This window comes from Bufo bufo, chromosome 2 (assembly GCF_905171765.1).
Source record: "Bufo bufo chromosome 2, aBufBuf1.1, whole genome shotgun sequence".
Taxonomy (NCBI): Eukaryota; Metazoa; Chordata; class Amphibia; order Anura; family Bufonidae; genus Bufo; species Bufo bufo.
The window spans coordinates 75,288,621-75,360,709 of NC_053390.1; the positions used below are offsets into that span (position 1 = coordinate 75,288,621).

At 44.9% G+C, this 72,089-nt stretch overlaps 1 long non-coding RNA gene across 1 annotated transcript; it reads left to right on the forward strand.

The window, feature by feature from the left end:
* The first annotated feature begins 2,096 nt into the window (after nucleotides 1–2,096).
* Nucleotides 2,097–60,235, forward strand: LOC120991337. The gene is made up of 4 exons (XR_005776632.1): nucleotides 2,097–2,206; nucleotides 46,673–46,793; nucleotides 47,460–47,619; nucleotides 59,894–60,235. It is a non-coding gene; the product is annotated as an uncharacterized LOC120991337 (long non-coding RNA).
* Nucleotides 60,236–72,089: the final 11,854 nt, after the last annotated feature.

The following is a 72,089-nucleotide window of genomic DNA, read 5'->3' on the forward strand; positions in this document are numbered from 1 at the left end:
TATTGTAATTCGATAATGATAATTGAATATAATCTATGAATACTGTTACAAGCATCATTGAATTCTCAGCAAATTATTGGTGAATTTTTAAGGACGAGATCATACGGCACTGACAGCTATTAGCAGTGAATTTCTTTGAAAAGCTGTTTCCAAAGGTGTGCAATCAATTTTCTCCCCCCCCACCCCTATATTTAAGATAGAAAAGAAGTAAATTTGCAAATAGTCTTCTGCATTACTAATGTGTCTCCATGGTTACAGACTACAAAACCTGTGTAGTCTGACCCTGCAGTGGTATGTTCTATGTTGCTTTCTTTCCTTTGCTTCCTAACCTTTGTAACTTACAGGCAGGAGAACAAAAGGCATAGGGAAATGAGTAAGGCCCCTTTCACACGGGCGAGTATTCCTCGCGGATGCGATGCGTGAGGTGAACGTATTGCACCCGCACTGAATACCGACCCATTCATTTCTATGGGGCTGTTCACTTCTGCGTTGCGTGAAAATCGCAGCATGCTCTATATTCTGCGTTTTTCACGCAACGCAGGCCCCATAGAAGTGAATGGGTCGGTATTCAGTGCGGATGCGGTGCGATTTTCACGCATGGTTGCTAGGTGACAGTCTATTCAGTGTATTATTTTCCCTTATAACATGGTTATAAGGGAAAATAATAGCATTCTGAATACTGAATGCTTAGTATGTGATCAATTGAGGGTTAAAAAAAAATAAAAAAAATTAACTCACCTTCTACTCTTGTTCGCGTAGTTCCCGGTCTCTTCTTTACTTCTTTAATGATGAACTACCGGCTAGGACCTGTGGTGACGTCAGATCACATGCTCCAATCACATGGTCCATCACCACGGTGATGGACCGTGTGATCTGACGTCACCAAAGGTCCTTTAGCCCACAGCTCATCATTAAAGAAGTAAAGAAGAGACCGGGAACTACGCGAACAAGAGGAGAAGGTGAGTTAATTTTTATTTATTTTTTTAACCCTCAATTGATCACCTACTAAGCATTCTGTATTCAGAATGCTATTATTTTCCTTTATAACCAGGTTAAAAGGGAAAATAATAACATCTACACAACACCGAACCCAAACCTGAACTTCTGTGAAGAAGTTCGGGTTTGGGTACCAAACATGCGTGATTTTTCTCACGCGAGTGCAAAACGCATTACAATGTTTTGCACTCGCGCGGAAAAATCGCAGGTGTTCCCGCAACGCACCCGCACATTTTCCCGCAACGCCCGTGTGAAAGAGGCCTTACACATGAGAGGCATAGCTCTGCCTAGGAGCTGTATACAGAAAACGGTAGGATATTTATAATCAAGACCATTTATATGCATTGGAACAATAAAACAATGGTTGCCAAACTCTACATACTCTTTACAAAAAGAGGAGAATACATCCTATAAAGGAGAAAGAAAACGTCTTCTTAGGCTACTTTCACACTCGTGTTTTGTGCGGATCCGTCATGGACGGATCCATTCAGATAATACAACCGTCTGCATCCGTTCAGAACGGATCCGTTTGTATTATCAGTAACATAGCCAAGACGGATCCGTCTTGAACACCATTGAAAGTCAATGGAGGACGGATCCGTTTTCTATTGTGCCAGATTGTGTCAGAGAAAACGGATCTGTCCCTATTGACTTACATTGTGTGCCAGGACGGAACTCTTTGGCTCAGTTTCGTCAGACGGACAACAAAACGCTGCAAGCAGCCTGCAGCGCGGAATGGAGACTGATCGGAGGCAAACTGATGCATTCTGAGCGGATCCTTTTCCATTCAGAATGCATTAGGGCAAAACTGATCCGTTTTGGACCGCTTGTGAGAGCCCTGAACGGATCTCACAAACGGAAAGCCAAAACGCCAGTGTGAAAGTAGCCTTATTCGTCCCACTCTATAATCCATTCCTGCTTCTATTAATTCAATGCAAGTGACAAATGGCACCTATTTGCAATGTATGAACCTGGTCTAGACTCCAGCCCAGATAAAGGTGTGTACGTACAGCGAAATGATAGCGAAAAATCAGCCCCTGGGATCCCTGCCAAGATAAATAGCTTCCAGCAGTCTATTAATACAGAGGAGAGGAGAGGTCATGTAACACGCTCCAGTCTCCTGCAGGCAACCAGCACTCACTCAGCATGAAAACCGTGCGGGCTCTGCTCATCCTCGGGATCCTTCTGTGTCACATTGTCTGTGTGCAAGGTAAGTGCTCATCTAAGTACCAGCAGCTGCTCCTGCACCAAGAAATGTTCCTTACATTGATTAGATATTCCGTTTTTTGGTTGTATTTTTTAAATCCCACTTTTGTTCTGTTTAATGTATTACTAATTTTCACATATTTAAAATTTCATTGACTGTACTTGTCTCTGGGTTTGGTCATATGGTCAGTTTGGTTAAATAAAAGAGATATGGCTAGAAATGGAAGTTAATATCAGATAGATAGATAGATAGATAGATAGATAGATAGATAGATAGATAGATAGATAGATAGATAGATAGATAGATAGATAGATAGATAGATAGATAGATCAATAGACGAATAGATGGACAGATGAATACAAACCAATTCCGTTTTATTTTTTATGGGAATAGTGCTGGTGAAAACTTCATTTAATTGCATTATATTGTTTTTTGCTTAATTTCGGTATGAATGTGTGCATCTCTTTTTAGGTTTTGCAACGTGTGTGGGTGCACTTGGGTACCAGTGAGTAATTGTGTACTATGAAATATATGTTTTCATAGATTTGAACCATTTTCAGCATCACGCGTCCATATATTTATTAATGTGCATCCGCGTTCCTTTAGCATTAAAATGGAATTCTTAATTTTAGATCTAAGTATAACTATCTACATGTAAGGCTACATGCACACGACCGTGCAATTTGCGGAACGGAACAGGCGGCCCATTGTAGAAATGCCTATTCTTGTCCGCAAAAAGGACAAGAATAGGACAGGCTTTATTTTTTTTGCGGGGCCACGTAACGGTGCAAAGGATGCGGACAGCACACGGAGTGCTGTCCACATCTTTTGCGGGCCCTATTGAAGTGAAGGGGTCCGCATCCGAGCCGACAAAACCGCGGCTCGGATGCAGACACGAACTACGGTCGTGTGCATAAAAGCTAACAGAGCGTACGTCTGGGTCTACACTGCAGCATTTCTCGTGCAACAGCAAGCCCCAGAAAACTGACTGACTTGTCTACAACTTGCTGTCCTGTGACTATTTTAGAATTGTGATTTGGTTGTAAAAATACAGCCAGGGCAATAAAGTAAATGGAGGAAAGTTTGTGTGTGATTTGCAACCTGCGACACAAAAGCCACCATGTATGTCGCATCGAAGTCGCAGCATGCCGAGTGTCGCATTACGATAGAATTGACAATCATGTGCAATATCATGCGTCGCACGACACGTCGCCGTGTAGCCCCAACCATTCAGGCTACAAACTGCAAACTTTCTTCTTTGCGTACAGTGGTTATATATATATACGTATAAAATCGGACAGCACTGCAAGACTTGAAAAAACGCGATATCTTTATTCACCCACGTGGAACAATTGCAACGTTTCAGCTCACAACTGAGCCTTTCTCAAGCTTGTGAGCTGAAACGTTGCAATTGTTCCACATGGGTGAATAAAGATATCACGTTTTTTCAAGTCTTGGAGTGCTGTCCGATTTCATACGTATATTAAGGGTGAGAAGCTAATTCCCTTGGACTTTGCACCTGAGCCCTCACTGGTGCCGCCGAATTCCTTCATCATATATATATATATAGAGAGAGAAAATTGAGAAAGGCTCAGATATGGAGCCGAAACGTCGCCATTGCCACTGAGGTGAATAAAGTATTTATTTTCATTTTTATTTTTGGAGTGCTGCCCTTTTTTCTTATTTATTTTTGCGGGATTGACTAGTCCCAGTGGGCCGTGCACCCACCATTACCTTAAGGCTGTGCTGCCCTGTTTTTTCATTTTATTTATATATATATATATATATATATATATATATTTATGGTCAGGGCTAGGAAACGTCAGCGTACGCAGAGACCCCCGCCCTGAGCAAGGTGGCTGAATTATGCCGGGAGCCACGACGAGGGTACACCAAGAAAAGGGGGCATACCCAGGGAAACCTTGGAAAAAGGGGCGGGGGGGAGGGGCGTGAAGCTCGGGCGCCTGGCTGGACGGGAGTGAGCGGAATATAAGGCCAGACGCCCCTCCCACAAATGCAGGCTGGAACCAGCCTTACCTATTTATGGTCAGGGCTAGGAAACGTCAGCGTACGCAGAGACCCCCGCCCTGAGCAAGGTGGCTGAATTATGCCGGGAGCCACGACGAGGGTACACCAAGAAAAGGGGGCAAAAACAACCATTAGTAACAAACATTTTATTACATGATTTACAAAGCCAAAGAACAAAAGGCACGTGCGATCTCAAGTTGAGGATCAGGAATATATCTAGTGTAGCAAGAGGACCGCCAACGCCCCATGCTTCGAATGACGTGAGCTGGCACCTGATGTCGTGATGCGGCAGAAGCTGCCCCTATGCGGAAAGAATGCCCTGATATAATTTTGGGGTCGTATCCTAAACCTTGGGCAAGAGCACGGATGCAGGTAATGAACCGTGTGGCGGTAAGGGGTTTGCCAGCGTGCGGCAGGAGAGGACTATCTGAAGGACCGACCTGAATAAGTGATAATAATTGGTGCAGCACCTGAACTGGGCACCATAAGTTGGAGGACGGATAAAATTTGATTGCAGTAGGGGGACCCGTCTGACTGGTCTTGGTAGAGGGAAGGAGAAGAGTGTAGCAACCTCGGCCCCAAGACAGATGCTGTTTCAACGGGTGACCCTGACGGTTCGGACCGGCTAAAACTTCCCCCGGCCTAAGAAACCCATAAAAAATGAGGTACATGGCTGCTTTCAAGACCAAGCTAGTGGAGGGCCCAAAAGGATGACCGTCCAAAGACGAGGAGAGAGCCCTAAACAACTCGCTAGACACGGGTTGCCTACGGCTCTGGGGCCCCTGACCCTCTTTCTGAATACCCCGAAGGGTGGCCTTAATGGCCTGAACAGAGAAAAAGGACCCGCGGTGTGGATCATCCAGCATGAAGTGGTGTTGCAGCCCGGCTAAATAGAGTTTGATGGTATTGTGTGACAGCCCCAGTTGGTAGTGACAATGGGCTAAAAAGGCCATGATGTGAGCCGTTTCGGAATGAAGACCCCTTGGGTGAGTTCTGGAGAATTTATCGAACGCCCTCAAGCCGGCCTGGTAATTCCTCGCTGTATTATGCGAAAGAGACTTTCTGACCAGACCCTTGGCTTCGTCTATGAGGACATCTAGCCCAGGATGAGGGTGCTGAAATGAGGCACGGGCGCACCTGACCGATCCGCGTCGGGCACTTCCTGGAAAAAAACGGGAAAATTAAAGCGGGAAAGAGCGTCCGCGGCCCTATTCTGCTCGCCTGATATATGTATGCATCGGAAATGAAAATTGTGGCGGAGGGACAGCCAGACTAGCTTGCGCAAAAAAGCCATGATCTTGAACGACTGGGCCCTGCCTTTGTTAACGATGTCCACCAAGGTCTGACTATCCGTGACAAAGGACACGGACGAATTAGACCAAAGGTGACCCCAAACCTGGGCTGCCGCCACTACGGGATATAGTTCCAGGAGGGGAGAGGATTTAAGAGCAGCAGGATCAGAGGCCAATTCTGGCGGCCATCCGGCGGCCAACCAATGGGACCTGAAAATGGCAGCGAACCCGACTGACCCCGCGGCATCGGAAAAGACGAGAGGAGAAGCTGAACCCCACTGTGGCACGAATAGCGAAATGCCATTCCAAGTGGACAGAAAACTGTCCCACATGCACAGGTCCGCGATGGCATGACCGTCGAGATGGACAACAGAATCCTGCTCTGGAGCGGAGGGCAACAGAGATAATAAACTGGCGAGAAAGGTCCTGCCTTGAGGCATGATTCTGGTGGCGAAATTAAGCATCCCCAGCAAGGATTGCAACTCGACCTTGGTCAAAGAGAGGGACCGGACCGCCCGAGAGATGGCAGATCGGATCCGATGCAATTTCTCGCTGGGAAGGCTGGCCTCCATCTTAACTGTATCCAGAATTATGCCCAAGAAGGTGACCCTGGTGGCCGGACCCTCCGTCTTGGCGGCAGCGACAGGGACCTGAAGACGGGCAAAAATATCCAAAAGAGTGTGAGGAATGGATGGGACCTGACTAGGACTTTCTACCATAAGGAAGTCATCCAGGTAGTGAACTACCATGGATAACCCGCCATGATGGATAAGGATCCAGTGCAGTGCTTTGGCTAGTTGGTCGAAAAGCCACGGGCTACTTTTAGACCCGAAAGTGAGACGGTTGGCGAAGTAGTAATTGCCCGCCCACTTGAAGCCATAATACTTCCAAAGCTGAGGGTGGATAGGCAGCTGCTTGAAAGCATCGGCTATATCTACTTTAGCCAACCAAGCCCCGGCCCCTGCCAGCAAAATGTACTGAATTGCCTCGTCGACCGAGGAATATTGCATTGAATACTCCTCGGATGGGATGAGAGAATTGAGACTCGGGATGGCCGACATATGAGGCGCAGAGAGGTCGTAAATGAGACGCTTTTTATTAGATGACAGTTTAGTAACAAGACCAATGGGACTGATGCGCCAGGACTGGAAAGGAATGTCTGAGAATGGACCGATGACAAACCCCTTGTCGACCTCCCGTTGGATGAGAGAGGTGACAGCCTCAGGATCGTTGGCCGCGGATAGCAGGTTAGGACCCGTCCAACAGCCCTGCGGGAGAGTAATGAGGCCCGTATGGAAACCCTCTCGGAACCCATCCAACAAGAAGGAGACAAAAAGCCGATCAGGGTGGTCCCGCAGGAGAGCAGCCAGTAACCCCAAATTAATGTCGGCTAGTCAGGAATCCTTGGCTGCCCTCCTGGGACAGGAGGAGCGGGGATGGGCCCGAAAACAAAGGGAACAAATATGGAGCGCCCGGCAGGAATTGAAGGCACATCCCTTGGCGTTAAAATTATTGCAAACCTGGTTGCCCCCGAGAAACACGATGGGTCTGCCCAGCTTATCTAACGACGGGGAAGACCTGGATGACCCAGAAGGACCTGCCGAGGGGGCTGACTGTGGGGCTTGCACCGGATTGGGACACCAGTCGGTAGAATGAAAAATGGACTGGCAGGTAGCACAGAGGGGGGCCTTGAGGCCCGCAAAATGCCGGCAAAACAATTCCATATCCAGCTCCGCCCAGCTAGACACGAACTGGAACTGACTCAAAGCGGCCGCGGCTTTAGCCGAAAAAGAACGATGATAATCGTAAAAAGCCGTGCCGCCGTATTTGTGCCCCAAGTCCGCAATCCGGTACAAGTAAGTGTCCAGCTCTGCCCTGCGATCTGGTTGAGCAGAACACACCACGTCCCTGTAAAGGCTGAAGGCCAGGACAAACTCGGACATAGATAGTTTCCTATTGAGCCGAGCATCCTTAGCTCTCAATACCACAGATACCTCTCCGCAGTTGACGACCCGATTCTCTGAAATATCCTGGGAGGCAATAAGGATGGATGCGAGGTTCACGTCCTTGCCCGCCAGGATATCCTTTTTAATATGCTCGGGGACGAAGTGGGAAGGGGCGATCTGAGGGGTGACAGAAGGCCTACCTGCAACGTCCAGCGGAATGGCAGGGGTGACTGCCGACCCTGGAAATTGCGGTAGAACCGTGGGCCTGGATTCCAGGACCGCTAACCTAGCCTGAATGTCCGAAACTGAGCCAGCCAGCCCAGCGATGGACGACTGAATCTGAGCTAAGGCCAGCTGTATAGCATCCGGGTTGGAAGGGCCCGCCATCGGGGCCGGGGCCGTCATCAGCAGGCGATACAATTCGGCCTTGCGAGCGGACGCCGGATGCCGTATCCCCCTGCGGTTGAGTTCGGCGACCAATCTAGGCACCGTCCAGCTTCTTAATGATGTACCGCTGTCGCGCCCAGAGACGGGAGTTCCAGGTATGGAGACGTTATCGACCATATCGGAGGAGACGTGGGACATATCTGACCTGAGAAAAAAGACGAATAAAGAACACCCAGAAAAAGCAACGAAAACAGACGTATGCGAAGAGGCCGGACGGAAGAATGTGAGAAACAATAAAGTAAAAAATGCCCATCGGACGAACACCTACCTGGTAGGACACGACTGAGTTTGGAAGCACGGCCCCAAAAACCCCAAATGCCAAAGATGGAGCTAATGAAAGGAAAATGACCCTGAGTAGAACCGAAATTGTAACCCTGCCTTGCGAACCCTCTATGAACTGACTTACCAGAGAGCGCTCCGGAATTGCCTGGTCGAAAACGTGGAACGCGTACAACTAAAGTCCGAACTAAAGGGAGGAACAATACAAGGATAGGATTTAAAGAACATAAACAGACCCTAAGAATAAACCGGAGACCCAGACAACCTGGGTGATCCAGGGACACTGACAACCTGGGCGATCCAGGGACACTGACAACCTGGGCGATCCAGGAACACTGACAACCTGGGCGATCCGGGGACATAGACAACCTGGGCGATCCAGGGACATTGACAACCTGGGCGATCCAGGGACACTGACAACCTGGGCGATCCAGGGACACTGACAACCTGGGGGATCCAGGGACATTGACAACCTGGGCGATCCAGGGACACAGACAACCTGGGCGATCCAGGGACACTGACAACCTGGGCGATCCAGGGACATTGACAACCTGGGCGATCCAGGGACACCGACAACCTGGGCGATCCAGGGACACCGACAACCTGGGCGATCCAGGGACACTGACAACCTGGGCGATCCAGGGACACTGACAACCTGGGCGATCCAGGGACACTGACAACCTGGGCGATCCAGGGACACTGACAACCTGGGCGATCCAGGGACACTGACAACCTGGGCGATCCAGGGACACAGACAACCTGGGCGATCCAGGGACACTGACAACCTGGGCGATCCAGGGACATTGACAACCTGGGCGATCCAGGGACACCGACAACCTGGGCGATCCAGGGACACCGACAACCTGGGCGATCCAGGGACACTGACAACCTGGGCGATCCAGGGACACTGACAACCTGGGCGATCCAGGGACACTGACAACCTGGGCGATCCAGGGACACTGACAACCTGGGCGATCCAGGGACACTGACAACCTGGGCGATCCAGGGACACTGACAACCTGGGCGATCCAGGGACACTGACAACCTGGGTGATCCAGAGACATAGACAACCTGGGCGATCCAGGGACATTGACAACCTGAGTGATCCCAGGACCCCGCAAAAGGGGGAACCGGGAAGTAACGTGAAAAAATCCCCTCGCAAATTCTGGCACCATGATGCTGGAGGATTTCGAGCCCGGAAATAAGCGTGAATTGATATATTGTTTCTCTTTTTTTTTTTTTTTTTAAATAACGCCCCCCCTTTTTTTTTTTTTTTTTTTTTTAACAACCAGCATTGCAGCTCCTAAACCCGCTGGTGACCTGCCGGAGGGGTTCAGGAGGCATGAATGTAGCGAAGCCCCCCTGGACACAGGAGTACCCCTTCACCAAACCTGAGAACCGTGCATGCCTCCAGAGCTGACAGCGCAGCTCCCGAGGCATAACACGCCGACTCGCCCTGACACCGGAGCACCCCTGCACCATAACATCAGAATTCGCGAGTACCTAAAGTGCAGACAGCGCTGTTATAAAGGCATGAACAAAACCCCGCCGTGACACAGGAGAACCCCTGCACCAAAACCACAGACTTAATGAGAACTTTTAGGGCATGCAAACAAAGCCACGCCGCGGCGCTGCCGCTGGCCCCTGAACTCTTAATGAGCTTCATGCAGAGCGGCATAAATGGAAGTGTGCTGAGTTAGGACACCGCTCCCCCGACCCGGCCGCCTGTGCCTGCGTGGGCGGAACATGCTGGGGGAGAGCGGCATCCCACCGGGCAACCCCCCGAAGCCAGATAACCCGGGCGAACGAGAAAGTAGAGTGGGGACGCGACACCCCGATTACCTGGCAGGCTGGCGGCGGAACTGGCGGCGGAGGCACGTGACCGCGATACCCGGAAGTGACGATACTGAAGGAGGGAGCGTAAGCCGCAGTAATGCGTGAAGCTCGGGCGCCTGGCTGGACGGGAGTGAGCGGAATATAAGGCCAGACGCCCCTCCCACAAATGCAGGCTGGAACCAGCCTTACCTATATATATGTATATGTGTATGTGTTTTCTCTTATTTTAATTTTTTTTTATTGCAATGACAGGGTAGACTTTTTAGCCCAAAAAAGACCAGGTTATCCCTGTCAGTAGAGGCCATAATGAAAAGCACATGGTACCTGAATACACTGCAACCTCTCAACTATTTAGACATGAGAAGTGCCCGCTGCGAGATCATTATACATGTATTTACCTTATATTTACTTTCTGCTTTTAGACTGTATTTTATATATTTAATATTATTGTTACATAGTCACCTAGTTGATAAGGTTCAATTGATCGAATTTTGTATTGTATACATTTTTCTAATAAAATTTTATGTTTTCGTCTATTAGTTTATAATATTTCATATCATTTATTTTGAGGGACATGTTGGAAAAGCCTTGTATTTAGTTGTGATTCTGCGGAGAACCCCCCCACGGCTGTCTTTGGGACAATGGGATGAGATGCATGTCCTGTCCTGACCCATTCATTTCAGGTTCTGTGTACGTTTTTCATGCATCATCTCTGAGTTCAGGAAAAATCGCAGCATGTTCTATATTGTGCGCTTTTCATGCAGCCCTGGCCCCATAGAAGTGAAATGGTTTTCTGAAAAACGGAAGGTGTCCGGATGCAATGTCATTTTTCACTGATCGTTGCTAAGAGAAGTAGATTGTTATTCTTCAGTTTTTCTTCAAGCGCGTGAAAAATACATGAAAACTGATCCTGTGAAAAAAAAAAACAGAAAAACTGAATGCAATCATAGACAAAACCGATTTAATGTGCGTGCAAAACCATAAATTTTTCCCTGAACAGATCCTGACACAATCCCTATAGCTTGTGTAGCCTATAGAACATGCTGCGATTTTTCCTGAATGCAGAGATGATCATTGGTAATGCTCATGTACACAGATAGTGTTGAGCGAATTAAAGTCCACAAAGTAATTTCAGGATAAATTTGATTCGCCGCAAAGCCAAATTTCCTTGTTATTCGTGGTAGCGAATTGATTTAATCTGAAATAGTGTAAAAAAATAAAAATCATACCTCATCCATTTGCACACGACGGTGATGACGTCACCACGGGACGCGTGAGATTTCGCAAGCAAATCGATTAGATAAGTGTGATTTTTCATTTTTACGAAACTTGACACGTTTCTATATATCAGATGCAGCGATCATGTATGAATGCGGCATCTGAGGGGTACAGTGACAGGGACCGGCACAATCGCTGTAACCAGTCATTGCACCCACTACTTCTTGATGAAGTAATTCGTCACAAAGCAATTTTTTCTAATAAAATTCAGCAAAAACAGCCGAATTGAACTTTTAAATAATCGCTATACACAGATAGGGTCAGGATTCCTTCTGAGTTCTGTGCGTTCACAAGATGCATGGCATCCATGTGGAAAACTCGCTCGTGTGAAAAAGGCATTACTCTGTTTTGCCTAGTAAAGGGACTCCCTCCCTGGTGTTCATTGAATCTCTGTGTCCTTCCTAAGGCCCGACACTAGATATAATACAATGTATTCGTTTTGCCCAACGTTTTCCTCTAAAGAGATAGTCCCACAATTAAATGTAACATATCACATAAAAGGACACATTTTCAATTGGAATCCTTTTCAAATAATACTCACGAATAGTGTTGAGCGAACTTCTGTTTTAAGTTCGGCGTCTAAAGTTCGGCTTCTGGGTTAGCAAAGAATCCCGATATGGATTCCGAATTCCGTTGTGGTCCGTGGTAGCGGAATCAATAATTGGCCATTATTGATTCCGCTACCACGGACCACAACGGAATTCGGAATCCATATCGGGATTCTTTGCTAACCGGAAGCCGAACTTTAGACGCCGAACTTAAAACAGAAGTTCGCTCAACACTACTCATGAGTCTAGATCCGGGTTCAGCAACCTCCGGCACTCCAGCTGTTCTGAAACGACAACCCCCAGAAGAACAGCCGAGCAAGTGTGCATGCTGGGAGGTGTAGTTTCACAGCAGCTGGGGTGCCGAAGGTTGTTGATCCCAGGGTCTACATATTGCTGTTACATACTTGTTATGGCCCCTGCTGGAGTTAACCCTTTTTCCTCCAGTAGCATGGACTGACTCTAAACTATAGACAATATTTCACATCTCATTTACACAATCCCAACTCACTCAGCCTAGAATTTGAGGTATGGCCTCTCAGGTTCGAAACGCATAAGAGTTAAATGCCTTTCAAAGATACCTCAATAAAAAAAAAAATCTTTTAAATCTCAATTGGACACATGCTGTATACCCCAGACGTATACAACATAACACATACCCCACACAGTCCATCAGTCCAGGAACAACGATGTTGGCAACCACTGCACTCTTAGCAGTCAACAGGAGACATGCACAAGCCACAGCTCATATCTACAGAGCTACTTTGGGGGTTCTTTAGGTAAAACTATTAATGTCTACACTTTTCTATACAGAGGTACACTGTTTAAGGGGGTTTTCCAGTTATAGTAATTTTTAAGCAAATGCCTGCAGCATACCCCCTGAAACAAGATTCATACTTTCCTGCTCCATGCCGCTCCGGTCGTCCGCGCTGTCTTCGCAGTCTCCATCTTCCGGTCCTTGCTCTGTTTGCATCCGGCTATGCTTGGACATGGTCACTGCTCCAGTCAATGACCAACATCAGTGGTGACGTGCTGAATGTGGCCATGTCACCCCTGAAACCTGTCATTGGCTGGCGCAGTGCATGTGACCATGTCCAAGCATCGCTGGATGTAAACAGAGCAGGGACCGGAATAAAGAGACAGCGCGGACAACCGGAGCGGCATGGAGCAGGTGAGTATGAATCTTCTGTTTCATGGGGCACTTGCTTAAAAATCTTAATCACCGAAAAACCCCTTTAAAAGGGAACCTTATTGAAGATTTTAGACTGCTTGGTCAATGCAGGGTCAATGAAGTCGGTAATCACTGAAACACATGGGCCTGAATAGGAGCTGTCTACAAAAAATGGCCGCATTTTTATCAATACTTTTTTTTTCACATTTTCTTATTTTATTTTAAGATGCAATAGATCAAAAAATACTGATTGCAGCTGTACACCTTAATCATGGTATATTGCACAATGGAGCAGGTTTTGGCAGAGACCCAAACCTCTGTTCTTAAGATGAATTCTCAGCGTTTAGAATAATGTTTAGATAAAGACATTACAATGACAAACGTTAGCTGCAATCTCCAGTGTATCGCAAAGTTATTACACGTGCCAACATTCATTCAGATTTTTCTATCCCTGCCAAGGCTACGGAAACCAGGCCTTAAAGTTCAGATAAATGTATCTTGCACAAGCAAAGCCAGAACCTGTGGAAACACAAGAAGAAGATTGTGAGACGATAAATGCGTTGGTGGAAAACTCATTATTTACATCAGTAGGGAAGGGATTCTGTAATCGCTCAAAGTATCTCAGCCCAAAGACTGACTTGACACAGAAAAACGTATGTAATGCTGAGTCACATCAATGCTTCACCTTTAAACTTGTCTTCCTAAAAGACGGTTGTTATGTGTGAACCATCAGCACGCTGCGTTTGTATCATTACTAGGGGTGAGCAAATTGGGTTCAGATTGAAGCATCCGAATTTGATTCTTTTAAAAACAACGTTCATAATATGGGCTCCATCCTACTTTAAAATGTATGTCCTCCGAGGAGGTCTTTCCAAAGATTCTGCAAATATCGGGAGACTTACTAGGTCTCACCTCTGTCACTTGTCACTTTGTTTATTCGCATTAATTACTGTATAAAAATACGAAGCTGAACTCCATTTTGTTAATGAGGCACGAAGCCCAGTTCAACTTCCTATTTTGAAAAAAACTGATGGTTTTACACGCAAGTTCAGTCAGTTTTGTCTGCGATAGCGCTCAGTGTTTTTAGTTTTTTTCCGCGCAGGTGCAATAAGTTTTTGATGCATTTTTCACGTGCGTGAAAAAAACCCTCAAGAATAACAATCTACATCTCCTAGCAACCATCAGTGAAAAACGCATTGCATCCAGATTGCTTCCGTATTGCACTTCCGTGGACCCAGAGCTGCGTGAAAAACGCACAATATTGTCACGGATGTTCCTGTGGCAGGTACCAGGAGATTGTACTCTGTGGTGTTTCTGGAGTTGCCAGTTTTCTACTTTAAGCTAAGTCTTGTCTTTTCCTATTGTATTGTGTTTTTTATATTCCCTGTTGTTTGCATCTGGGCCTGAGACAGAGACTTCCATTCATCCATCTGGGGAGGAATGGGTTGTCTCTGGTCCTAACCTTATTCCAGGGCCTTATAGGGAAATCAGGGCCTAAGTATCCTGCATATGAATATTCCTACCTTCAAGGTCAATGGAGTATATTCAGACCATGGTCTTGTTACCAGTGGGGTACCTCAGGGATCTGTTCTGGGACCCATATTGTTTAATATCTTTATCAGCGAAATTGCAGAAGGCCTCGATGGTAAGGTGTGTCTTTTTGCCGATGACACAAAGATTAGTAACAGGGTTGATGTTCCTGGAGGGATACACCAAATGGAAAAGGACTTAGGAAAACTAGAGGAATGGTCAAAAATCTGGCAACTAAAATTGAATGTTGATAAATGCAAGATAATGCACCTGGGGCATAAAAAACCAAGAGCAGAATATAAAATCAGTGATACAGTCCTAACCTCAGTATCTGAGGAAAGGGATTTAGGGGTCATTATTTCAGAAGACTTAAAGGTAGGCAGACAATGTCATAGAGCAGCAGAAAATGCTAGCAGAATGCTCGGGTGTATAGGGAGAGGCATTACCAGTAGAAAGAGGGAGGTGCTCATGCCGCTCTACAGAGCACTAGTGAGACCTCATTTGGAGTATTGTGCTCAGTACTGGAGACCATATCTCCAGAAGGATATTGATACTTTGGAGAGAGTTCAGAGAAGAGCTACTAAACTGGTACATGGATTGCAGGATAAAACTTACCAGGAAATATTAAAGGACCTTAACATGTATAGCTTGGAAGAAAGTCGAGACAGAGGGGATATGATAGAAACTTTTAAATACATAAAGGGAAACAACAAGGTAAAAGAGGAGAGAATATTTAAAAGAAGAAAAACTGCTACAAGAGGACATAGTTTTAAATTAGAGGGGCAAAGGTTTAAAAGTAATATCAGGAAGTATTACTTTACTGAGAGAGTAGTGGATGCATGGAATAGCCTTCCTGCAGAAGTGGCAGCTGCAAATACAGTGGAGGAGTTTAAGCATGCATGGGATAGGCATAAGGCCATCCTTCATATAAGATAGGGCCAGGGGCTATCCATAGTATTCAGTATATTGGGCAGACTAGATGGGCCAAATGGTTCTTATCTGCCGACACATTCTATGTTTCTACGTTTCTATTCATATTGATAGATAGTTAGGGCCCGGATTAGGGTTGTTTAGGAGGTGACCTGTTCCTTCCCTAGTTTCCAGGCCCAGTTACTGTTGCCCTTCTCTCCTGTGTTCAGTGTGGAGTTTCCCCCCACACTGATTGTGACAAATATAGAGCATTCTGCAATTTCTCCTGAACGCAGAAATGATGCATGAAAAACGTCACACGAGGGAGTTTTCCGTCCGGGTGAGATGCATGAAGCAAACGTATAGCATCCAGACTGAATACTGACCCATTCATGTCAATGGGTCTGTGCACACGAACGTTATTTTACACGCATCATTTCTGCATTTGGGAAAAATTGCAGCGTTTTTTTCACACGCGTGAAAATCGCATCCAAAACTGATTACACCTGCGCGGAAAAAACTGAAACACTGAATGCAATCACATAAAAAACATGGACTGAAGTTGGGTGCAAAACCATCAGTTTTTTCCTGAACAGACCCTGACACAATCTGTATCATTCGTGTGAAAGGGGCTCAGTATTTGGTCAGTATTTTGCATCAGTATTTGGTCAGTATTTGTAAGCCAAAACCAGAAGTGGAACCTACAGAGCCTCTTCTGTGTTTTGGACCCACTCCTGGTTTTGGCTTATTGCGGACTTGAATGGGTCTGCAATCTGCAAGATACGGCGTGGGGCGGGGGCACGTATCGGAAACCCACAGAAGCACTACAAAGAGCTTCCATGGGATTTCGGTCTGTGCCTCCACACTGCAAAAAAATAGAAAACGTTCTATTTTTGCGGTGAGGACCATATATTGCAGATTGCGGACCCATTCGAGTCAATGGGTCCGCATTCGTAAACGGTGTGCACACAGCCCATGTCCGTGCATTGTGGACAGCTATTTGCGGTCCGCAACATGGGACACACACGCTCGTCTGCATGATCCCTAAGGATGAGTTCACCCTTTAGTTATTTAGTCAGTTATTTCAATCAGTTATTGTAAGCCAAAACCAGGTGCGGGTCAAGGAGGAAATGAAATCATTATGTCTGATCTCTGAGTAGGCTTCTCTACTGGTTTTAGCTCACACTAAGGCCTCATGCACATGACCGTATTTTGTTTCCGTGTCCGATCCTTTTTTTTTGCGGATAGGATGCAGACCCATTCATTTCAGTGGGTCTGCAAAAAACACGGACAGCACACCGTGTGCTGTCCGCATCAGTATGTCCGTTCCGTTGCTCCGCCCAAAAAATAGTACATGTCCTATTTTTTTCTAGTTTGAGGACAAGTATAGGCATTATTACAATGGATCCGCAAAAAAAAACGGATCCACAAAAAAAACAGATGCCATACGGAACGTCATCCATTTTTTTTGCAGATCCGCAATTTGCGGACCGCAAAACACATACGGTCGTGTGCATGTAGCCTTACTGGTGGAAATAACTGAGCAAATAACTGAAGTGTGAACTTGGCCTTAGGCCTCATGCACACGACCGTTGTTTTCTTCCCTGTCCGTTGTTCCGGCTTTCGTGATTTTCTGCGGACCCATTGACTTTCAATGGGTCCGTTGAAAACTCGGCTAATGCACCGTTTGTCATCCGCGTCCGTGGTTCCAGTCCGTCAAAAAAATGTAACCTGTCCTATTTTTTTCACGGAAAACGGTTCGCGGACCCATTCAAGTCAATGGGACTGTGAAAAAACGCTGAGGCACACAAGATTGTCATCCGCGTCCGTTTTTTTCCTATCATTTGCATAACAAGCTTGACTTATTTTTACTTTCCTTCATGTCTGGTGATCCTCCAAAAATAAAGGAAGACACACGGAAACAAAAACGGAAACGGATCACGGAACAACGGAACCCCATTTTGCGGAATGGAACACAACGGTCGTGTGCATGAGGCCTTAGGCTACATGCACACGACCGTATGTGTTTTGCGGTCCGCAAAAAAAAACGGATGACATTCCGTATAGCATCCGTTTTTTTAGTGGATCCGTTTTTTTTGCGGATCCATTGTAATAATGCCTATCCTTGTCCGCAAACTAGAAAAAAATAGGACATTCACTATTTTTTTTGCGGAGCAACGGAACGGACATACTGATGCGGACAGCACATGGTGTGCTGTCCGCGTTTTTTTTTGCGGACCCATTGAAATGAATGGGTCCGCATCCTATCCGCAAAAAAAAAGGAACGGACACGGAAACAAAATACGGTCGTGTGCTTGAGGCCTTACAGATCCATCAACGACAGCTTGTTGACAGTTTTCAGGTGCCAAATTATTATTATTATCATTATTATTATTATTATTATTATTATTATTATTATTATTATTATTATAGGGATTATCCTATGAATAATGTAAAAAATTTAAATCATACATGACAACCGCTAGAACCAGCCCTGTACCTCACATGGATCCAGAGATCTCCCCATTCATTGCTCCAGTTTTTTGGCTAGATTTAATTAAAGCTGGCAGCTCAGGGGACATGTCAATTCTCAGGGGTGTGTCCTTTTTGGTGGCAGTTGGATGGAATTGAGCATGTGCTTCCATCTCAGTGAGTGGGACAGAGGAATTATTTAAAAAAATGCAAACAGCAGGTGGCGCTATAGAGCTAGATATATATTCTATATAGTTCTATATATTCGTTTTTCGAATAATTGTAATATTCTAAAACAAGAATATATAGCAATATAGCGAATACCGTATTAAAAAATAATGAATGTAGAACAATTTAGCTGATATAGTGCTATAATCTTTTTTTTTAATAGTTGTAATTTTTTTCCAATCTGAACTTCAGATGGAAAAAAAATTACAACTTTTAGACAAAGAAGATTAAAGCACTATATTAGCTAAATTGCTCTATATTCGTTTTTTTGTTGAATATTCGCTATATTGCTATATATTCTTGTTTTTGAATATTACGAATATTCAAAAAAAATAATATACTGTATTTGTTTTTTAGAATATTCGTCTTTTTTTTTAAAATCTGTACAGTTGTTCCACTTTGGCATACTCCTCCCCGACAAGAGTCCCCATCACCATGGGAATGCCTGTAGGTTAGAATATACCATCGGATCTGAGTTTTCACAATCTCATTGATTCTCATTACAAAAATTTGCATTACGAAAATTCTCATTACGAAAATTCGCAATCAACACTACTCCTAAAGTCAAAGATATTGCAGCCTTCTCATTGGCCCACAAGCTAGAAGCAGGGAGGGATCATGTGTACTGATAAAAAAAAAATCTCGAATATTCGAAATTACAAAATATATATCACTATATTCTAAATATTCGCGAATTCTCGAAGTGGCGATATTCGTGATAAAAATTCGTAATTCGAATATTCGTGATCAACACTAATGCTAACATGTCACAGTGATATCTCGTGACAAAAGCCATTGAAATCCATTGAAAAAAATCAAAATAAATTAACATTTTCTTGTTAATAGAGCAGTTATCGAAGATGGAGTTCTAGATGTAAATAAGTAAGAGGTGGAGACCTAGTTATAAATGGAGGTACAGTACCCCAGAGCAGGAGGTACTTGCAAATAGTTTTGTTCATTTGTGTTATGCCATTTTATGCACTATATCCCCAGTATGGTAATGTATGGGAGTGAGGGAGTTAACCAACTCTGGCACATGTTAGCTCTACTCCTTGCTTAGTCTCCTAGAGGAGTCTAGTGTTAGCAGGCAAGGAGATAGGAGGTGAAGTTCATGTGCTTCAATACTCAGCATTAGGTCTTCATCTACAGATATTAATGATGTCTGCATGATATACCTGTCACGACAGAGGGTAGGGATAAGTGCAGCCCTAAACTCCACCCCACTTCTGTCTCTGCCTACTTGCTAACCGACGGCGTACTTCCTAACCGACGGCGTACAACTTGGTGGCAGTCCCTTGCTTAGACACGTGCAGGGGCCTAAGAAAATAAAGAAGTGCCGTAACAGAGTCAGGAAAGCCAAGGTCAAAGCCAGGAGGTCACGCAGGTACACAGGGAGCAATACAATAACGAGGTCAAAACACAATCCGGAGTCAGAAGTCAAGAGGTCACGTCAATTCCAGGGAGGTCACAAGGTTGAGGTCAAAAACAGAGGTCCAAACACACACAGAAAGGCGCAATACAAAATGCTGGTGAGGGTAGCAAGACCAATCACAGGCAACCTGTGGCCAGCAGGCTGCCTGTTTAAATAACCCCTACAGGTGAGTCACGTGATGTGGCCAGCGTCATGTGACTCTGATTGCTCATAACACATACACATCGGCGCTCAGATCCCCTGCTGCTCGTTGTCTAGGGGACGGAGGACGCTGGCCACGTTAAGGAGGCGTGCGCGGCCGGGTCCTCCCCGCCCCCTGGTCCCCATGGAGACAAGGACGCCGACTGCGTCCTCGCTCCGCTGTAAGCAGGCAGCGCTGCGAATGAAGAGCGCGCCACCTGCTCCCTATGACAATAGCAAAAGAAAACCATCTTTAAGTTGAAATACTCCTTAAGAGAGAGAAATTTCCAAAATCTACTGTATAACAGCCGAGACAACAGAGTCAGTAAGGCACACTGCTATCAAAAGCCATTGACATTACTGCTGTGAGTGTAATACTTCTAATTTATTTACAATGAGTCTATATACTATTAATTACGACTTCTTACATTTGCCTATTTGAGCATCACTTTTATTTCCTCACTTTAACCCCTTAAGGACCAGCTCCGTACATGTACGGTGCGCTGATCGGGCAGGAGCTGCGCCCGCCCGATCAGCGGCAGTCACTGATAGCCGGACCCCTGCTGTATGCGCTGGCATCGGTGAAAACACTGATGCCGGCACATTAACCGTTGCACTGCCGTGGTCAGCACTGACCGCGGCACGTGCAGGATCCTGCTGAGTCCGGGGTGGCCATCGGGTCCCCGCGCTGCTGTGACGGGGACCCGATGACAGGAAAGGCAGCCTGGTGCCTTCCTTAGGCATCATGGCTGCTTTCTGTGACAGCCTGTGAGATCCAGCCCCCTGGATCTCACAGGCAGGAAGCTGTAAGTGTATTACCCTGTGCAATACACTTACAGCCAATGCATCACAATACAGAAGTATTGTGATGCATTGCAAGGGGAAAAAAAATGAAAAAAATTAGGTTTTACAAAAAAATTAAAAGTTTCAAGTTAAAAAAAGTGTTCTTTTACCAAAGTAAAGTTAAAAAAAAATTGTAAAAAAAAGGGAAAAAAAGAAAAGTAGACCTATTTGGTATCGCCACGTCCGTATCGTCCGTATTGTCCGTATCACATGACCTAACCCCTCAGATGAACAACGTCAATAAAATAAAATAAAAACTGCTAAAAAAACTTTTTTTGTCACCTTACATCACTAAAAGTGCAACACCAAGCGATCAAAAAGGCGTATGCCCCGCAAAATAGTACCAATTTAACCATCACCTCATCCCGCAAAAAATGAGCCAGTACCTATGACAATTTCCCAAAAAAAACAAAACAAAACTATGGCTCTCTATTGTGTTAAATGTAAAAAAAAAAAAAAGTAGACACATTACATCCGTAACAACCTGCTCTATAAAAATACCACATGACCTAACCTCTTAGGTGAACACTGTAAAACATATAAAATAAAAAGTGTGTCAAAAAAAGCCATTTTTTGTCACCTTACATCACAAAAAGTGTAATAGCAAACGATTAAAAAGTCATATGCACCCTAAAATAGTACCAATCAAACTGTCATCTCATACCAAAAAAAGGAGCCCTTACATAAGACAGTCGCCCAAAAAAAAAAAAAAAAATGGCTTTCAGAATATGGTACAATGTAAAACTGAAACAAACAACCATAAAAAGTAGTCATATTTCGTATTGTCGTGTCCGTAACAATCTGCTCTGTAAAAATACCACACGATCTAACCTGTCAGATGAACATTGTAAGTAACAAAAAATAAAAACGGTGCCAAAACAGCTATTTTTTTGTTACCTTGCCTCACAAAAAGTGTAATATAGAGCAACCAAACATCATATGTACCATAAAATAGTACCAACAAAACTGCCACCTTATCCCGTAGTTTCCAAAATGGCATCTTTTTTTGGAGTTTCTACTCTAGGGGCGCATCAGGGGGTATTCAAATGTGACATGGCAACTTAAAATGATGCCAGTGAAAACTGCCCTCCAAAAACCATATGGCATTCCTTTCTTTTTTTGCGCCCTGCTGTGTGCCTGTTCAGCAGTTTACGACCACATATGGGGTATTTCTGTAAACTACAGAATCAGGGCAATAAATATTGAGTTTTGTTTGGCTGTTAACCCTTGCTTTGTTACTGGAAAAAATAGATTAAAATGGAAAAGTGAAATTCTGAAATTCCATCCACTTTTTTTTCTTTAATTCTTGCTGAACACCTAAAGGGTTAAGAAAGTTTGTAAAATCAATTTTGAATACCTCAAGGGGTGTAGTTTCTAAAATGGGGCCATTTATGGGTGGTTTCTATTATGTAAGCCTCACAAAGTGGCTTCAGACCTGAACTGGTCCTTAAAAAGTGGGGTTTGGAAATTTTCTGATAAAATTTCAAGATTTGCTTCTAAACTTCTAAGCCTTCTAACGTCCCCCCCAAAAAAAAATGTAATTTACAAAATGATCCAAACATGAAGTAGACATTTGGGAAATGTAAGGTATCACTATCTGTTTTAAAAGCAGAGAAATAGAAATTTTGAAAATTGAGAATTTTTCCAAATTGTGACGAGAAAACAATCTCAGAATAGCTTTGCAGGTGGCAGATTTGCAAAAAAATGGCCTGGTCCTTAAGGTGAAAAATGGCAGGGTCCTTAAGGGGTTAAAGAAGCACTCCCACAAAAATGTTTAATCTCTGACCTGTTAGAAAGGTACCTGATGTAAACTGCAGTGAAGGTAATCTTCTTACCAGTGACTATATTTGTGAGTTATCCCCTCCCTTCTGATCCTCAGCTGTGTCATGTGACCAACTCTCTGATCTCCAACTGACACAGGACAGGAAGTCAGTTACTTCTCTATTCAATCCTATGAGACAGACATTAAGGCTTCCATAGTAATACATAGAGAAACTGACTTCCTGTCCTCACGTAAGATGCTGTGGTATTTGGAAAGTCAGAGTACTGGCCACATGACACAGCTGAGGATCAGAAGGGAGGTTATAACTTACAAACACAGTCACTGGGAATAAAATTACGTTCACTACAACTTACATCATGTACCTTTCTAATAGGTCAGAAAATAAAAATGTTGGTGGAAGTGCTTCATTTAAAAACAATATAGCCAGGGATGCACTGCTTCTATACAATGTTTCAACTAGACTGTCTGGTTATTCGGGATACAGCAGTGTGATTGGTGTGTGGAATACTTCTAAGACACCATCCACTTTCAGACACGACCTGGTTGGTCGTTTCCCTGAATCTGTACGCTGCAGTATTACAGCTATCTTAAAAATATAATTGTCAGCCTCAGATTCTGCCGAGGAACAGTGAAGGAGAACATTGAATCTAAACCTGGCCTGTACCCTTACAAAATCATCTTGGGGAAGATTTGCACTGGGCATTGTTGAAACCGTGTTCTGAGAATGTTTGAAGTAGTACAACTCTCATTGTGTACTACAGAAAAAATCTGGCCTGGTTACTGACTCTTACACCTTACACTGGTCTTTGCACACCCTACATTCCCTGCCTTAAATCCATACAAACGTTAACACCAAAGGCACCCCAAACTACCATCAGACAGGAGCCCTAATCCAGACGAATTCCCCGAGAGAAGAAAGAGTGTGTCTCACTTTCACTGCACCGACCCTAGGGAGCAATAGTGTGAGGAAAGCCACTGTGATAGACTTCCTGCATCCAGAGTCACTACCACTCCTATCTTCTTCTCTGACTCCTCAGGGGTTTGATGCAGAGGCAATTTAGATATAAAAGAGGAAGGGGGGGGGGGGGTGAAGATCTAGATGTATATGGCTAAGGAGATAAAAAAGGAGATATAGAAGAAGGTGAAGTTATATAAACAGAATAACAAGTGAATGACCTCTTTCCAGATAATGTCGTTTCCTATAGAAATAACATAATAAACCTGAACCATGCAGGGTCATTCTGCACCAGGTCCCATGACTCTTGCTCTTCCGAGCTGACGTAAAAGCCGCAGTCATACAGTATTTTGCAAAGACTGATGGAGTTGTCAGAGTGTTGTGTAACATACGTAATTTATTTGTCTGTTAAATGAAGGCTGATGCCAAGTTTATTACATTTAAAGGAAACAGAGAGGGATAATTGGTTCCAGCCTTAAGTTTTGCGTTTGCAGCACATAACATGTTCACAGAAACGTGTTTGATTTCATAATCCAACTAAATATCTCTAAATAAACATACAAATTTTGAGGTAAAAAATTATGTTTATATGTTCAATTTACATCCATAGAAACATAGAATGTGTCAGCAGATAAGAACCATTTGGCCCATCTAGTCTGCCCAATATACTGAGTACTATGGATAGCCCTTGGCCCTATCTTATATGAAGGATGGCCTTATGCCTATCCCATGCATGCTTAAACTCCTCCACTGTATTTGCAGCTACCACTTCTGCAGGAAGGCTATTCCATGCATCCACTACTCTCTCAGTAAAGTAATACTTCCTGATATTACTTTTAAACCTTTGCCCCTCTAATTTAAAACTATGTCCTCTTGTAGCAGTTTTTCTTCTTTTAAATATTCTCTCCTCATTGTCGCATCTGGTATCATATAATGACCCCCATGTGCACACATCTATCTACCTAATATCCCTCCCTCTATCACCTCTCTGTCGCTCTATCTATCCTAGGCTAGACTGCCCATCTGTCAAACCTGACAAGTGCCAGTTGGACTGTCACAAATACAACTGTACTGCTGTCCTCAGAACAGTACAGACAGTAAAGTTGAATAGTGCGGCGGCGTTGTTCACACTCATAGACCGCATGCCACTAGGCCTGAAGCCTATGAGGCAGCACAGACTGTCGGCTGATGGGCATCTTTGGTCTCTTCGTCAGGATGCCGTGATCATCGTTTTGATTATCGTCTTCACACTTTGGTCTCCTGAAGAACTTCTATGATGTTATGGGAGAAACTATCAGGGTCATATAGGTGACAGAGAGAGTTTAGTCACTAAGAAGTGGGGTCGTCCTTGACGGGGCAGTGATCTGCTTTTAGGCAGGCACAAGTAGCCTTCGAGACATTGTAGCCACAGTCCTCCTTGACCCCAACTTCTTGGTCAAGCCTTATTTTGATCATAGACTACCAAACCCCGAGTAAGAAGGGCCTAGTGATATATCTTTCAATGTGGCCCTATAGACTTGTATTCTTTGTATGTTGCTATAGCCTATACAAGCGACTACTTAGTTATTTTTTTAGACTGATTTGCATGACTTCTATTTGATTTAGATGAGATTTGGGACCTCTTTTGGATATTTTATTGATTAATCCTTTAATGCTCTAATGCAAGTTGAGTTTTACATAAGACTTACCCTTATATCTGACATACCCTGTGTTGGGTTATATTGATGTCACAGTGCTATTCCTGATAACCGTCAGCTCATCTCCCTGTGTAATCAGGGATGTGCTGCTGATAATGAATAGAACAGAACGAGGGAGGAACGACTGTGGTAGCAATTGTTCCTTCCCCATTACTGTAAGTGGACTATGGAATCAGGCCAGTGCAAATGAGTGCTGACAGTTGTGTTATCCTCTATCTGCGCCCACACTGCCCGTCACTGTAATAACACCCTAACTTCTCACCTTACTTATTAGCTGCGGCTGATAATACAATCTAAATGACTTGTCATTACCTTAGGCCCAGATTTCCCACAGCAATATCCGAACAGTGTGTGTATTGTTCACATTACATATCTAATATATAAAAATCTTCAAAGACAAAAAGAAGTAAATATTAGGTAAAGAGGCGTAGACAAGACAGACATGTTATTAACCTTTATAGACCATAGAGGCAGAATTCCCCTTTTCTTAATTATTTAACACAGTGTTTTTACAGGGTCACCTGTGCCTGACACTGTTATAGGGAATCTGTGGATGACACACTGTTATGGGGGATCTGTGGATGACACACTGTTATGGGGGATCTGTGGATGACACACTGTTATAGGGAATCTGTGGGTGACACACCACTAAGGGGAATCTGTGGATGACACTGTTATTGGGGATATGTGTGTAGTGTACGGGAGCTGTCATGCCCGTCACTACAGAAGGGTCACTTGTGTGCTGTCGTTTCCCCTTATTTATGGGGAGGTTGGTATGAGTCATCTGCATAAAATGTAATGTAATGCTATGTACTTCCCTGTTACTGTAAAATGTGCATGTACAGGCCTGCTAGGGGTGTCATTCCAGCTCTTAGTCACTAGAGGGAGCTAGGGAGCCCTAGTTTATATAAGGCCCAGTCAGGGTAAGGAAAGGAGTCTTGAGTCTAGCGTTAAAGAGTTGGAGTTGGAGTTGGAGATTAGACTATGTCTGAGTCAAGTCCAGGCCTGAAGCCTGCAGACCAGGAGAGGGTATTGCAGTCCCTGTAACCGGGTTCCAGATCCAAGGAGAAGGTTCCCCTCCTGAGTTCATATATGCAGAAGCAGGAACACCACAGTTAACCAGCCTGAGGAAACTGGGAGAGACAGAGGCAAGTCCAGAAAAGCAAGAGGTGCTAAAGATAACAGAGGAGGTACTTGATCATTATAAAACCAAGGATATAAGCCAGAGCTAGGGCATCGGGCCTTGGAGAAGAGTTTCTATGTTCCAGGATCAGTCAGGAATAGAGTGCAAGCCGCCTGTACTGCAAGTCCTGTGTTTAACACTCTGAAGTCACCTTGCTATATATTGCCTGCATCAAATGTACTGCAACCAACTGTCTGCAAAGGAACTGCGCTTCCATCTATGTCCATGTATGATGACTACTAAAGTTTGAGTTCTGTTTTAACATCACGTGGTTCCTCAGTTATTCCTGCTATCAGCAAACGGCGTGCCACCGTTTAATTGGCACTGGCGTCACGAACATTACTTATCATCACCTGCCCTTGCAGATAGTCAGCTGTCTCAGGTTAGTGTCACGATTGCACTACAACACCCAGGAACATTTCTACACCTACCTTGAGTACGCTGCACCTCTCTTTTGGCGTCACGAACAGGATACGCACGCTTTCTAGTGCAAGAAGCGTGAACTTTGTGCCTTATACAGTTGCCCTGTGACCAAAGTGACAAATTGCCTGTTTTATTAAAGTGGACTTTGTGGACTGAAAAACATACCAAAAGTGTCCCTAAAACCTCCAAAAAGCGCTGTGCATTGTTGTGCTAACAAGAGGAAAGAAATCGCCACATCGGAGTGTGGTTTTATGGACTTTTTACCATCCTGCTTGCTGTCAGTGAATAGACAGCGGTTTTTGCTAAAGATGGCCGCTGAGCTTGCTGAAATTACTGCTGCGTCATCTTCATCCCGAAAAGGCGGGAAAAGTTGGCGCCTTTTTGCTGAAAAAGCGGGAAAAAGTTCAAGGTCAGGCGCCACCGCCTGTCTGGACATTTACATGTCTGCCAGCATGGACTCCGCCTTCCACATACTGGAATACCTGGGGGGCGGCCTCCCAGTGCAATGGGAGGATCTGGCTGAACTTATTGGCGCCACCCTGTCGCTCTCCAGAGAAGGATCGAGCATGTTGGAGAGTAAGGACTACTCTGGCTGCGAGTGCGAACCCGTGCGCTCTCCAGAACCGGCCCATCACGCATTCCAAGAGCGGGGCTCTTTCATTGGTCCTAATGTATTCTGGCAGCCAACCGTGTTGGAAAAATGGGTGAGTCCCTATCCGTCCCCCGAGCTGCCTCGCCGGGAGAAGACCATCCAAGATATGGAAAATCTCAAAGGACTCCGCGTTACCCTGGAGAATATCCGGAAGGGTAGGAGACCCGATGCGCCACCGGAGCCTGCAGCGGCCGCGTCTGATGCATCCTACACTGTACCTGCGCCGGCGGCGCCAGCAGAAGACAGCGACTCTGATACTGAAAGTATAGGTGACCAGATCGTTCGGCTGGAGGAGAAGTTGCGGGAGCTGCGCAAGATTGCCACCGCCAGGATCCAGACACCGCCTGAGAAGGACGAGGTAAGGGTGCCTGTCACCACCCGTAAACCACCTTCTGCTAACATTGCTCCGTCAAGGTCCCAAAGAAGACCTGCTAATCCTGTGATTTGCTGCACAGAGCCCACCGGACCGCTTGCGGCGGCGGTATCAAGTCCACCGCAACCTACAAACATTATGCCTGGACCGGTACGGTCCACCAGTGTATTTACCCCTAGGCCTATGGGGCCAATTCCTATTAGGGGTCCCTTCACTTTGCAGCTGCCCCCTGACACTGTGATGTGGGCACATCCTCCTGTAGAGGACTACTACAGGCCATATTTGCCAGCAGAGCCGGGTGATTATGACAGGCCCTTTTGAATTAGCCTGCTGGGCCTTTGATTTATTTTGCCAAGAGATGATTTTGAAAATTTAACTCTTCCAGGACAGGAGTCCTATGTTTCTGGTCCTTTGTTGCTGCTGCCAGTTTATCCACGGCTCAGTGGTAGGTGTCACCCACTGAAATAATAAAGTCAGCAAAGCCAAGTTTGTTTCCAGGACCTCCTGCCTGCTTCTGCTATCACACACCTAGTTGTGCCTGTTCCGTTGTTGCACCTTTTACCCTTAACCCCCTTTTCAGGTTGATCAGGGGTATTACAGCACTTGTTTTTAGCTGTCATTTTTATTGTGCAACTGGACTCCAAGTATACGTGCCCAGTGATAGACTCAAAAGTACCTGAGCCTCTGAGATCTTTGTTTTTAAGGAAATGTGCCCAGAGATGGACTCCACCGCACGAGAGCCTCTGTGAATTATACAAAGTAACCTGGGTACGGACTCATATTTGTTCTTTGAGCCTCCAAGAACTTTTATACTGTTTTATCTTTCATGCTGTTCTATTAAGGACAATTTGCACATATGGACTATCCTGGTAATAATGTTACGCTGTGCCAGGTCAGCGCCCCAGTTCCATTCACTATCCTGAGAGAAGAGAACGACGCCCCTTGTCACCACACTTCACCTTTGCCAATTGGATCTGATATGAATGACATATATGTATGCCTGCATGTGTTTTTTCTGTTTCAGGTGAAAATTCCAGTTGGGCGGGCCCTGATGGAGTACGAGGTCGTACTCAGCTTAAAGCAGCGGGGTATGTAGTGTACGGGAGCTGTCATGCCCGTCACTACAGAAGGGTCACTTGTGTGCTGTCGTTTCCCCTTATTTATGGGGAGGTTGGTATGAGTCATCTGCATAAAATGTAATGTAATGTAATGCTATGTACTTCCCTGTTACTGTAAAATGTGCATGTACAGGCCTGCTAGGGGTGTCATTCCAGCTCTTAGTCACTAGAGGGAGCTAGGGAGCCCTAGTTTATATAAGGCCCAGTCAGGGTAAGGAAAGGAGTCTTGAGTCTAGAGTTAAAGAGTTGGAGATTAGACTATGTCTGAGTCAAGTCCAGGCCTGAAGCCTGCAGACCAGGAGAGGGTATTGCAGTCCCTGTAACCGGGTTCCAGATCCAAGGAGAAGGTTCCCCTCCTGAGTTCATATATGCAGAAGCAGGAACACCACAGTTAACCAGCCTGAGGAAACTGGGAGAGACAGAGGCAAGTCCAGAAAAGCAAGAGGTGCTAAAGATAACAGAGGAGGTACTTGATCATTATAAAACCAAGGATATAAGCCAGAGCTAGGGCATCGGGCCTTGGAGAAGAGTTTCTATGTTCCAGGATCAGTCAGGAATAGAGTGCAAGCCGCCTGTACTGCAAGTCCTGTGTTTAACACTCTGAAGTCACCTTGCTATATATTGCCTGCATCAAATGTACTGCAACCAACTGTCTGCAAAGGAACTGCGCTTCCATCTATGTCCATGTATGATGACTACTAAAGTTTGAGTTCTGTTTTAACATCACGTGGTTCCTCAGTTATTCCTGCTATCAGCAAACGGCGTGCCACCGTTTAATTGGCACTGGCGTCACGAACATTACTTATCATCACCTGCCCTTGCAGATAGTCAGCTGTCTCAGGTTAGTGTCACGATTGCACTACAACACCCAGGAACATTTCTACATCTACCTTGAGTACGCTGCACCTCTCTTTTGGCGTCACGAACAGGATACGCACGCTTTCTAGTGCAAGAAGCGTGAACTTTGTGCCTTATACAGTTGCCCTGTGACCAAAGTGACAAATTGCCTGTTTTATTAAAGTGGACTTTGTGGACTGAAAAACATACCAAAAGTGTCCCTAAAACCTCCAAAAAGCGCTGTGCATTGTTGCGCTAACAAGAGGAAAGAAATCGCCACATCGGAGTGTGGTTTTATGGACTTTTTACCATCCTGCTTGCTGTCAGTGAATAGACAGCGGTTTTTGCTAAAGATGGCCGCTGAGCTTGCTGAAATTACTGCTGCGTCATCTTCATCCCGAAAAGGCGGGAAAAGTTGGCGCCTTTTTGCTGAAAAAGCGGGAAAAATATGGACTCCGCCTTCCACATACTGGAATACCTGGGGGGCGGCCTCCCAGTGCAATGGGAGGACCTGGCTGAACTTATTAGCGCCACCCTGTCGCTCTCCAGAGAAGGATCGAGCATGTTGGAGAGTAAGGACTACTCTGGCTGCGAGTGCGAACCCGTGCGCTCTCCAGAACCGGCCCATCACGCATTCCAAGAGCGGGGCTCTTTCATTGGTCCTAATGTATTCTGGCAGCCAACCGTGTTGGAGAAATGAGTGAGTCCCTATCCGTCCCCCGAGCTGCCTCGCCGGGAGAAGACCATCCAAGATATGGAAAATCTCAAAGGACTCCGCGTTACCCTGGAGAATATCCGGAAGGGTAGGAGACCCGATGCGCCACCGGAGCCTGCAGCGGCCGCGTCTGATGCATCCTACACTGTACCTGCGCCGGCGGCGCCAGCAGAAGACAGCGACTCTGACACTGAAAGTATAGGTGACCAGATCGTTCGGCTGGAGGAGAAGTTGCGGGAGCTGCGCAAGATTGCCACCGCCAGGATCCAGACACCGCCTGAGAAGGACGAGGTAAGGGTGCCTGTCACCACCCGTAAACCACCTTCTGCTAACATTGCTCCGTCAAGGTCCCAAAGAAGACCTGCTAATCCTGTGATTTGCTGCACAGAGCCCACCGGACCGCTTGCGGCGGCGGTATCAAGTCCACCGCAACCTACAAACATTATGCCTGGACCGGTACGGTCCACCAGTGTATTTACCCCTAGGCCTATGGGGCCAATTCCTATTAGGGGTCCCTTCACTTTGCAGCTGCCCCCTGACACTGTGATGTGGGCACATCCTCCTGTAGAGGACTACTACAGGCCATATTTGCCAGCAGAGCCGGGTGATTATGACAGGCCCTTTTGAATTAGCCTGCTGGGCCTTTGATTTATTTTGCCAAGAGATGATTTTGAAAATTTAACTCTTCCAGGACAGGAGTCCTATGTTTCTGGTCCTTTGTTGCTGCTGCCAGTTTATCCACGGCTCAGTGGTAGGTGTCACCCACTGAAATAATAAAGTCAGCAAAGCCAAGTTTGTTTCCAGGACCTCCTGCCTGCTTCTGCTATCACACACCTAGTTGTGCCTGTTCCGTTGTTGCACCTTTTACCCTTAACCCCCTTTTCAGGTTGATCAGGGGTATTACAGCACTTGTTTTTAGCTGTCATTTTTATTGTGCAACTGGACTCCAAGTATACGTGCCCAGTGATAGACTCAAAAGTACCTGAGCCTCTGAGATCTTTGTTTTTAAGGAAATGTGCCCAGAGATGGACTCCACCGCACGAGAGCCTCTGTGAATTATACAAAGTAACCTGGGTACGGACTCATATTTGTTCTTTGAGCCTCCAAGAACTTTTATACTGTTTTATCTTTCATGCTGTTCTATTAAGGACAATTTGCACATATGGACTATCCTGGTAATAATGTTACGCAGTGCCAGGTCAGCGCCCCAGTTCCATTCACTATCCTGAGAGAAGAGAACGACGCCCCTTGTCACCACACTTCACCTTTGCCAATTGGATCTGATATGAATGACATATATGTATGCCTGCATGTGTTTTTTCTGTTTCAGGTGAAAATTCCAGTTGGGCGGGCCCTGATGGAGTACGAGGTCGTACTCAGCTTAAAGCAGCGGTGTATGTAGTGTACGGGAGCTGTCATGCCCGTCACTACAGAAGGGTCACTTGTGTGCTGTCGTTTCCCCTTATTTATGGGGAGGTTGGTATGAGTCATCTGCATAAAATGTAATGTAATGTAATGCTATGTACTTCCCTGTTACTGTAAAATGTGCATGTACAGGCCTGCTAGGGGTGTCATTCCAGCTCTTAGTCACTAGAGGGAGCTAGGGAGCCCTAGTTTATATAAGGCCCAGTCAGGGTAAGGAAAGGAGTCTTGAGTCTAGAGTTAAAGAGTTGGAGTTGGAGTTGGAGATTAGACTATGTCTGAGTCAAGTCCAGGCCTGAAGCCTGCAGACCAGGAGAGGGTATTGCAGTCCCTGTAACCGGGTTCCAGATCCAAGGAGAAGGTTCCCCTCCTGAGTTCATATATGCAGAAGCAGGAACACCACAGTTAACCAGCCTGAGGAAACTGGGAGAGACAGAGGCAAGTCCAGAAAAGCAAGAGGTGCTAAAGATAACAGAGGAGGTACTTGATCATTATAAAACCAAGGATATAAGCCAGAGCTAGGGCATCGGGCCTTGGAGAAGAGTTTCTATGTTCCAGGATCAGTCAGGAATAGAGTGCAAGCCGCCTGTACTGCAAGTCCTGTGTTTAACACTCTGAAGTCACCTTGCTATATATTGCCTGCATCAAATGTACTGCAACCAACTGTCTGCAAAGGAACTGCGCTTCCATCTATGTCCATGTATGATGACTACTAAAGTTTGAGTTCTGTTTTAACATCACGTGGTTCCTCAGTTATTCCTGCTATCAGCAAACGGCGTGCCACCGTTTAATTGGCACTGGCGTCACGAACATTACTTATCATCACCTGCCCTTGCAGATAGTCAGCTGTCTCAGGTTAGTGTCACGATTGCACTACAACACCCAGGAACATTTCTACACCTACCTTGAGTACGCTGCACCTCTCTTTTGGCGTCACGAACAGGATACGCACGCTTTCTAGTGCAAGAAGCGTGAACTTTGTGCCTTATACAGTTGCCCTGTGACCAAAGTGACAAATTGCCTGTTTTATTAAAGTGGACTTTGTGGACTGAAAAACATACCAAAAGTGTCCCTAAAACCTCCAAAAAGCGCTGTGCATTGTTGCGCTAACAAGAGGAAAGAAATCGCCACATCGGAGTGTGGTTTTATGGACTTTTTACCATCCTGCTTGCTGTCAGTGAATAGACAACGGTTTTTGCTAAAGATGGCCGCTGAGCTTGCTGAAATTACTGCTGCGTCATCTTCATCCCGAAAAGGCGGGAAAAGTTGGCGCCTTTTTGCTGAAAAAGCGGGAAAAATATGGACTCCGCCTTCCACATACTGGAATACCTGGGGGGCGGCCTCCCAGTGCAATGGGAGGATCTGGCTGAACTTATTGGCGCCACCCTGTCGCTCTCCAGAGAAGGATCGAGCATGTTGGAGAGTAAGGACTACTCTGGCTGCGAGTGCGAACCCGTGCGCTCTCCAGAACCAGCCCATCACGCATTCCAAGAGCGGGGCTCTTTCATTGGTCCTAATGTATTCTGGCAGCCAACCGTGTTGGAGAAATGGGTGAGTCCCTATCCGTCCCCCGAGCTGCCTCGCCGGGAGAAGACCATCCAAGATATGGAAAATCTCAAAGGACTCCGCGTTACCCTGGAGAATATCCGGAAGGGTAGGAGACCCGATGCGCCACCGGAGCCTGCAGCGGCCGCGTCTGATGCATCCTACACTGTACCTGCGCCGGCGGCGCCAGCAGAAGACAGCGACTCTGATACTGAAAGTATAGGTGACCAGATCGTTCGGCTGGAGGAGAAGTTGCGGGAGCTGCGCAAGATTGCCACCGCCAGGATCCAGACACCGCCTGAGAAGGACGAGGTAAGGGTGCCTGTCACCACCCGTAAACCACCTTCTGCTAACATTGCTCCGTCAAGGTCCCAAAGAAGACCTGCTAATCCTGTGATTTGCTGCACAGAGCCCACCGGACCGCTTGCGGCGGCGGTATCAAGTCCACCGCAACCTACAAACATTATGCCTGGACCGGTACGGTCCACCAGTGTATTTACCCCTAGGCCTATGGGGCCAATTCCTATTAGGGGTCCCTTCACTTTGCAGCTGCCCCCTGACACTGTGATGTGGGCACATCCTCCTGTAGAGGACTACTACAGGCCATATTTGCCAGCAGAGCCGGGTGATTATGACAGGCCCTTTTGAATTAGCCTGCTGGGCCTTTGATTTATTTTGCCAAGAGATGATTTTGAAAATTTAACTCTTCCAGGACAGGAGTCCTATGTTTCTGGTCCTTTGTTGCTGCTGCCAGTTTATCCACGGCTCAGTGGTAGGTGTCACCCACTGAAATAATAAAGTCAGCAAAGCCAAGTTTGTTTCCAGGACCTCCTGCCTGCTTCTGCTATCACACACCTAGTTGTGCCTGTTCCGTTGTTGCACCTTTTACCCTTAACCCCCTTTTCAGGTTGATCAGGGGTATTACAGCACTTGTTTTTAGCTGTCATTTTTATTGTGCAACTGGACTCCAAGTATACGTGCCCAGTGATAGACTCAAAAGTACCTGAGCCTCTGAGATCTTTGTTTTTAAGGAAATGTGCCCAGAGATGGACTCCACCGCACGAGAGCCTCTGTGAATTATACAAAGTAACCTGGGTACGGACTCATATTTGTTCTTTGAGCCTCCAAGAACTTTTATACTGTTTTATCTTTCATGCTGTTCTATTAAGGACAATTTGCACATATGGACTATCCTGGTAATAATGTTACGCTGTGCCAGGTCAGCGCCCCAGTTCCATTCACTATCCTGAGAGAAGAGAACGACGCCCCTTGTCACCACACTTCACCTTTGCCAATTGGATCTGATATGAATGACATATATGTATGCCTGCATGTGTTTTTTCTGTTTCAGGTGAAAATTCCAGTTGGGCGGGCCCTGATGGAGTACGAGGTCGTACTCAGCCTAAAGCAGCAGGGTATGTAGTGTACGGGAGCTGTCATGCCCGTCACTACAGAAGGGTCACTTGTGTGCTGTCGTTTCCCCTTATTTATGGGGAGGTTGGTATGAGTCATCTGCATAAAATGTAATGTAATGTAATGCTATGTACTTCCCTGTTACTGTAAAATGTGCATGTACAGGCCTGCTAGGGGTGTCATTCCAGCTCTTAGTCACTAGAGGGAGCTAGGGAGCCCTAGTTTATATAAGGCCCAGTCAGGGTAAGGAAAGGAGTCTTGAGTCTAGAGTTAAAGAGTTGGAGTTGGAGTTGGAGATTAGACTATGTCTGAGTCAAGTCCAGGCCTGAAGCCTGCAGACCAGGAGAGGGTATTGCAGTCCCTGTAACCGGGTTCCAGATCCAAGGAGAAGGTTCCCCTCCTGAGTTCATATATGCAGAAGCAGGAACACCACAGTTAACCAGCCTGAGGAAACTGGGAGAGACAGAGGCAAGTCCAGAAAAGCAAGAGGTGCTAAAGATAACAGAGGAGGTACTTGATCATTATAAAACCAAGGATATAAGCCAGAGCTAGGGCATCGGGCCTTGGAAAAGAGTTTCTATGTTCCAGGATCAGTCAGGAATAGAGTGCAAGCCGCCTGTACTGCAAGTCCTGTGTTTAACACTCTGAAGTCACCTTGCTATATATTGCCTGCATCAAATGTACTGCAACCAACTGTCTGCAAAGGAACTGCGCTTCCATCTATGTCCATGTATGATGACTACTAAAGTTTGAGTTCTGTTTTAACATCACGTGGTTCCTCAGTTATTCCTGCTATCAGCAAACGGCGTGCCACAGTTTAATTGGCACTGGCGTCACGAACATTACTTATCATCACCTGCCCTTGCAGAGAGTCAGCTGTCTCAGGTTAGTGTCACAATTGCACTACAACACCCAGGAACATTTTTAAACCTAACTTGAGTACGCTGCATGTGAATGACACACTGTTATGGGGGATCTGTGGAGGACACTGCTATGGGGGATCTTTGGATGTCACACTGTTATGGGGGATCTGTGGAGGACACACTATTGTGGAGGATCTGTGGATGTCACACTGTTATGGGGGATCTGTGGATGACACACTGTTATCGGGGATCTGTGGATGGCACTGTTATTGGGGATCTGTGGATGACACACCGTTATGGGGAATCTGTGGATGGCACGGTTATTGGGGATATGTGGATGACACACTGTTATGGGGTATCTGTGGAGGACACACTATTATGGGGGATCTGTGGATGACACACTGTTATGGGGGATCTGTGGATGACACACTGTTATGGGGGATCTGTGGATGACACACTGTTATTGGGGATCTGTGGATGACACACCGTTATGGGGAATCTGTGGATGGCACTGTTATGGGGGATATGTGGATGACACACTGTTATGGGGGATCTGTGGAGGACACTGCTATGGGGGATCTGTGGATGTCACACTGTTTTGGGGATCTGTGGAGGACACACTATTATGGGGGATCTGTGGATGTCACACTGTTATGGGGGATCTGTGGAGGACACAATGTTATGGGGGATCTGTGGAGGACACACTGCTATGGGGGATCTGTGGTTCATGGACCCTGGTGCAAGACTTCAACTTGGGTCTCCCTTCCCTCAGTGCTTTCTGGCAAGGAGCAGGGGGCTCAACTAGCCTTTCAGCTGCCTGAGGCAAAAATTGAAATGCCGTCCCCCCACCCCCTATGCCAAATTCTCAATCTAACCCCATCCCACCAGCTCTACTGTTAAAGACATAGTTGGAACACATTACATACAGTGCTACAAAGCATACAGGGTAATACATTGCCACATACCTCTTACATCTATTGATGTCTTCTCTGATACACATTTTCTCTTTCCTCATCTTCTCCATTCACACCAGACCGCCATGATGATTTCTATAAGCCATCTCTTGTCTCTGCAGAGTTTGAAAAACAGGCATCTTAGTTTCCTACTTTCCCATCATCCTCACACCTTCTCAACACCCTATCCTGCCACCCTCAATACTGTGCCCACTGTTCTCCTCAATACTATGCTGCAAAAACAGTCCACCTGAAAATACTATAATACTAATACCACACAAATATTGCCCCCTCAATAATTGTGGCACACAGTGCCCTAGAAAATATCTGCAACTAGTGAATAGTGTCCCTGACACTAACAGTGTAAACATAATGTCCTCCAAAAATAATTGTACTAAGCTGATACTGTGCCAGGGTGCCCCCTACAGTAAAAGTTCCACTAATAGAAATAATTATCTCCCAGAGTACATAGTGCTAACAGTGCCCCCAATAGTAATAAATTATGCTCCCATTGTGCCCATATTAGTAATCATGTTCCCCATAGCCCCCAGTACTAATATTTCTCCTTATAATGTGTGCCAGTAAAAAAAATGGCCCCAATATGTGCCAGTACAAAATTAACCCCTTATAATTAGGGATGAGCAAATCGACTTTGGATGAAACATCCGAAGTCAAATCGCATAATAATTTGTTTGAATACTGTACAGAGCAAGCTCCGTACAGTATTCAAACGAAGTATTATGCGAATCGACTTCGGATGTTTCATTCAAAGTCGATTTGCTCATCCCTACTTATAATGCATGCCAGTACAGAAAATACACCATTAAAATGTCCGTCAGTACAAAAAATACCCCCTTACCTTTCAGATCAGACCCCCATATCAGATCCTCAGATCAGACTTCAAATTAGACCTCATGTGATATCTTCAGATCAGACCCCCATATTAGATCCTCAGACCCCCATCAGACCATGTTAGACCTCCCCCATATCAAATCCCCTTTAGACTTCCATGTTAGACACCCATATCAGACCTCAGATCAGACCCCCTTTAGACCTCCATGTGAGACCTCTATATCAGACCCCCTTTACACCTACATGTTAGACCCCCACATGAGACCTCAGATCAGGAGTCCATATCAGACCCCTCTCCCCATTTCAGACTTTAGATCAGACCCCAATTAGACCTCTATGACAGACACTCCCCAATATCAGATCTCAAATCAGACCCCCTTTAGACCTCCATGTGAGACCCCCATATAGGAAACCATGTGAGCACACATAGGCTAGTGCTTTTTCCTATAGTGTTCAAGCATGACGACCACTGATGGACTGCAGAGTGGTCATAACCATGGAAACAAGCAGTGTATAATGTAATGGAAAAATGAATCCAGCCAGCAAATGAAGCAATATGGATAATAACAATACATCTGTAAGTGGCTTGTATTAACTTCCTCTACATGATAAATGCTACGTATTTGCTGAAGTGACACAACCCCTTTAACCGCCTCCGGACCGCCTAACGCAGGATCGCGTTCCGGAGGCGGCAGCGCTGCGCACAGTCACGCATATACGCGTCATCTCGCGAGACGCGAGATTTCGCTCAAAGCCGGCCCGCGCATGCGCATCGCGGGCCGGCAAAAGTTAGAGGACAAGTTCGTCACCAGCCTGCCAGCAACGATCATTGGCTGGCAGGCTGGCGATTTTCAAAAAAACGAATCAGAAGCCACATAACACATCATATTAGTAAATATGATGTGTTAAATGGCTTGTCTGCTCCTCTGCTGGTCCTTTTCGTCGGTTGGTTCCAGCAGAGGAGCAGACTGAACTGTGAGTATCCACCAAACACTACCCTTAGCCCCAGATCACCTTCCATCACCCCCATCATCCAAATTAACCCCTTGATCACCCCCTGTCAATCACTTAGTGAAAGACAAAAAGTGATCAGTGTAAACTGACACTTTTTTTTTTCACTAGTATTGGCTGTTAGGTTTTAGGATAGTTTAGGCCCCTTGGTTAGGTAGTTAGCGATCGGTTAGCGCCCAGCCCACCGCACCGCAGTCACTGATTCGCTGATTAGCGTATCGCTAATCAGCATTTGTACTTTTATAGTATCTGTAAGTGATCAAAACTGATCACGGTCAGATCTATAATTGTATTAGTGTCACCTTAGCTCGCCCTCCACCCAAAACGCAGTGTTTGCCCGATCAGGCCTGATCGGTCGCCCACACGTGCGTTCACCCACGCCCGCCCCGCCGCAGTGACAAAAAATATATATTTTTTTGATCATTGCACATTCATTTTACACGCACTGCGGCGATAAAAAAATCCGTTTTGATATTTTTTATCAACCGCAGCGGCCTCCGGTACTTCGCTAGCCTCCCCTTTGTAAGACAGGCTTGCTTTTTTTCTTGGGTAGTCTCAGGGAATACCCCTAAATTTAGTAGTCCAAATGTCAAACAGGGGGTATTCTTCTGAAGAGGCCTACAGGATTCTGACCCAGTCGGATGAGGAATGGGAACCCTCATCTGACGAATCTAGAGGGTCAGAATATGAACCTGTAGAAAGCAGTGGCTCTCTAACCCAAAGTTCGGACGAGGAGGTGGAGGTCCCTGATAGAACCAGGCGTACCCGGCCCCGTGTCGCTAGACCACAGGTTGTGCAGGATCCGCTTCAAGAGCGGCAGAGTGGGGCTGGCGCTGTCGGATCACGCGGTGAGGCATACACCAGCAGCGCAGCCCTCCCTGGACCTAGTACCAGCACTGCCGTACAACATGGTGACGTGGCCAGCACCAGAAGGGCAGTTGAAGCTGGTACGGTGGCACGTGCAGTAGTTACCCCGTCGCAGCCACCGCACAGACAGGCCCGTAGAGCCCCTAGAATCCCTGAGGTGCTGGCAAACCCTGATTGGCAGTCACCAACTTCAGCCGCACCATTAGTTCCCCCTTTCACCGCCCAGTCTGGAGTTCGGGTTGAGACGGCTCAGATCGGTTCGGCCCTGGGATTTTTTGAGCTGTTCTTGACTGCGGAGCTCTTGGACTTAGTTGTGGCAGAGACAAACCGGTATGCCACACAATTTATATCCGCCAACCCGGGAAGCTTTTATGCCCAGCCTTTCCGGTGGAAACCAGTCCAAGTTTCCGAATGTAAAATTTTTCTGGGCCTTCTCCTCAACATGGGTCTAACTAAAAAGCATGAATTGCGGTCATATTGGTCCACGAACCCGATTCATCACATGCCCATGTTCTCTGCTGCTATGTCCAGGGCACGATTTGAGGCCATCCTCCGTTTCCTGCATTTTAGCGACAACACCACCTCCCGTCCCAGAGGCCACCCAGCTTTTGACCGGCTCCACAAAATTCGGCCCCTCATAGACCACTTCAACCAGAAATTTGCAGATTTGTATACCCCTGAGCAAAACATCTGCGTAGACGAGTCCCTAATACATTTTACCGGGCGCCTTGGCTTCAAACAATACATCCCAAGCAAGTGTGCGCGGTATGGGGTCAAATTGTATAAGCTCTGTGAAAGGGCCACAGGCTATACCCACAAATTTCGGATCTATGAGGGAAAAGATCAGACCCTGGAGCCGGTCGGTTGCCCTGACTACCTGGGGAGCAGTGGGAAGACAGTCTGGGACTTGGTGTCACCCTTATTTGGCAAGGGGTACCATCTTTATGTGGACAATTTCTACACAAGTGTGGCCCTCTTTAGGCATTTGTTTCTAGAACAGATTTGCGCCTGTGGCACCGCGCGAACTAGTCGCGTGGGCTTCCCCCAACGGCTCGTTACCACCCGTCTTGCAAGGGGGGAGAGGGCTGCCTTGTGTAACGAAGAACTGCTCGCGGTGAAATGGAGAGACAAGCGTGACGTTTACATGCTCTCCTCCATTCACTCAGACACGACAATACAAATTGAGCGAGCAACCCGTGTCATTGAAAAGCCCCTCTCAGTCCACGACTATAATTTGCTCATGGGAGGGGTGGACTTCAATGACCAGATGTTGTCTCCGTATTTAGTTTCCCGACGCACCAGACGCTGGTATAAGAAGGTGTCTGTATATTTAATTCAATTGGCTCTGTACAATAGTTTTGTTCTCTACAGTAAGGCTGGGAGAACACGATCCTTCCTCAAATTCCAGGAAGAGATCATCGAGAACCTCCTGTATCCAGAAGGTTCCGTGGCCCCATCCACCAGTGTAGTTAGCCGTCTACACGTGCGACATTTCCCCAGTGTCGTTCATGGTACCTCAACCCAACCGTCACCCCGAAAAAGATATCGTGTCTGTAGCAGGAGTGGAATAAGGCGTGACACCCGCTATTTCTGTCCTGACTGTCCTGACCACCCTGCCCTATGCTTTGGAGAGTGTTTCCGGAAGTACCACACCCAGGTACACTTAGCATAGGGATTGCATTTCACAGGACAGGACAACACACAGGGCTATTAGGGCCCTTTTACTCACAGCTGCTGCAAACCTCTCCTTTCACCTGGGATAAAGTGCATAACGTACTTCGCCACATCTTTGGGCGATTTGCGCTTTGCACATTGTCCCATGGGGAAGGAGAGGTTTGTTCTATAAAGGTAAAAAAAATTAAACAAAAAAAAAATTACCGGTAAGTAAAAAAGTTAACGTTCAGTTAAAAAAGTTAAAAAAAGTTTATATGTTGTGTTCAAAAGTTAATAAATGTATTGCGTTGCGGCCTGGTTTTTTATTTTTTGTTTTGTTTTTTTTACCTTCCAGGTGGACCAACCGATCGACTAGCTGCAGCACTGATGTGCATTCTGACAGAAGCATTGCGCTGCTGTCAGATTACACGCAAGTCGGTGTATGCGGCGCTGCAAGACGAGATTTCTCCTCTGCAGTAAAAGATACGTTTGCCGAGGCATATGAGCTGAGGAGGTGGCGGTGTTCATATACTTTGGCAAACACTTTGTCACGGCCATGACCGTGACTCCTTTACCGCATGCGGTTGCCTGCGGTTTTGTATGGGCGTTCAACCACGGGTGAGGGCCGCTTGTCTGTGGCCTCACTTGTGGTTGCCGCGGGCAACCAGTGTTTTTAGCAGCAGAGCAGCCTGAGCGTCGCTAGGTAGCTTGCTGCCCTGGCATGCGGTCACACCTTGCAACCTTTTGTTAGGTGTGTGAGTTATGTGCACGTTTGTATGCACTTTTGTATGTCTGTGTGCACTCTGTTTTGTGTGTGTCACACATGTGGTGACACAGAAGTTATTTTTTGTCACAAGTTAGTGGAATATGAGACTTTGTAAGAAAAAAAAAAAAAATCATCATTTTCCGCTAACTTGTGACAAAAAATAAAAAGTTCTATGAACTCACTATGCCCATCAGCGAATACCTTAGGGTGTCTACTTTCCGAAATGGGATCATTTGTGGGGTGTTTGTACTGTCTGGGCATTGTAGAACCTCAGGAAACATGACAGGTGCTCAGAAAGTCAGAGCTGCTTCAAAAAGCGGAAATTCACATTTTTGTACCATAGTTTGTAAACGCTATAACTTTTACCCAAACCATTTTTTTTTACCCAAACATTTTTTTTTTATCAAAGACATGTAGAACAATAAATTTAGAGCAAAATTTATATATGGATGTCGTTTTTTTTGCAAAATTTTACAACTGAAAGTGAAAAATGTCATTTTTTTTGCAAAAAAATCGTTAAATTTCGATTAATAACAAAAAAAGAAAAAATGTCAGCAGCAATGACATACCACCAAATGAAAGCTCTATTAGTGAGAAGAAAAGGAGGTAAAATTCATTTGGGTGGTAAGTTGCATGACCGAGCAATAAACGGTGATAGTAGGGTAGGTCAGAAGTGTAAAAAGTGGCCTGGTCTTTAAGGGTGTTTAAGCTATGGGGGCTGAGGTGGTTAAATCAATAGTACTAGCAGTTAATACTGGGATAAAAGCCATATTACAAGGCCATATATTTAATAGTATGCTTTACTATTTCTCTTGCACTGTTCTCCAGGAGGAGGATAACTACAGACGCTGATTTTTTTGTTTAGTCTCCACTGGTTTGGTCGGCTGATCTCACAACTCCTCTAGTTACAGCTTGCTAACTTTCACACTCTGTCTGTACTTGACTGTTGAATGTGATTTAGATCAACAAATCCTGATATGATACTGAACTTTTTAGGCCTTAAACTCTGTTCTGAGTCAATATACAGCCACCAGCTCTCGAACAACATGCATTGATACTCCACAGCTCTCTGTCAATCTCTGATTGACCCTTCTGAGGGCTTCCAGCTCCAGGACCTGTCCCAATCACACGCTACTATCACACCATGGTTTCATGGGTTCCATATTTCGTCAGACTTCAGTCTCTCCTTTGGCCTGTCTTTCATGACCCACCATTGTGATCCCTCAGTGGCAGGCTAGACAGAGTCCTCTGCCCAGTCTGGCTGGCATCAGGTCTCACACTCACTGTGCACGCATGCACCAAACATTCATGTTTCTATACACTCCTCAACATTAAAATTGCTACACCAAGAATGAAAAGACATGGAATTATGGAACTCACAGGGCTGATATGCAAATGATGAAAATGGAGAGAAAATATTCAAAACATCTTAATTTATTTAGTATTAAGTATGAGTGCCATGCACAGAAATACATGCAATTACGTCATAGATCTTCTCGATGGGAAACAAGTCCAGAGACACTGCAGGCCATGACACTACCTTTAGCCAATGCAGGCTGCTTACAGTAGCATGAGCTACCTGCGGTCTGGCATCCTGTTTAGAAAGACTTCTGAGACACTTTTGAGAAATAACTGTACCATTCGTTCCACGACAATTTTACTGTAATGCCGAGCTATTAGTGTACCTGAAATAATGACTAGAGAGGTCCGGCTACCCTACGTTATTCCTCCCCACACATTAATCCCGGTAATAGTACCGTTGTGATGTTCCCTTGTGACAGCCTCTTCACGACAGTGCCTATGTAGTCTCCTGCCCAACTTCTGGCTATCATTGCACCCGAGACAATAGTAGGACTTATCGCTGAAGAGGATAGACCTCCATTCCAGCCTCCATTGATGTCTTGGTGTGCACCATGATAGCCTTTGAGAGCGGTGGCATGAGGTCAATGGATAAAAATAGCTGGATGTCTAGCTCGTAGCCCAATGTCATGAAAATGCCTTCTGATGGTTTGTGTAGACACTGTTTGCCGCCCTAGACTTGGGATGTGACGTCCAATTTAATTTGCAGTACAGAATCGATCACTATACACATAGATGGTTGGCTCTCCAAAAAAATCTGTAAACATATATTAATGAGCAAATGTAGATATATACAATACATCTAATTTATGTGTATAAATTTCATGTACACATGATCCTGGTCTAAATGTCCACCACGGGGCCCTCAACATTAAAAATAACAAAAATACTGAAGCCCTGTCTTCATTAGGAATATTAATAGTAATGAAACAATTAATTGATTGATTTCATTGTGCATCTAAAGTCTCACATCCATCACTGTATAATGCGTTAATTTTCACAAAGCAAAATTAATATTGGTATATAAATTAAACTACCAGTTGAGATATAATATATTTCTATGGAAATCTTCTTGATCCTGCTCATACTCTGATAACCCTTTAGCAGAGACCACTGGGTCCCTGCAGTGTCATCAATTAACACAACAATGGCATTGAGAAAGCGGTTTGTCAGTTCCTTCTGCAATGCTCCAGGTGGTGCCTAGACTTTATCCGTACCTGACATGAAACTTACAATACAGTATTAAACAGCTTCATAACATCGCGTCAGTTCCCTTGATATCCAACAGTAGTTTACAATAATTTAGAAAGGTGGCAAGTGTGTAATTTGCAGCTCATTCCCCTTCCAGGCTATGGCTTAGGATTAAGTAATTTGGATCTGGAATTACCGTAGGTTGATTTTCAGATTCCGGCCACCAGATGGCGATGCAATTCCATATACTTTAACTGGGCCAGCCAAAATAGAGTGCATGCCATTTGAAATTACTAATGTTTTACTCAACTTTTAGAATTTACTGGCATGTTGTAGTTTGCTCAATCCTTTAACATCATACTGCTGTAAAAAAAAAAAGCTGCCCCAAAAAAATAAAAATTGGCATAAAGCACCATAAAAAATTAAATATCCTCCACAAAGCAGTTATTAGTTCCAGAGTGCCACCAACATACAGTAAGCAGTCTTATGGATGAAATGGCTTGCTCCTGAAAGGGTTAAGTGATTATATCAGCACCTATTTCTTAATATAGTTTTCAATAAAATACATACTGCTATGAAACATTAGATGATCCTGTGTTTGTTGAAGATCTATGGGGAGTGTTAATTGCCTCCCAGCTTCACCATGAAGAGTCATAAGACTGTCTCCATAGCTCATTTCTTACAAAAGTTGTCAGTCATATGATCACTTCAGACCACACATCTGGGATGTTCAGCGGACCCTTCAAATGGTGCATTAAAGGGCTTGCCTGACCCCAAAAGCAAACCTAATTAGGGCGGGTACAGTTTTTAAAATAAATTGACTCACCAAGTCGCCACCACTCCCCTTTAGCTGTTAGGCCTCTTTCACACGGGCGTCGCGTGTGAGGGCCAGATAGGATGCGGGTGCGTCGCGGAAAAATGCTAATTTTTCGCACGAGTGCAAAGCGTTTTAATGCGTTTTGCACACGCGTGAGAAAAAGCGGCATGTTTGGTACCCAGACCCGAACCCGGACTTCTTCACAGAAGTTCGGGTTTAGGATCGGTGTTGTGTAAATTTTATTATTTTCCCTTATAACATGTTTATAAGGGAAAATAATAGCATTCTTAATACAGAATTCTAAGTAGATTAGGGATGGAGGGGTTAAAAAAATTAAATTTAATTAAACTCACCTCATCCACTTGTTCGCGCAGCACAGCTTCTCTTCTTTCTTGTTTTTTTGATTACCTGATAGCAAAAGGACCTTTGGTGATGTCACTGTGCTCATCACATGGTCCATCACCATGGTGATGGATCATGTGATGAGTGTGGAGCCATCACATGGCCATCACATGGCCCATCACCATGGTATTGGGCCATGTGATGGACCATGTGATGAGCACAGTGACGTCACCAAAGGTCCTTTTCCTCCCAGGTCATCAAAGAAGAAGAAAGAAGACAAGCCGGGCAACGCGAACAAGTGGATGAGGTGAGATTCATTTTTTTTTTTTTTTTTTAACCCCTCCATCCCTTATGTCCTCTGCGGACCTGAAGTATGATGTCTCATATCTGTGGTCAGGTTTACTGGTGCAGCCATTCTCTGGCCTGAGTGTTAATGTGTTCCCAAGTGGCATGTGATCACAGAGGCTCCATGGTCAGGTGACACTTTGAGACATGCTGAGACCAGTGACTAGATGAGTGTCTTTTTAAAGTTATATTAAAGGGAGTGTGTTAGCACTTTTGACCATGTTCATTAGGTAGAAGCTGAGGAGAGCAGGACAACCAAACCTTTTGTGGACATTTTCTCATCAGGAATAGTGTGAATATGAAGTTTTCTTCTGATAGATTCTGCTCTTGCAGGTGTCCAGGAGGTGGAGCTGCACTGTGATGTGCTCTTTGTATTGTGCTGCTTTACAGCTCCTCCGGTGTATTCTGAGGGACAGCTGTAGTATCCAACCACCTCTGTCACTCCGAGCAGAGGGGAGGGGCTGTGAAGAAGCTCAAAGTTGAGAATAAAAGTTCATATTCTCACTACTCCTAATGAAAAAAGCTGCACAAAATATATGTTTGTCCTGCTTCCCCAAGCGCCTACCTAGTGCTGTCAACAGTTCAGCATGGTAAAACTGCTGAAAGATTCCCTTTACACATTTTCCTGACCCTAATTAATTTTGATAAGAATTCAGATAGCCCCTTTATCTCCTCATAGATTGTAAGATATTGCAAGCAGGGCCCTTATTCCTTTTAAGAACCTTATTCCTTTTGTTTTAATTTTTGACTTGTTTGTTGCCATGTTATTTATGACTCTGCTTGTACATGAACCGTAAAGTGCTACGGAATATGTTGGCGCTAATAAATAAAGATTATTATTCTTATTATTAGGTTATAATATAACATCATCATTGCGCGTAGCATTTCATGGTTGCTTTCCTACTTTTTGCATTCCAGGTGTCGGGCGGTCACTACAGGACTGCTGTGTGCATACAAGTGCCAAACGTATCCCATTTGGCGCCATTATCGGATATGAGATACAATCAAAGGATAAAGGATGCCCCATAGAAGCTGTGGTGTAAGTCATGTCTATGTACTAAGAACCAAGGGCTGGTTCACACGATCCGTCATTAACCACATTTCCTGGGTGACCGCAACTCCCCTGACCTGTAATGACTGTAACATAGTCATATATGGTTCAGTCAGTCTATACCTGATCGTAGAGCTATTGCATTGTAATCACATGGCAGATGTTATTAAACAACAAAACCTTAGGGGGTCATTTACTATCCAGAAATACTCCTATAGTAGGCATATTTCTGGCACAGATTGCGCTGCAATCTGCAACCTTTCTCTGCCCACACCAGGTCTAAAAAAGTAGGAGTGGGTTTAGGCATAGAAAATGGTCTAAATGCTAGGAAGCCATCTTACATTTAGAAGCCAGGCCTCTACATAACTCTGGCGGATCCACCCCCAACTATAGGGAATATTAAGACTGATGCCTAAAATGCCGGTCTTAATAAATGACCCCCTTAGTCCTCATTCACACTCAGGATCCATATTCCTTTTTCCCTTCATAAATGCACATGTCAATGGCTCACACTGAAAACTCTGGAAAAGGGCACCGGCTTCCACCTCTGGGAGTTGACACTTGGAGGAAAGTTACACCACTTCTGGTGGATTTGTGTTGTCTTGGCAGATTATAATTACAATATAATGAGGTGGGATTTTTGTCTCTTTACAGATTTCAGACAAATTCTAACCCAACCAGGAATTTATGTGCCCCACAAGACATACCATGGGTTAAAAAGTGGATTAAAAAACTGGACAAATGTAAAAAAGAAATGGAGAAGAATGGGAATAAACCAAAGAAATGTACAAAACGTCAGCTGGATTGAGTCAAGGTGCAAACCTCAGTATAGTATAACCGGGCACACTTTTTATGTAGATAGAAAACAATCCTGTTCTGGTTATTGTATTACTATACAGTATGTTAAACTTTTTTTTAACCTTTTTCTTACCTCCACAACTTTATACATAGTCGTGGTAAGCTCTTAACCTAACCCGATATATAAAATATATATAAAAGCGTGGGGTTACACTGAAATCTGCTGACGCCCCGGGGAGCTGCAGATCGCTTTGGCTGCATTGTCTTTAGAAAGCTGCAGTCACAGTAAGGACTCTGGAGACAAGATAAAGTGGTCTCCCTATGTGGCATCTCTTTTAGAGATGAACGAATTTCATGTTATGAAATTCGTTCATGCTTCGTTTAGTGTTAAAAGCAGAATTGCGTTATGGATTCCGTTACCATGGACCATAACGCAATTCTATGATGGAATGCATAACAGAATGCCTTTAGAGGCAGTCATAATAGAAGTCTATGGGCTCCATAACGGATCCGTCCCGTTTCTGTTATGCAGGAGACTCCCCTGCATAACGGAAATGAGACAGATCCGTTTTGCAGCCCATAGACTTCTATTATGATGGAATGAATAACGGAATGCCTCTAAAGGCATTCCGTTATGCATTCCATTATAGAATTGCGTTATGGTCCGAGGTAACGGAATCCATAACGCAATTCACCTTTAATCAGTAAACGAAGCGTGAACGAATTTCAGAACCTGAAATTCGCTCATCTCTAGTTATTTTCATTGCTGAAACTGAAAAACTGGCCTGGTAAAGAAGGGAGGTGAACATTCTGGTAAAGAAGTGGTTAAATTGTGTTTTACTCATACAGATCTATAAATTCTTTGCATAGATATGGATGTAACATGACAGTCTACCACTAGAGGGAGCTTATGTATTGTTATTGTAAAGTTCTAAGCTCCTGCAATTGCCAGCTGCAAACATAGAAAAGGGGGGGGGGGGGTGGTAACGGCGTTATTGTAGACATTGTCCAGGCTAAAGATATTGATGACTTAGCTTCAAGATAGGTCACCACTCAACTGATGCAGAGAAAGCAAGATTACTTGCGAAACATAGAAATGCAAAAATCTATAAAAATAGTTATCTTTTGTGGCACAACAATTTGCTAATTATTGACTATATACGCTCATTCAAAAAAACAAAAATAACCACCAAGAAAGGGTTTTTGGAATCAAATAAAACTTTCAATGTGTAAATGCAATGATGACATATGTAAGTGATTACAATAGTACGAAAGGATACATTTATTGAGGAATACTGTAAGACGGAAAGGAAGTGCTAGTACCTGTTGGGCCGCCTCTAGCCTGGATACAAGTTGAGATACGGTTGGGCATGGAGGCATGCAGGTTCAGTACGGTATACTGCCAGGCTTGGACTGGCCCACAGGGGTAAAGTTGAATACCCCGATGGGCCCCTGAGCAAGGGGGCCCCTAGTCTCCCACCCTCTGCACAAGTGGCACATAAGACAGTAGACTTACTGCACAACGTACATATATTCAATGTACAGCACCTCAACCAGCCTATGGTCATATAAAAAACTTGATAGAGTATTAAAGAAACTCCCCAGTGTATTATAATAGACGATCAGAGCTGAGATGACTTCTAGGTATGGAGGAAAGCTGCCAATGTCCTCTTCTCCCCAGGACCTACCTACTCAAAGTTGCTGCAGTGAGCCCCATATTCAATCATCTGGTAGCATCTTGCTGCTGTGTGAGCAGGTGATATTTGAATGTATCCGTACAGTGGGCCCCCAAAATAAATTTTACTGGTGGGCCCTAGGCACCCCAGTCCGACTCTGTATACTGCAGCACGTACTGTAGGTCCACAGATGTTGCAGCTGGTTTCTCATAGGTTGCTTGTTCCAGCTGGTCCCATATATGCTCGATATAAATCTGGTGAGGGGCAGACCAAGTAAGTGTTGTAATCTGGCAGACACATGTGGCCGCAGAATGTCCTGCACATATCACTGAGCTATTAGTATCCCTCGTATCACTTGTAGAGGTGACCGTCGTATGCAATGGCTCCCCAGATCATCACACCAACAGTGGGGGCAGTGTGTTGCTCCACAGCAAAGACAGGATTAAAGTGGTCACCATGAGGCCTCCATACTCGAACTAGACCATTGTCGGATGCCAAACAGAACCTGAATTCATCATTAAAGACTATTCGGTTTAAGTCCGTAGCAGTCCAGGTTTCTCATTCACTACACCGCTACAAACGAAGGCGACAGTGGCTGGCTGTCAATGGCAGGACACATAATGGGCACTGTGACAACACATTTCCTTCTGCTAAAGTGCCTGGAAATGGTCCGGGCAGAGACAGGGGTGTGTAGTGAAGGTGCCACTTGTGTCTGGAGGGTGGACAACAAATCTGTGAGAGCTGCTTGTGCTCGTCAGCGGTTCAAACAATCCTCTCTACTAGTCATCTGTCTAAGGGACGTCCAGAGCCTGTTTGCTGTGTGTCTCTGGCCTCACGTACCTCCTACTCTGAACACCTCCTAATGGCTCGGTCAGAACGGCCTAGATGGTCGGCAATTCATCAACATGACCATTCTGCTTTTCTCAGTCCAATGATGCACCCCCAGTCTTCCAACTAGGCAAAATGTCTTTGAGGGCGTTATAGAGGCATGTCTAGCAGTCAGCAATTTTTAACCAAGAGGTACACTACCCAAAGGTAGCTTCTGGGAGCCTTTTTATAGGGCAGCAGGGGAAGCACTTTTACACCGTCTTGTGGCAAGATGGTGTAACTGTAATCATTTTTGCCTGAGACATAATTGCATGCCGATTTTTGCATAGAGGCATTTCTATCTGTATGCATTTTTTTTTAAGTGAGAGTAGTTAGTGACTTTTATCTCCCCTCACAGCTTTTAATCCTTTTGGATAACCTGGCCACCTTTTTGTAACTTTTCAAAAGTTGCAAGAACAAAATATGTAGATGAGAATTTTTGCATTACAAGAGTGATGCAAATCACTTTATAAACTCAGCTCTGTAATTCCAGCAAACCGTTCTTGTTATTGGGGTGTAAGTGCTGTTTGATACAGCCATTAACAGGGTTTATTACAAGGAAATATTTCTGTCTTATTTGCCCTTGTGCGGTGCAGTTATATGTTTTAAAGCATTTTTTGGCTTGTTTTAGTGGGAAAAAAAGGGCTTATTAGCCGTTGTGTGGTGAAGTGCGAAAATTACATCCCTTTTTGTCATGTATTAGTGGCAAAAGAAAAATATATTTGCCGTTCAGTGGTGCAGTTATATGTTCTAAAGCCTTTTGTGGAGTGTATTAGTGGCACAAAAAATATATATTATTTGTCGTTCAGTTGTGCAGTTATATGTTCTAAAGCCTTTTGTGGAGTGTATTAGTGGCACAAAAAAAAGTATTTGCTGTTGTGTGGTGAAATTAGAAAATGAAAGTCCTTTTTGGCGTGTATTAGTGGCAAAAAAATACTGTATATTTGCCGTTCAGCGATGCAGTTTTATGTTCCAAAGCCTTTTGTGGCGTGTATAAGTGGAAAAAAATAAGGGCCTATTTGCCATTCAGCGGTGCAGTTATATGTGATCTAAAGCCCTTTTTGGTGTGTATTAGTGGCAAAAAAATATATATTATTTGCAGTTCAGTTATATGTTCTAAAGCCTTTTATGGAGTGTATAAGGCCTCCTGCACACGACCGTTTTTTTTTACGGTCCGCAAAAACGGGGTCCGTAGGTCCGTGATCCGTGACCGTTTTTTCGTCCGTGGGTCTTCCTTGATTTTTGGAGGATCCACGGACATGAAAAAAAAGTCGTTTTGGTGTCCGCCTGGCCGTGCGGAGCCAAACGGATCCGTCCTGAATTACAATGCAAGTCAATGGGGACGGATCCGTTTGACGTTGACACAATATGGTGCAATTGCAAACGGATCCGTCCCCCATTGACTTTCAATGTAAAGTCAGGAGTCCCTTTTATGCCATCGGATCGGAGTTTTCTCCAATCCGATGGTATATTTTAACTTGAAGCGTCCCCCATCACCATGGGAACGCCTATATGTTAGAATATACCATCGGATTTGAGTTACATCGTGAAACTCAAATCCGACAGTATATTCTAACACAGAGGCGTTCCCATGGTGATGGGGACGCTTCAGGTTAGAATATACTAAAAGAACTGTGTACATGACTGCCCCCTGCTGCCTGGCAGGTGCTGCCAGGCAGCAGGGGGCAGACCCCCCCCCCCCCCCTGTTTTTAACTCATTGGTGGCCAGTGCGGCCGGCCCCCCCCCTCCCCCCCTGTAGTTAACTCTTTGTTGTCCAGTGCGGCCGGCCCCCCTCCCTCCCCTGTAGTTAACCACCTCCAGACCGCCTAACGCACAGATGCGTCCGGAAGGTGGTTGATTCATTCCTCCTGGACGCGCCGGCGCGTCATCTCGCGAAACGCGATATTTCCTGTGAACGCGCGCACACAGGCGCGCGCGTTCACAGAAACGGAAGGTAAGCGAGTGGATCTCCAGCCTGCCAGCGGCGATCGTTCGCTGGCAGGCTGGAGATGTGATTTTTTTAACCCCTAACAGGTATATTAGACGCTGTTATGATAACAGCGTCTAATATACCTGCTACCTGGTCCTCTGGTGGTCCCTTTTGTTTGGATCGACCACCAGAGGACACAGGTAGCTCAGTAAAGTAGCACCAAACACCACTACACTACACCCCCCCTGTCACTTATTAACCCCTTATCAACCACTGATCACCCCAGATCACCCCATATAGACTCCAAAAAAAAGAGGGTTAGTCAGCACCTCCCAGTGCGCAGGTGCACGCCGCCATAACAAAGACCTAGAGGGAAAAAAAAAAAAAGGAGACAATGCAGCAGCACTCTGCAAATCAGACAAAGTACAACAATGCTTACAAAAATTATGGTGCTAATACTATGCTTATTTATAAAAGCGAGATGCTTGGTCAATGCATTTTGTACAAAACCATCTAAGCCTGTATGCCAAACGTCAAGGCGATCTCTGTTACACGGGTCCTAACACTAAATACTACCTGTTATGCGCCATAATGACCGCCATAAAATTCAGGGAGTGTTGGACCCACATGCATGTTGGATCCACTCTGCCTTCCATTTTTTGTGCCAAAATGGCCTCCATTACAAGGGATGCAGGTACCAACATGCATGCTGAGCCCACTCTATACCCTTCCTGGTGCTAGACAGCTTCCAATGAATGTAGTGAGAGCAGGCCACAGCTTTATACTAAAAATAATTAAAATCAGCCCATGGGGCAGACAGGCTAATCAGGAGTGCACGACTCGCTGGAGTGCCACATCTCCAGCATTGTAAATCTGCAAAAAAAAGAGGGTTAGTCAAGTCAGCACCTCCCAGTGCGCAGGTGCACGCTGCCATGGCAAAGACCTAGAGGAAAAAAAAGGAGACAATGCAGCAGCACTCTGCAAATCAGACAAAGTACAACAATGCTTACAAAAATTATAGTGCTAATACTACGCTTATTTATAATTGTACTTTGTCTGATTTGCAGAGTGCTGCTGCATTGTCTCCTTTTTTTTCCTCTAGGTCTTTGCCATGGCAGCGTGCACCTGCGCACTGGGAGGTGCTGACTAACCATCTTTTTTTTGCAGATTTACAATGCTGGAGATGTGGCACTCCAGCGAGTCGTGCACTCCTGATTAGCCTGTCTGCCCCATGGGCTGATTTTAATTATTTTCAGTATAAAGCTGTGGCCTGCTCTCACTACATTCATTGGAAGCTGTCTAGCACCAGGAAGGGTATAGAGTGGGCTCAGCATGCATATTGGTACCTGCATCCCTTGTAATGGTGGCCATTTTGGCACAAAAAATGGAAGGCAGAGTGGATCCAACATGCATGTGGGTCCAACACTCCCTGAATTTTATGGCGGTCCTTATGGTGCATAACAGGTAGTATTTAGTGTTAGGACCCGTGTAACAGAGATCGCCTTGACGTTTGGCATACGGGCTTAGATGGTTTTGTACAAAATGCATTGACCAAGCATCTCGCTTTTAGAAATAAGCGTAGTATTAGCACCATAATTTTTGTAAGCATTGTTGTACTTTGTCTGATTTGCAGAGTGCTGCTGCATTGTCTCCTTTTTTTTCCCATATAGACTCCCTGATCACCCCCCTGTCATTGATCACCCCCCTGTCATTGATCACCCCCCTGTAAGGCTCCATTCAGATGTCCGTATGAATTTTATGGATCCACTGATAGATGGATCGGATCCGCAAAACACATACGGACGTCTGAATGGAGCCTTACAGGGGAGTTATCAATGACGGAGGTGATCACCCCATATAGACTCCCTGATCACCCCCCTGTCATTGATCACCCCCCTGTAAGGCTCCATTCAGACGTGCGTATGAATTTTACGGATCCACTGATAGATGGATCGGATCCGCAAAACACATACGGACGTCTGAGAGGAGCCTTACAGGGGAGTGATCAATGACGGAGGTGATCACCCCATATAGACTCCATGATCACCCCCCTGTCATTGATCACCCCCCTGTAAGGCTCCATTCAGATGTCCGTATGAATTTTACGGATCCACTGATAGATGGATCGGATCCGCAAAACACATACGGACGTCTGAATGGAGGCTTACAGGGAAGTGATCAATGATGGAGGTGATCACCCCATATAGACTCCCTGATCACCCCCCTGTCATTGATCACCCCCCTGTAAGGCTGCATTCAGATGTCCGTATGATTTTTACGGATCCACTAATACATGGATCGGATTCGCAAAACACATACGGACATCTGAATGGAGCCTTACAGGGGGGTGATCACCCCATATAGACTCCCTGATCACCCCCCTGTCATTGATCACCCCCCTGTAAGGCTGCATTCAGATATCCGTATGATTTTTACGGATCCACGGATACATGGATCTGATCCGCAAAACACATACGGACATCTGAATGGAGCCTTACAGGGGGGTGATCACCCCATATAGACTCCCTGATCACCCCCCTGTCATTGATCACCCCCCTGTCATTGATCACCCCCCTGTAAGGCTGCATTCAGATGTCCGTATGATTTTTACGGATCCACTGATACATGGATCGGATCCGCAAAACACATACGGACATCTGAATGGAGCCTTACAGGGGGGTGATCACCCCATATAGACTCCCTGATCACCCCCCTGTCATTGATCACCCCCCTGTCATTGATAACCCCCCTGTAAGGCTGCATTCAGATGTCCGTATGATTTTTACGGATCCACTGATACATGGATCGGATCCGCAAAACACATACGGACATCTGAATGGAGCCTTACAGGGGGGTGATCACCCCATATAGACTCCCTGATCACCCCCCTGTCATTGATCACCCCCCTGTCATTGATCACCCCCCTGTCATTGATCACCCCCCTGTAAGGCTGCATTCAGATGTCCGTATGATTTTTACGGATCCAATGATACATGGATCGGATCCGCAAAACACATACGGACATCTGAATGGAGCCTTATAGGGGGGTGATCACCCCATATAAACGCCCTGATCACCCCCCTGTCATTGATCACCCCCCTGTCATTGATCACCCCCCTGTAAGGCTCCATTCAGACATTTTTTTGGCCCAAGTTAGCGGAATATTTTTTATTTTTTCTTACAAAGTCTCATATTCCACTAACTTGTGTCAAAAAATAAAATCTCACATGAACTCACCATACCCCTCACGGAATCCAAATGCGTAATTTTTTTTAGACATTTATATTCCAGACTTCTTCTCACGCTTTAGGCCCCCTAGAATGCCAGGGCAGTATAAATACCCCACATGTGACCCCATTTCGGAAAGAAGACACCCCAAGGTATTCCGTGAGGGGCATATTGAGTCCATGAAAGATTGAAATTTTTGTCCCAAGTTAGCGGAAAGGGAGACTTTGTGAGAAAAAAAATATATATCAATTTCCGCTAACTTGTGCCAAAAAAAAAAAAATTCTATGAACTCGCCATGCCCCTCATTTAATACCTTGGGGTGTCTTCTTTCCAAAATAGGGTCACATGTGGGGTATTTATACTGCCCTGGCATTCTAGGGGCCCTAAAGCGTGAGAAGAAGTCTGGGATCCAAATGTCTAAAAATGCCCTCATAAAATGAATGTGGGCCCCTTTGCGCATCTAGGCTGCAAAAAAGTGTCACACATGTGGTATCGCGGTACTCAGGAGAAGTTGGGCAATGTGTTTTGGGGTGTCATTTTACATATACCCATGCTGGGTGAGATAAATATCTTGGTCAAATGCCAACTTTGTATAAAAAATGGGAAAAGTTGTCTTTTGCCGAGATATTTCTCTCACCCAGCATGAGTATATGTAAAAAGACACCCCAAAACACATTGCCCAACTTCTCCTGAATACGGCGATACCACATGTGTGACACTTTTTTGCAGCCTAGGTGGGCAAAGGGGCCCACATTCCAAAGAGCACCTTTAGGATTTCACAGGTCATTTACCTACTTACCACACATTAGGGCCCCTGGAAAATGCAAGTGACCCCATTTTGGAAAGAAGACACCCCAAGGTATTCCGTGAGGGGCATGGCGAGTTCCTAGAATTTTATATTTTTTTGTCACAAGTTAGCGGAAAATGATGATTTTTTTTTTTTCCTTACAAAGTCTCATATTCCACTAACTTGCGACAAAAAATAAAAACTTCCATGAACTCACTATGCCCATCACGAAATACCTTGGGGTGTCTTCTTTTCAAAATGGGGTCACTTGTGGGGTAGTTATACTGTCCTGGCATTTTAGGGGCCGAATGCGTGAGAAGTGGTTTGAAATCAAAATCTGTAAAAAATGGCCGGTGAAATCCGAAAGGTGCTCTTTGGAATGTGGGCCCCTTTGCCCACCTAGGCTGCAAAAAAGTGTCACACATGTGGTATCGCTGTACTCAGGAGAAGTTGGGCAATGTGTTTTGGGGTGTCATTTTACATATACCCATGCTGGGTGAGAGAAATATCTTGGCAAAAGACAACTTTTCCCATTTGACCAAGATATTTATCTCACCCAGCATGGGTATATGTAAAATGACACCCCAAAACACATTGCCCAACTTCTCCTGAGTACGGAGATACCACATGTGTGACACTTTTTTGCAGCCTAGGTGGGCAAAGGGGCCCACATTCCAAAGAGCACCTTTCGGATTTCACCGGCCATTTTTTACAGATTTTGATTTCAAACTACTTACCACACATTTGGGCCCCTAGAATGCCAGGGCAGTATAACTACCCCACAAGTGACCCCATTTTGGAAAGAAGACACCCCAAGGTATTCGCTGATGGGCATAGTGAGTTCATAGAAGTTTTTATTTTTTGACACAAGTTAGTGGAATATGAGACTTTGTAAGAAGAAAAAATAAATAAAAAAATCATCATTTTCCGCTGACTTGTGACAAAAAATAAAAAGTTCTATGAACTCACTATGCCCATCAGCGAATACCTTAGGGTGTCTACTTTCCGAAATGGGGTCATTTGTGGGGTGTTTGTACTGTCTGGCCATTGTAGAACCTCAGGAAACATGACAGGTGCTCAGAAAGTCAGAGCTGCTTCAAAAAGCGGAAATTCACATTTTTGTACCATAGTTTGTAAACGCTATAACTTTTACCCAAACCATTTTTTTTTTACCCAAACATTTTTTTTTTATCAAAGACATGTAGAACAATAAATTTAGAGAAAAATGTATATATGGATGTCGGTTTTTTTGCAAAATTTTACAACTGAAAGTGAAAAATGAAATTTTTTTGCAAAAAAATCTTTAAATTTTGATTAATAACAAAAAAAGTAAAAATGTCAGCAGCAATGAAATACCACCAAATGAAAGCTCTATTAGTGAGAAGAAAAGGAGGTAAAATTCATTTGGGTGGTAAGTTGCATGACCGAGCAATAAACCGCTAAAGTGCCGATTTGTAAAAAAGGGCCTGGTCACTAGGGGGGTATAAACCTGTGGTCCTTAAGTGGTTAAAAATAACCAATAAATACTAATAAAAATGACATCTTAAAATTAGGCCCTTAAAGGGGTTGTCTCTTCAGCAAGTGGCATTTATCATGTAGAGAAAGTTAATACAAGGCACTTAATAATGTATTGTGATTGTCCATATTGCCTCCTTTGCTGGCTGGGTTCATTTTTACATCACATTATACACTGCTCGTTTCAGTGGTTACGACCACCTCGCAATCCATCAGCGATGGACATGCTTGCACACTATAGGAAAAAGTGCCGGCCTCTTTGGTAGCCGGGAATGTGGGAGCTCACATAGGCTGGTTCTTTTTTTTCATACACTTTGCTGGTACTGTACTACAGTGTGGTTCTTCTGCACAGGAAGTTGCGCAGAAAAATCGCAAGCATTCTGCAATGTGTGCAGGTGGCCTAAGGATGCTTTCATATGCTATGGATTTTGTTGCAGAGATTTCTACGACTGAAAATCTGTTCCATTCTCCTAAATGGGGCTTGTCCATGTACTTTCCACCTCATTCAAATGAATGGAACTGTTTTTCAAACAAAATCCACTGCATGTTAAGGCACCCTAATACAGCCCCCAATGTACAAGAAACCATAGAATTACTGCCTCATGTATAAAGTACAAGAATATAAATACAATATTATTGTCTCCTGGGTGAGACAATATCCACTATAATACTGCTCCTATGTACAAGAATATAACTACTATAATACTGCCTCCTATGTACAAGAATATAACTACTATAATACTGCTTCTATGTACAAGAATATAACTACTATAATACTGCCTCCTATGTACAATAATATAACTACGATAATACTGCTCCTATGTACAAGAATATAACTACTATAATACTGCCTCCTATGTACAAGAATACTGTATATCTACTATAATACTGCTCCTATGTACAAAAATATAACTACCATAATACTGCTCCTATGTAAAATAATATAACTACTATAATACTGTGCCTATGTACAAGAATATAACTACTATAATACTGCCCCTATGTAAAATAATATAACTACTATAATACTGTGCCTATGTAAAAGAATATAACTACTATAATACTGCTCCTGTGTACCAGAATATAACTACTATAATACTGTCCTATGTAAAATAATATAACTACTATAATACTGTGCCTATGTAAAAGAATAGAACTACTATAATACTGCTCCTGTGTAAAATAATAGAACTACTATAATACTGCTCCTATGTACAAGAATATAACTACTATAATACTGCTCCTATGTAAAATAATATAACTACTATAATACTGTGCCTATGTAAAAGAATATAACTACTATAATACTGCCTCCTATGTACAAGAATATAACTACTATAATACTGCTCCTATGTACAAGAATTTAACTGCTATAATACTGTTTCTATGTACAAGAATATAACTACTATAATACTGCCTCCTATGTACAAGAATACTGTATATCTACTATAATACTGCGCCTATGTAAAAGAATATAACTACTATAATACTGCGTCCTATGTACAAGAATATAACTACTATAATACTGCCTCCTATGTACAAGAATATAACTACTATAATACTGCCTCCTATGTATAAGAATATAACTACTATAATACTGCTCCTATGTATAGGAATATAACTGCTATAATACTGCTCCTTTATACAAGAATATAACTGCTATAATACTGCCTCCTATGTACTGTATAGGAATATAACTACTATAATACTGCCTCCTATGTACAAGAATATAACCACTATAATACTGCCTCCTATATACAAGAATATAACTACTATAATACTGCCTCCTATGTACAAGAATATTACTACTATAATACTACCTTCTATGTACAAGAATATAACTACTATAATACTGCCCTCTATGTACAAGAATATAACTACTATAATACTGCCTTCTATGTACAAGAATATAACTACTATAATACTGCCTCCTATATACAAGAATATAACTACTATAATACTGCTCCTATGTACAAGAATATAACTACTATAATACTGCTCCTATGTACAGGAATATAACTACTATAATACTGCTCCTATATACAAGAATATAACTACTATAATACTGCCTCCTATGTACAAGAATATTACTACTATAATACTACCTTTTATGTACAAGAATATAACTACTATAATACTGCCTTCTATGTACAAGAATATTACTACTATAATACTGCTCCTGTGTAAAAGAATATTACAGTTGAAATGTTGTTATACATTTGGTGTCCGAAAATTCTTGTATAATTGACGGGTAGTTATTTATTTTGTTGGTATCTTTCCTTGTAGATCTCGGCGCCTCCTTATGTGTTTGCCATGAATGTCCAAGACATGAAACAGCAGAAAGATTTGCCTTCCACGTCGCTTATATTATCAATGCAGAGATGAAAATTTTGGAACAATGGATCATGAAGAGACAATGAGATGTTATGAAGAGTTCTTCTTTCCCTTTTTCTCACTTATAGTTATGTGTAGAGCGTATTCTTTACAGAACATAATTATCCTGTACAATTAACTCATGTAGCGTAAACCTGTGATGGAAGAGGGAGGGTCTGCTATCTGTAAAATACCTGGTGTGATACTATATGTACGAAGAGAATTACATTTTTAGATATCAGGACTTTTATACATTATATACTAAACCTCAAAACCTTCAGCCATTGAGAATTTTACCCTAAAATGTGCTAGAGTCGTTATAACATTTAGGGGGTAAATTTTTAAAACTGGCATTTTAGACACCAGTCTTAATACCCCTTTAGCTGGTGGTGGATGCGCCAAATTTATGTAAAGGCGTCGGCCTCTACATGACTTCAGTGCATCCACCGCCTGTCTAAATCTACACAGGCTCCTTTGCTGGCATAGATTTAGACCATTTTCTACACCTAAGGCCTCATGCACACGACCGTTGTGTGCACCCGTGGCCGTTGTGCCGTTTTCCGTTTTTTTTCGCGGACCCATTGACTTTCAATGGGTCCGTGGAAAAATCGGAAAATGCACCGTTTGGCAGCCGCATCCGTGAGCCGTGTTTCCTGGCCGTGAAAAAAATATGACCTGTCCTATTTTTTTCACGGCCAACGGTTCACGGACCCATTCAAGTCAATGGGTCCGTGAAAGAACACGGATGCACACAAGATTGGCATCCGTGTCCGTGATCCGTGGCCGTAGGTTAGTTTTTATACAGACGGATCCGAAGATCCGTCTGCATAAAAGCTTTTTCAAAGCTGAGTTTTCACTTCGTGAAAACTCAGAACCGACAGTATATTCTAACACAGAAGCGTTCCCATGGTGATGGGGACGCTTCTAGTTAGAATACACTACAAATGTGTAAAAGACTGCCCCCTGCTGCCTGGCAGCACCCGATCTCTTACAGGGGGCCGTGATCAGCACAATTAACCCCTTCAGGTGCGGCACCTGAAAGGGTTAATTGTACTATCATATCCCCCTGTAAAAGATCAGGGCTGCCAGGCAGCAGGGGGCAGACATCCCCCCCCCCTCCCCAGTTTGAATATCATTGATGGCCAGTGCGGCCTCCCCCCCCCCCCCCTCTATTGTAATAATTCGTTGGTGGCACAGTGTGCGCCCCCCCCCTCCCTCCCTCTATTGTAATAATTCATTGGTGGCACAGTGTGCGCCCCCCATCGGCCCCCCCCTCCCTCTATAGCATTAGCAACATTGGTGGCCAGTGTGAGGCCTCCCATCTCCCCCCCCATCATTGGTGGCAGCGGAGTTCCGATCGGAGTCCCAGTTTAATCGCTGGGGCTCCGATCGGTAACCATGGCAACCGGGACGCTACTACAGTCCTGGTTGCCATGGTTACTTAGCAATAGTACAATAGTAGAAGATTCATACTTACCTGCTGCTGGCTGCTGCTGCGATGTTCGTGTCCGGCCGGGAGCTCCACCTACTGGTAAGTGACAGCCTGAGGTCTGTGCGGCGCATTGCTAAATGAACTGTCACTTACCAGTAGGAGGAGCTCCCGGCCGGACACGAACATCGAGCTCCCAGGTAAGTATGAATCTTTAACTATTGTACTATTGCTAGTAACCCGCTGCCACCAATGATTGGGGGGGGGGGCCGCACACTGGCCACCAATGTTGTTAATGCTATAGAGGGAGGGGGGGCCGATGGGGGGCGCACACTGTGCCACCAACGATTTATTACAATAGAGGGAGGAAGGAGGGGGGGCGCACACTGTGCCACCAACGATTTATTACAATAGAGGGAGGAAGGGGGGGCGGGGGGGCGCACACTGTGCCACCAACGATTTATTACAATAGAGGGAGGAAGGGGGGGCACACTGTGCCACCAACGATTTATTACAATAGAGGGAGGAAGGGGGGGGCGGGGGGGCGCACACTGTGCCACCAACGATTTATTACAATAGAGGGAGGAAGGGGGGGCACACTGTGCCACCAACGATTTATTACAATAGAGGGAGGAAGGGGGGGGGCCGCACTGGCCACCAATGATATTCAAACTGGGGATGGGGGGGTCTGCCCCCTGCTGCCTGGCAGCCCTGATCTCTTACAGGGGGATATGATAGTACAATTTACCCCTTCAGGTGCGGCACTTGAGGGGTTAATTGTGCTGATCACGGCCCCCTGTAAGAGATCGGATGCTGCTAGGCAGCAGGGGGCAGTCATGTACACAGTTTGTAGTATATTCTAACTAGAAGCGTCCCCATCACCATGGGAACGCCTCTGTGTTAGAATATACTGTCGGAAATGAGGTTTCACGATCTAACTCATATCCGACAGTATATTCTAACATAGAGGCGTTCCCATGGTGATGGGGACGCTTCAAGTTAAAATATACCATCGGATTGGAGAAAACTCCCATCCTATGGTATATTAACTCCTGACTTTACATTGAAAGTCAATGGGGACGGATCCGTTTGAAATGGCACCATATTGTGTCAACGTCAAACGGATCCGTCCCCATTGACTTGCATTGTAATTCAGGACGGATCCGTTTGGCTCCGCACGGCCAGGCGGACACCAAAATGACTTTTTTTTCATGTCCGTGGATCCTCCAAAAATCAAGGAAGACCCACGGACGAAAAAACGGTCACGGATCACGGGAAAACGGAACCCCGTTTTGCGGACCGCAAAAAAATACGGTCGTGTGCATGAGGCCTAAAACAGGCGTAGGAAATGATAAATGAGACGGGCCTGCTGGGCCGCCTTCTTCCAACAACACGCCCATTTGTTTAGACCTGGTGTGAGTGGGGAAAAGTCGCAGATTGCAGCGCAAAAAAACTTTGCGGCGCAATCTGCAACAGAGGTACGCCAAAAAGTGGCGTATATCTGTTTGTAAATGACCCCTTAATCTTTCACTAAGGTAATCCCTGTTCATATACCCTATTAGGACACGTGGATATCATAAAGAGTAGCCCCAAACTTATACTGGAAAAAGCGTCAGCCTCTCTGGTGGCCGGGACCACGGGAGCGCATATAGGCTAGTGTATTTTCCTATATTGTGCAAGCACGACCACCATTGATGGATTGCAGGGTGGTCTGTAGCCATGGAAACAAGCAGTGCATAATGTGATGGAAAAATGAATCCAGCCAGCAAAGGAGACAATATGGATAATAACAATACATTAGGAAGTGCCTTGTATTAACTTTTCCTACATGATAAATGCCATTTACTGAAGTGAGACGACCCCTTTAACCTTGTGATCTTACAGAACCACATCAGCTCTGCCAGTGACTAATGTCACCACAGGAGGCATTTTTTAGATTCTCGGATTCCAGAGGAATATTATAAAATGAAAAAGGAAATCTATATATATAAAGAAGGACGTATGTATATATGTTCCTGCGATCACTCAAAAAGGCAACCATCGATTTCAACTAAACTTGGTATACACATCCCCTGCTAGCTGGAAAGAAATCTTGTGGGGGTCACAGCTCTCTAGGACGTACCGTTCCTGAGATATTCCCCAAAAATGACCTGTATTAGCCAATAGAAGCCTGCAAGTCTTTCTCTTCATATCCCAACTGCCATACACACGGTCACATGTCCCTTATCAACCAATAGAAACTCACAGGCACTTAGTCTCCACATACACACAGTTTTACTCCAGGTTTCCATAACGACCCAACCATTTTTCTTCACTGCTGCAGGTCAGCTTTAGACTAGGGCTACGTGACAATAAGTCGCACGACACATAGGGCACAACTACACTGCTAAATGTGTCGAGCGACATTGATGTTGCACCAATGTCACGCGACAATTTTTAGAATGGCAGTCTATGGTGTTGCCCTTCGACATGTGACATGCTGCGACTGCGACGCGACAGTCGCAGAAAAATCCATCTTGGATGAATTTTTTGCAACTGTCGTGTCGCAGTCGCAGCATGTCACATGTCGCAGTGCGACACCATAGCCTATCATTATGAAAATTGATGAGACAAAATGCCGCCGGCTGGGTAAATAAAGATCTGATGCTCTTGGCCTTAATTAATGCTGGGAGCATCAGGTATTATTCACCTGAAGTCCTGAGGATGGTGATACTGTTGAATACTGCAGCGAGCGTGGCAGTATTTTGTGCTGCACTGTGATACTTGGCTCTGCTGAGGCGGTATATTGTGCTGCACTATGAATTGCTGACCCACCTACATCTGTTGGCCCTGCCTCCTTGTGTTGCCTCTCCTAATATGAATTTTGACTTGCCTACAACATGGGGCCACTTTTAAGCTTTTTTCCAGGACCACTTTACATAGCAGCTGCCCAGCATGGGTCACTAGGTTAAGTTTACCTTCCACCAATATCCTCTTTCATAGGGGCATTTCTTCCTAGCATGTTGCTATTTAATACATACAGTAGGGGACATTTATCAAATCAGATATGTCAATTTTGTGGCTTTAAAAAGTGTCAAGTCATGGCGATTGCGCTGTTTTCTGCAACATTTGGTCAAAATTGAGTAGATTTTAGGTTGTCGCATGTTCTGCCGGAGGACGTGCCAATGTTATATAGAGGCCTGCACCTCCACACAACTTTGCCTCTTCCTCTAGCAGCACAGACACTATTAAAACCGACGCGTAATAAATGTGCCCCATGGTGTTCCTTGCCGATTTTCACCATTTACTTTGCAAAAGTTGCAAAAAAGTCAAAACCTATGGCGGGCAGCCCCTTGTACTTCTGCACATATAGGTGTAAACCACATTGCACTAATATATCATTATATCTAGAGATGAGCAAAGTTTTGAAAAATTTTATTTGGCAGCTTTACCGAATTTTGACAAGAAATTTGATTTGTGACTAATTAATTTGTCATAAATCTCTATGTTAAAACCTAATTCAGCCTATCAATCAATGGGACCATTTTTAACGGCCGCTTAGACAGAAGTGCCACCGTCTAATGGCCATTAAAAACGGTAATACGCTAGTGTCATATGGGCTTTTGTGTTTAAAAAAATAATAATTCACTCACCTCATCCACTCGCTCTCACAGAGGCAGTCCGATCGTCTCTTGAGTGAAAAAGACCTACCTAAGGACCTGCACTGAGAGTGATGATGTCACCACCTGCTCCCAGCATGATCACATGGTGACGTCATTGGAAGTGGATGAGGTGAGTATTTTTTTTTATGGTCTTTCTAGCCGCCAGTTTAGGAAAAATGATTCGTTACCATGAAGTGTGAGGAAATACAGCTTCGTGGCGAATCAAATTTTTCCTAAACTTTGGATCAAATTCCGCTTTGGATGCTTCGATTCATTCAACACTAGTTATATTAAGGTGCACCAGGTCATAAATTTGGCGCTGGCACACAAAGCAAAAACAGACTTAAAACTGACACAAAAACAACTGACACAATGATAAATGTCCCCCTTTGTTTCCTCAGCCTTAGTGCACTATCTTACATTTCTCCGCATTGTGGGGAGCATGGCTTCTTAGATTTTCTCAGATGCAAAAATGAAAACGAAAGCCACGAGTGCTGTGTTTTTATTTTGTACAGATCGGTTGTGTTTGTTAGGATCTTGTTCTTATATTCAGCTCACATGATTCTCATAATATACGATTAATCTAAGATAATTTCATTTAATTTTTATAATTTTCTGTTACGTTAAGAATGAATCTGGAATAAAGAGAATATTTTCTTCTTGATGTTGGTCTTTTCTGTGGTTGGAACAACAGTAAAGATGCTGAAAGTTTTGGTTTATTTGTTCACTTTCACTTAAAAAATAATGAAAATTATATTTCAGGGTGATTCATTGATAGGGACTGTGTCAAAAGTTTCTATGATAGCTGATTACTTTCTCTGTCTTTGCTTTTGGCTCTCTGGAATTGACAAACTGCAAAAGAAGAAAAAGTTAAGAGTTTCAGTGAGGTAAGAAACTTGATGCCTTCCACAGAATATCAGGAGGGACACCCATAAGGACACTCAGGAGTTAGTACACACTTTGAGGGAGATTTATCAAAGCTGGTGTAAAGGAAAACTTACTTAGTTGACCGTAGCAACCAATCAGATTTCAGCTTTCATTTTTCAGAGTTCCTTGTGAAAATGAAAGTTGGAATCTTAATTGCTTGCTATGGGCAACTAAGTCAGGTTTCCTTTACACCAGTGTTGGTAAATCTCCCTCAGGCCTTATGCACACAGCCATTTCCAGCCGTGGCCCGTATTGCGGCCCGCAAACAGTGGGTACGCAATATGCGGGCACTGGCCGTGTGCTCCCCGCATCACTTGAATGGGTCTGTAATCCAGAGCTGCGGTGCGGAACGGAGGCACGGAATCCCACAGAAGCACTACGGTGTACTTCCGTGGTGTTTCTGTCCGTGCCTCGGCACCACAAAAAAATATAACTTGTTCTATTTTTTTACGGTGCAGACGGATCACGGACCTTTTCAAGTTGAATGGGTTTGGATCCATTGCGGCTGCCACACGGATGTGGCCTGTGCATTGGGGACCACAAATTGCGGTCCCCAATGCACGGAACGGCCGCACAACGGCCGTGTGCAAGAGGCCTCATGGTGATCAGTCACACCCTGACATCTTGTGATACCCCCACCCTCTATGTTATTACACATCCTGGACCCCTAAACTAAGGGCTGGCACGTCTACAGTTGCCAACAGTTCCAAATTTTCAAACATTTAATTTCTGAGAAAACTCCACATATTGGGATTGCCCCAGTACCTGTGTTAGGCTTAAGGGGGTTAACCAACCCCTATAATGAGCAGGTAAGAATAATGTATACGAGGGGCCTAGGCATTGGGGGGGGGGGGGTCATTATAGGGGTTGGGTAACCCTTTAAATGCTCCAAATGTATCAACAAAATGATTAGTAAGTACAGTATGCACGTTCACAGCCTACAATGGCTGCCCACAGTCTCTCAGTATCTCACTATTTCACCAACTCACTGGTTCGTCTCCTGGTAGCTACACTCAGGCTCCTCAGCTGCAGCCCACTCATTAAAGGGATTTTCTGGGATTTTACTACTGATGACCTATCCTCAGGACAGGTCATCAGTATCTGATTGGTGGGGGTCTGACGCCCGGGACCCCCGCCAATCATATGTTTGAGAAGGCAGCGGCCACCAAGCACAGCACCGTACATTGTATAACAGTTGTGCTTGGTATTGCGCTCACCCCCATTCACTAGGTCCCTCTGGCACTACATGGGGTTACTCCACACTCTCCTCAGTTTGGCTGGATTCTGCTTGTTACTACCAATGACGTGATCTCCATTGCTGCACATACTGATAAGCTGCACTCCGCTATTCACATGCCCCTCCTACTGGACGCTGATATTCACATGCCCCTCCTACTGGACGCTGATATTCACATGCTCCTCCTACTGGACGCCCTACCACCTCCTATTGGATGCCCGGTGTGGCCACTACTCCTGCCTCAGCGCACTGTAGATGTGTCCACCCACAGTTACATCAACCCTCTGCTGTCAGTGGCGAGTCTCAGAAGACATGTGACTCAACAAGAGGAATACCGCCAATATCAGGGAGAGAAACCTCCGAACAATACCATCTAGTATATAGTCAAAATATAAATGATCTAAAATAATTACTGACAACAGCCTGGTGACAACCCTACATTCGTCTGATATGTCAGACCTCCATCTTATTACACATCCTGTCATACAGAGGTGTAACTACAACTGACTGGGCCCCCAGCAAATTTTTTAATGAAACGCAAATTCTTCATTAACCCTCAAATCATGTACAACCCCCACTCCTGCGGCTAGTCAAGGCTAAGCTCTCAGTTAAGGCCCGGCAGCCGTCCCGTCCGCTTCCTACAGTGTAATTGTATATACAGTAATTTCATTGTATAAAACTGTTGAGAGGACCCTGACAATAAAATCTTTTAGTCTTCCTCCTGAGGGGGCCCCTTGAGAGTCTGGGCCCCAAAGCAGCCGCTTCCCCTATAGCTACACTCCTGTTGTCATACATCTCACTATATTCCGACCTCCATTTTATTACACATCCTGTCATACATCTCACTATATCCCCGACCTCCATCTTATTACACATCCTGTCATACATCTCACTATATTCCTACCTCCATTTTATTACACATCCTGTCATACATCTCACTATATTCCTACCTCCATTTTATTACACATCCTGTCATACATCTCACTATATCCCCGACGTCCATCTTATTACACATCCTGTCATACATCTCACTATATCCCCGACCTCCATCATATTACACATCCTGTCATACATCTCACTATATTCCTACCTCCATTTTATTACACATCCTGTCATACATCTCACTATATTCCTACCTCCATTTTATTACACATCCTGTCATACATCTCACTATATCCCCGACCTCCATCTTATTACATATCCTGTCATACATCTCACTATATCCCCGACCTCCATCATATTACACATCCTGTCATACATCTCACTATATCCCCGACCTCCATCTTATTACACATCCTGTCATACATCTCACTATATCCCCGACCTCCATCATATTACACATCCTGTCATACATCTCACTATATCCCCGACCTCCATCATATTACACATCCTGTCATACATCTCACTATATCCCCGACCTCCATCTTATTACACATCCTGTCATACATCTCACTATATCCCCGACCTCCATCATATTACACATCCTGTCATACATCTCACTATATCCCCGACCTCCATCTTATTACACATCCTGCCATACATCTTACTATATTGCGACCCCCATCTTATTACACATCCTGTCATACATCTGCAGCATTCCACTCGTGTACGGGGGCACTGCAAAGTTTGTCATATTCATGTTATTTGCATATTTCTGTAAAATCTCTTTTAACAGGCTGTCAGGTGCACTACACTTATTCCACCACTAGATGGGGATAGCACCATAGTCTATATATACCACAGTTCAGGCCTAGTTAGTTGTGGGTTGGAGTAGTTGGAGTGGAAGGAGCAGGGGGAAGGAGAGGACTATCCTCTCAGCTCTCTCTTGGGCTCCACGGCCCAGAGGAGCCAATTCTTTGTCTCAGTTGTCAAGCCAAGAAACAGGCATAGGTGGTACCTTCTTCTACCGTCTACTCATCTGGAGTGCCAGGTGACTTTATCATTTCTATGTAAAAGACAAAGGAAGGACAATAGCCATTATACTATGCTTTAGGCTCCTTTGTACCAAGGTGAAAGTTTATTAGCTACCGGCAGCCTCACCGTTACTTCAAAGACAGATGGGCCATCTATTGTAGCACTTGGATGTAGAAGATAAGGACCTAAACCACCGTTACTGAGATTAGAACAAGGCAAAGAGCTAAGTACCAGTGAGAAGATACCTTTTATGCTCTTGCAAGACTTGAGCCTGATACAGGACCACACATAAAGCCTGTTATAAGGGATTTACAGTATTCAAGCTCCATATACATGAGAGACTGTTTATATCTGAATGTAAATTGCTGTCAAGAACCTGCATACAGTAAAGTTCCGAGTTGGATTTGAACCCTGTCTCCTTCTTCCACTACCATACTGCAACCACTCATATCATTTTGTACCACCAAGGTGCTGGAGTCACGATTTTACCTAATTCAGGGGCCCAGTCGCACAAGCACGCTGAAATCCAGTCACCATCAAGGGCACCTCAATCACCACCTTGCCGGTGTCCCCTGTAGAAGAGTGTGCCCCGGAGAATTTGGTGCTGTTCTCCCCTTCACTGAAGCCCGGCCCTTCACTGAAGTTTTCCTGTCACGAGGGTGTCAAGAGCCACGTCTAACTCCGTTATACCCGGGGTCAGGAAGTCGCAGCGGGTGACTGCGTGTTCGATGTACAAAGACAGTGCTGTTTCGTAATGGTAGCTTTCTGGGTTTGCCTTGCAATCCTTTTTGGCTCACTCAGGGATACGTAGCTTCTTCTCCTCAGCTGTTTCTTGTCCAGCAATCCCAACCACCTTATATTCCCATCTCCCACTTCTCTGGTTGCCAGATATAGAGCTTCCTGCCTGGACTTCTATACTGACCCACTGGAGCTGAGTAGCTGAGATCCCTGGTTGTTGTTCCAGAGTGTTACCCTCCGGATCCCTGTTGGGCCTTGGTGGTCTGCTGTTGTCGCCCACCTGGGATTATATGTTTGTCTGTATTGTCTGTCCTCTCCTTGGTGTTTTCCTCTTAGTGTCAGTGGTGCGGACTAGTGATCCCACCGCCCTGTTCACTACACAGGGCTCATCTTAGGGAAAGCCAGGGTTTAGGCACGTGATCGGCGTACGGGTGAGGAACCCATCTAGGGACGTCAGGGCAGTTAGGTGCCAGCCGCAAGGTGAGTCAGGGGTCACCACCTTTCCCTCTCCCTTGGACAGGTCCTTCCCATTTCCCTCCCTTTGCGTGACGCCGGTCATTACATTTCCATGGCAAAACTCCCATGGAAAATTACGTAGTTGACGCAGAGTCGGGTTTTAATCCATAAAGTGCATAAATCACCTAACATTCCTAAATTGTTTGGAATAACGTGCTTTAAAACATCAGGTATGATGTTGTATCGATCAGGTAGTGTAAGGGTTACACCCGCTTCACGGTGACAGATCAAACTCCCCGTTTAACGCACCGCAAACAGTCCATTTGCACAACCGCAAACTCCCCATTTGCACAAGGTTGGATACCAAGCTAGCCATGTTCCGTTCCTTGTCCTCACTGATGTCATTGAAGGTCTCTTCCTCCACCCAGCCACGTACAACACCAAGTGTCCCCGAAAGGTGACAACAAGCCCCCTGGGACGCCTGCTGTGGTTGGTCTTCCACCTCCTCAAAGCCACCTTCCTCCTCTGACTCCTCTTCTTCAGACTCCTCTCTCTGCGTTGCCTCTCTCTGCGTTATTATAAGGTGTGTTAAGTAGTAATATTCCTATCAGTTGAATCCCTGTTACGTCCCCTATCAGAGGACGTGTATATGGCATCGATTTTAGGAACAGGGAGATGGAAAAAGATGCTTGGTCGGTCCTCCTACTTCAAATTTGGGGCACTGAGCGTGCAATCTAATGTGCCACCAGATAGTTGTGGTGTGTTATGTTGTTCTATTCTTATCAGTTTAATCCCTGTTACATCCCCTATCAGGGGACGTGTATATGGCATCGATTTTAGGAACCGGGAGATGGAAAAAGATGCTTGGCCGGTCCTCCTACTTCAAATTTGGGGCACTGCGCGTGCAATCTAATGTGCCACCAGATAGTTGTGGTGTGTTATGTTGTTCTATTCTTATCAGTTTAATCCCTGTTACGTCCCCTATCAGGGGACGTGTATATGGCATCGATTTTAGGAATGGGGAGATGGAAAAAGATGTTTGGTCGGTCCTCCTACTTCAAATTTGGGGCACTGCGCATGCAATCTAATGTGCCACCAGATAGTTGTGGTGTGTTATGTTGTTCTATTCTTATCAGTTTAATCCCTGTTACATCCCCTATCAGGGGACGTGTATATGGCATCGATTTTAGGAACCGGGAGATGGAAAAAGATGCTTGGTCGGTCCTCCTACTTCAAATTTGGGGCACTGCGCGTGCAATCTAATGTGCCACCAGATAGTTGTGGTGTGTTATGTTGTTCTATTCTTATCAGTTTAATCCCTGTTGCGTCCCCTATCAGGGGACGTGCATGGAATAGATTTTAGACAACCGCAAAGAGTTGTCAATAGTTGACACACTCATGACATAAATTTTATACCACTATGCGTCAATCTTGGTGTAGTTATGACTGTGCTCGTGCGCACGTTTGGGAGATTGCAGGCGATGGGGGTTTTACAAAGCCTATGGTCGTGCTGAGGTAGTTCAGTGACAGTTAAGTGACCCAGAAAACAATGATTCTGCAGTGTGGGCCCATTGTTGGCCTAGTAGGCTTTAATGATCACCTTAGATGATCACAAAGAAAATTAATGTTTTTTCTATGCAAAATTATCCAGCCGATCGCTTTTGGTCTGTTCACAATGAAGCAACGACCATATCATCTGGGGTGTGCCAACATTTCCATTGCCAACACATTTCGCTTCATTGTGATACGCAAGCCCCTTCACCACGA